The 72,089-nt window shown below is 40.0% G+C and overlaps 1 protein-coding gene across 3 annotated transcripts; it reads right to left on the reverse strand.

Moving 5' to 3' along the window:
• Nucleotides 1–36,619: 36,619 nt before the first annotated feature.
• LOC144520016 (uncharacterized) lies at nt 36,620–46,210 on the reverse strand. 3 transcript variants are annotated; one of them, XM_078253602.1, is made up of 11 exons: nt 46,029–46,210; nt 44,677–44,864; nt 43,222–43,359; nt 42,619–42,757; nt 42,298–42,475; nt 41,428–41,569; nt 38,864–39,004; nt 38,180–38,232; nt 37,575–38,063; nt 37,295–37,371; nt 36,620–37,008 (listed from the first exon to the last, which is right to left on the reverse strand). In XM_078253602.1, exons 1-11 carry the CDS (start codon nt 46,137–46,139, stop codon nt 36,934–36,936), a joined length of 1,731 nt encoding a protein of 576 aa, XP_078109728.1. In that variant the 5' UTR covers nt 46,140–46,210; the 3' UTR covers nt 36,620–36,933. The 3 variants fall into 3 exon arrangements, with proteins under 3 accessions (XP_078109728.1, XP_078109729.1, XP_078109730.1); XM_078253603.1 differs by lacking the exon at nt 43,222–43,359; XM_078253604.1 differs by lacking the exon at nt 44,677–44,864 and having other exon boundaries at nt 46,029–46,140.
• Between the last annotated feature and the right edge of the window lie 25,879 nt (nt 46,211–72,089).

The following is a 72,089-nucleotide window of genomic DNA, read 5'->3' on the forward strand; positions in this document are numbered from 1 at the left end:
TTTCTCAGCAAAACGTTTGCCCTTTAATACACACAACAGCTGACATATAGACAGGCAGGTGGTGCAGCTGAACTGGAGCCAGTGGTCTGACAGGGCCTAGTCTTGCATTGCCAGACCTTCCTCCACAACGCTGCGGAGGAGGGTTTGGCGAGTCCACACAGCATTCTGGGATGGGAGAAAAACGTACTCTCTGCAAAATTGCCTCTGGAAGGAACTTGTTTTGGTGGAACGTGTACGTTCAAAAGTAGTTGTAGTCGTGCAACAGAAAACTCAGATTGGACAGATAGTCTAGCTAGCTGTCTGGATTTACCCTGCAGAGATCTTAACAGCAGTTAACCATAGTCCTCAGAAATCCACCGGAGTTTAGAACGCCAACACAAAGAAAGCGAAAGGTACCGGACATCGGGCCGAAAAGAGTGAAATCCGGTGGAATTTCCGGTAGCAACGGAGCAATCCAGGAAGTGGAACGTCGTGGATGTAGACTAGACAGGGCCTATGTGAGAAGGCAATTCACGCCTTTATAACTTCAAGGCTTGATTACTGTAACGCACTTTATGTTAGCCTCAATCAAACTTCTATTTCCCGCCTTCAACTTGTGCAAAATGCTGCGGGTCGCTTTTTAACAAATACTTCCAGAAGTGCACACATAACCCCTGTTCTTTACACTCTCCATTGGCTCCCAGTGCATTTTAGAATTGTTTTTAAGATTTTAATGTCTGTTTTTAAGGTCATTAATGGCCTGGCTCCAGCGTATCTGTCTGAGATTTTAACCATTCGCGAAAACGAAACGTCATTGCGGTCATCCAATCAACTGGTTTTAGAAGTCCCAAGGTCGAGATGTAAACTGTGGGGTGTTCGCGCTTTTGCAGTTGCGGCACAGAGACTTTGGAACAAGTTACCTCCTGGCATCCGCACTATAACAGATGTAGCTCGTTTAAAATCTAGCCTTAAAACGTATTTATTTAGAATGGCTTTTAATACATAGTAGCGTTGTGACATTTTCCGTTTTTTCTGCTTTGATGTATTATTTTTCAGATTTACTCTGTTTCATTCCTTCTGATTTTACTGTGTTATGTTTTACTGTTACTTTATGTAAAGCACTTTGGATACCTGCTGGTTGCTGTAAAGTTCTATATAAATAAATGTTGATTGATTGATTGTTGACATGTAACTATTACTGTACCTATCTGCTGTTACTTGTTACACATTCAAGCAGCTACAAACTATATTTTTGTATTAATAATGTATCAGATGACAATGTGAAAACACTGTGGCAATGTAAAAGGGGTCAATGGTAGTGAGGAACCAGGAGAGAATTGACTTTTACAAGAAATAGAAAATACCACACAATTTAAATAATTATTTAATATTTCATATTTACCAGGTACACTGCAGAAAAAAAGATGTCTCTGCTTTCATTGGGTAAAATCAATTGCTTTTCAGCATGAGAAGCCTTGATTTCAGGCCACAGAGATCAAGAGTTCCCAGTGACAAAGATGTTCTGTGTTTAAATCTCTTGGTTTTGCATTTTCTCCCAGCTGTTTGCGTGGGTAGCCGCTCACGCAAAGAGTGACCGGAAACTGGGGAGAAATTACCAACATTGGCAGCCAAGATTACAGCTATCTGGCGTTAGCATGCAGCTACTTGTAGTTAGCAGTAGGCTAATGTTATATTGTAATGGAATATAGCAGCACTTTCTACCTTGAAAAATCACAAATAATGCTTCTGAACCAAATACTACACAACCGGTTTCAGCAATGTGACCAGAAATTGGGGAGAAATTAACAACATTGGCTGCCAAGATTACAGCTATCTGGCGTTAGCATGTAGCTACAGTTCTTAGGCAATAAACACAAAGAAGTAACGTTTGCCTAAAAACAACCCTGCTTCAGTAGCCTGCCTGGAGCAGATGACCAATCCTAGCAACCCAGCTTCGTGTTACACAACACGGATGATCAAAACAGTTGGAAATCTGAGGTTTTTGCTCACAGGGATTACTTTGAAATACATTTAGCTCATTATTTGAAGCTTTGGCCACGTTTAACATGAAAATCCAATATTGTAACATTATAGATATGACAGAAAATACAGAAAAGCATAATAGGTTCCCTTCAACACATCTAGAGATAGAGATAGCGATTAGAGATAGAGATTTCCAGTGAACAATAAGGGGATGAATCGTAAATAAGCTGTCAGACAAATGTAGTGACATGAATTATGTTGTTTTTACTTATCTAATAAGGTCTTTAATTTTCCAGGTTTTTTTTGCTGATGGTATGGGCTAGAATGGATACCCTTTTTGATTTTAGATTTTTTTTAGTTGATTCTTAGCAAAAACCCCTTTGTTCTTTCACAAATATGTACTCATTCATGTGTAATTATTTACACCAACTAATCAAAGTATTCTCGTAAGTGTAGAATCTGCCATTCAGAATGGCAGATTGACCGTGATTCACCGTGACGAATGCCAGGGGGAGATTAATCACCAGGGAAGCGAAAAAGAGAATTAAAACGACAACGTGACAGGCAAAGCAACAACACGAAAGTTAATATTGGAGTGGCTAGAACAGCTGCATGCAAACGATGTAAAGAGTTCATTTCGGGTCCAGCAACCGTAGGAAGAAGGGCTAGAAAGTAATATTCAGTTGGTTGTCATATACAATTTCACCGCTAGATGGGAGAAATTCTTACACAATGTAGCTTTAAGGAAAAGTGTGAAGCCAAAAATACAAAATAAATAACTGAGAATAAATGACTATATTTGTGTTCAAATACAGCCATGAAGGACGGGCAAGATTACACTTATAAAACTGGTTTTATTTAACCAATAAAACAGATGCTGGGTCTTTATGTGAGGAATCTTATCAGCATACTAATTAACTGTTGCTAACCTGGAAACTGGGAAGCAAATTGGTAGCTCAGTATTAGGAAAAAAAATATCTCAGCCGGAGCTGAAATCAAGACAGAGGGAGGCAGAGCTCAGTTCAGAGGTGCAGGAGGATTTTATTTAGAACTTACGAAACCTCCACTGAAAGAGCTGCAAAAATAATCTTTTAGGATATTTGACATTTGGATCAGATTCCATACAAATTAGTAGTGGCAACTAAGTATTTGCACTGATAAATATTGGCAGCTTTGGGACACACATTCAATACCGGTATAATCTTTGAAATGCCCTCATCAGTTTACATCCTGATTACAGTGCAGTAGTGCATGCCAGCCTCCACTATTTTCTTGCTGGTTTCTGTTTTCTGTGGCAGGCCTGACAAGATTCACAGAAGGTGACCTTTACTGCTGCCCCCCCTACAACAGCCCGACCCATCCCAACCCAACCAGAGCCGGACTGCTCTGCTCATTAGAGGGACTTTTTACCTCTCAAACACCTGCCACCATTCACAGGCGAACAACAAAAGACCTCGGCTTCAACCTCCACACCTCTGTCAACACACTTCCTACTCGCCTGGCATACAGCCCCGCTCTCTCTCTCTTACACACACACACACACACACACACACACACACACACACACACACACACACACACACACACACACACACAGACAATAATGCTAATGTATTGGCATGTGTTTGTGTGATGAGGGTGAGAATGACAGCTACATTTGGTTGCATATTAGGAATGCATTACTCACTGTATAGACAGATGGCCGGTTTGGGTAGAAAGATGGGAGTATGTGCTAAGGTTTGTAGGAGAGATGGGAGTGGGAAGAAGGATTTCTCTCGACAGTAATTAAAGAGGAAAGCTACGCCTTAGTCACTCAGCCCGATCTCACACTCTTGATTCAAAATGTGATTATGAGATTGCGTGTCCTCATCACATTTGGCTTGATATCCCCTCATATACTTAAAATCCTTATGTGAAGCCATACTCCAATAGAATGGTCTTGTTCTTCTGCTGAAATACAAAGCACAACTGAGTGTTACATAATTGTGGGAGCTATACACAAAACACAAAGCCTGACAGAAATGACAGTCGTAGATTAGGATAAATCATACAGTATGTCTGAGTTATTATTCGTCATGTTTGGAGAGTCAGTGGGTGCTTTCTTGCTCAGTCAGACACACACTGTAAAAAAAGACCGTGAAATTTACATAAAAACTATGTAAAATCCCTACAGAAAAGACAAAAACAAACATATATTGTTTGTTTAAATCACAGTGAACTTTTGTAAACTATTAAACAGAATTTTTTTGTTATATTTACAACAACTATATGTGATTATAATCAAATGTATCTGTTAAAACTACAAATATTGCTATCAAAAACAGAGAAATACTGTAATACTGGTGACAAAACAAATTTGTTAATTTGACATGCAAATATTGTAAAAAATATAGTTTTAGACAGTTGTTTTTAAAAATACAAAAAATATATGAAAGTCACTTTACAAGTTGATGCTGTACTTTTAACATGATTGATGAACAGATGCAAATTGGGGTAATAAAAATGTTTTCACAAAAAATGTCATTGTGAACCTGAGAGGTCATCTATTTATAAATAATATCATTGTTTTTATATTTAGACTATTTGCAGCATATTGTAGAGTGTGTGTATAAGAAATTAAAATTATTGATATATGCAAAGTAATACTTCTGTTCAGTCCTAATCCTTGTATGCCTTGTTTCTTTTAGTCTTTACATTTTAATGTAATACTTAGCCTACTGGTTTTCTACATATGCCTATTGATAAAATAATATTGATAATTTGAGCATTGTGTCATTATCACAGGCTAAACAACCAAACAGTGCCTTCACTAACATTACATGATTTATTTGTTGCCTACTGTATTTATAGAGTGTGTGTATAAGGAATTACAATTATTAACCATAATCCTTGTATGCTTTATGTTTCTTTTTGTCTTTACATTTTAATGTAATACTTAGCCTACTGGTTTTCTATTTATATTTCTAAAAATATATAATAATTTGAGCATTGTATCACAGGCTAAACAACATAACCACAGACTTGTGCTTGTACGCTCATTGTGCACCGAGTCCGCCTAATTTTGAATTTCATAGTGCGCAGCTGAAGCTCGTCTCTGATTGGATAATGACGTGAGGGCGGGAGAAGCACGAGCTCCTCGTTCACGGCTGCAGCTGACGTAATTAACGAGCGAGCCAGAGCGGCGCTTGCTGGAGAGAACAGTTTATGCCTAAATATTAATAAATGTGAGCTGTTGCCTTTAAAAGACTGTAATATACAAACTATTTGCAACATTCCGATCAAGAAAGAAGTTACGTACTTGGGTACTATTATCTCTAAAGATCAGAAAATGAGATGTCTGTTAAATTTCTCTCCAATCATTAAAAAAACTCAGAACAAACTGAACCAGTGGTTGCAAAGGGACTTATCTCTAAAAGGCAGTGTTGCTTACCAAGGCTGAAGGGATATCCAGGCTTACATACGCAGCTCTCTCTTTACACTTGGATAGTAAAATCTGTAAAGACATTGATAGAATGCTTTTTGATTTCATCTGGAAAAATCATATCCATTATATCAAGAAAAGTGTTGTTATGAATAAATATGAATCTGGTGGGCTAAATTTTTGGTGGACTTCAATACTCTAAATAATACCTTTAAGATGAATTGGGCTAAGCATTTTCTTAAAAACCCCGTCTCGATTTGGAATTTTATTCCCCATTATATATTCTCTCGTTTTGGTGGTCTGGGCTTTATTTTGAATTGTAACTACAATGTAGACAAACTCCCTGTAAAAGCTGTCCACTTTTCACAAGCAGGTCCTCTTAGCTTGGTCTCTTATTTACAAGCATAATTTCTCACCTCACAGGTATCTCATTTGGAATAACAGAGATATTTTATATAAGAACAAGTCATTTTATTTTGAGAATTGGGTACGCAATCAGATTCTGCTGGTGGACCAGCTATTTAATGTAGAGGGGCGACTTTTCTCCTATAGAGAGTTTTTATCAACATATAACATTCCAGTTACGCTGAAAGAATTCACAATTGTATTTGACGCCATTCCATCAGGCACAATCATGCTTTTTAAATATACTGGCAGACTTCCACATACTTCTGTCTCCCTCCCCGATGTGGCTGAATCACCAGTTGGAAGAATCTGTTTTTCCCAACTTCCTCATAATAATAACATTCGTGCATTATTTCAGAAAGAAATTGTTTCTATTCCAAATGTTACATTTTATTGGAACCGATTTGTAAATGACATTGATTGGAAAAAGGTTTGGATGATTCCTCACAGATACTTGATAGTAAACAAGGTGAAAGAAGTATCTTTCAGAATAATTCACAGATATTACTCTGCTAATCATTACATGATTACATTTAAAAACACAAACTGTTCTTTTTGTGAAGACCACCCAGAAACTGTTTTGCACCTCTTTTGGCATTGCCCACACACCAGAACGTTTTTGGCAAAACCTCAGCAGATTCATCATTGACCATATTTATAAAGACTTTGCCTTATTGTGGAAGGATGTTATTTTTTGCTTTTATAAAAGCCATAGTAAAGAAAAGATGTACTTCATTATAAATTTATTAATTCTTTTGGCATAATTTCACATTCATAAGTGTAAATTCAGCGCTAAAAAAACCTAGTTTTATACTTTTTCTCCATGAAGTTGAACATTATATTAATCTGATTTCTGGCTCAAACAACAAAAAGGCTGTTAAAACTGTCAACATATGGTCCTCTTTCCCTTTGTAATGGCCTATAAGCTTCCCCTGGCAATCTTGTTTTATATATATTTTTTTTATTGTTGTATGTTATGTATATTTTGGCTATTCACATGTGATTTGTACCCTTTATTTGCAAAAAAAAAAAAAAAAATTAAAAAAAAGCTTGCTGGAGAGAACACAGGAGCGGAGCGGAAATCTTCGGACCACTTGGAAGGTCTGCTGCTGTTCAATCGGAAAATTGAAAGTTTGCACGGTAAGCTTTACATTTAACCTACTTCTGAGACCAAACGAAAATGTGTGATGAAAGCACATGGTGTAAGCTAGCACCAGTTGATATTTAAGACCAGTAGCTAGCTAGCTAGGTCAATGCGTGATAACTTAGTTCAACTGAAAAGCACAGGCAGACACTTAAAATCCCATTCTTTGTAAAAAGAAATTGGATACATTAAGAGGCTATGTACTACATTGCACATTGCATAGGAATGAGCCCCGTTGTCTTTTTTAATGTGTTGGCACCAACTGTAGTCAAACATTTACCACTTACTCAGCTTTCAAGGGCCATTTTTATCGTGTGCACAATGCAACTGCACCGCAAGCTGCTCCTATAGCTGTTGTTGCGGATTTAAAATGCGCAGCTTCATTATGTGCCTGCCATTTTCACACGGTGAAAGAGCTAGTGGCTCACTTAAATGATCATATTGGAGAGGGCAGGTCTGTGTCATGTCCAGTAAGTGGTTTTAAGCACGTGTTTACAAAAAAGTCATCATTTACTTCTCACATGTGTAGGAAGCATAAAGCATGCTCCCCTGATGGTATTGATGACCTGTACAGGGAGACTCGCCCTCAGCCCCCAGATGTCATTGCCAGTACAGATGATTCAGAAACCACACATGAAGCCATGCCAACAACTAGTGCAGTCAGTGATATGCCAGAGAATGATAGTCAGTCTTATCTCAGAAACATGTGTCTCTTTTACCTTAAACTGCAAGGACAGCTGCTTATTCCTGCCTCTACTATACAGACTATTGTGCACGAGTTAGGTCAAGCCTACACAATAAATAAAGTTCTTTATTAAAAAAAGATATGAGCCTATCGGATGAAGCAGTCACTAAAATCTGTGACTGCATTAAAGAGTCAGATTTGTTCTCTGCCCGTCATCAGGGACAATTGAGAACAACATACTCCAGAAATCAGACATTCACGAAAATGTTTAAATACACAGAACCCCAAAAAGTGGCATTGGGCATGGATGAAAACATGACACAAAAATGTGCTTACTACATACCAGTGGCAGAAACTCTGAAGAGCTTTTTACAGTCACATTTAGGGAGGAATACACAGTCACAACAGTTTCGAGATCCTAATGTAGAGGTTTTTACGGATTTATATGATGGACAAAATTTCAAATGTCACCAGTTCTTTAATGAAAACCCTGAAAGCCTCAAACTGATTTTGTACCAAGATTCATTTGAAATTGTGAATCCCCTTGGTTCTGCTAAAAAGACGCACAAAGTTCTTGCAGTCTATCTTTCATTAGCAAATTTACCCATTCATTTGCATTCAAATACTGATATGTTTTTAGTCTTGTGTGTTGAGAACGACCTTAAGCGTTTTGGAATAGCCAAAGTTTTCTCAGAGTTGTTGGCAGATCTGAAATCCTTGGAGACAGATGGAATAAATGTAGATGGAGAAACAGTAAAAGGGGGTTTCTTTACTGCATTGCTGGGGATAACTTGGGTTCTCATCGCATAGGTGGGTTTACAGAGAACTTCAGCCGCTCTCATAGTTTTGCAGGTACTGTGAAATCGCAGGAAGTGAGTTTGAGGCTGATCCGAATGCCTGTGGTCCTCCACGCACCCCAGAGACGCATGATGCGGCTGTTGCTGATCTCCAGGCTGAAAACATCCAAGGCGTCAGAGGAATAAAGGTAAACTCTATCTTTAATACCCTTGAGTCTTTTCATGTATCCCAGCCTGGTCTCCCACCTTGTTTAGGTCATGACCTCTTTGAAGCAGTCTTGTCATATGATCTAGCACTATACCTCAAGAACATTGTAAAAAAAAAAAAAATGGTTAACATACTCACTCTTAAACAAGTGTTTAAGTATAAAGGATCTGAAGCACTCACAACGCCATGTGCTGTCAACCCTGACGGAGCCAAGTTATCAGGGCAAGCCATTCAAAACTGGAACCTTTTGAGATTGCTACCAGTTTTGATTGGTGACAAAGTGCAAAACCATGAGGATGAAGTATGGCAGTTAGCTCTCCAGCTAAAAGACATTGTGGATCTTATTTGTGCTCAGAATATTTCCTTGTCCCAGATAGCATATCTTGACATATTGATCCAAGAATATTTGGAGTTGAGAAAGATGTTGTTTCCTGAAATTCAACTAAAACCCAAGCACCACTATTTGCGCCATTATTCAGCACTGATCTTGAAATTTGGTCCATTGATTAGGTTATGGACGCTTAGGTTTCAAAGTAAACAGTTATTTTAAAAGATGTGCCAGACACTTGAAAAACTTCAAAAACATTTGTCAAACTTTGTCAGAGCGTCATCAGATGTATCAGGCATATCTTTTAGCTGGGCAAGAATGCATTAAACTACTGCAAGTGAAGGACAGCTGTGTGTTTCATCCCAACCTCTACAGTAACACTATTAAACATGCAGTCAGGGAGTTAGCCTTTTCAGAAAGCAATACCACAGTTACCACAGGCCTTCAGTACAAGGGCACTGCATATTAAAAAGGACAGTTTCTTGTGTACAGAAATGATGAGTATATGGAGTTTGGTGAACTTCTACTCATCTTGATTCAGAACGACACATCTGTGTATTTTTTGATGGATATCCACAAAGGCATCTTCCTCTCAGAATACCATCTGTATTCTGTGACAAAGGACAGTCTTGGGTTACAGTGTATCAACATTAATGACCTGCCCGATTTCTATCCTTTGGTATCATACATTCTTGATGGATACCAAGTCATTCCACTAAAACACAGTATTGTGGCAAAATAAAGTCCAATTAAAGCTCAGTTGCTTCTCACTGTAAATAGTTTGACATTAATATGTTACCTGATGCATGTCCCTGCTCTGTTAAATGTATGTACTGTATATTTTTTTCTGTTCTGTTTGAAGGTGGCATTTCTTCTTCAGTGCAAATATGAGTGACTCAGAGCGAACCTTCCTAGATGTCGCCATCATGGAAGTCCTACCAGAACTTCCAGCAGTACACAAACATCCTGGAAAAGCACTTGCAATCCATTGGAGTCGAGACGTATGATGATCTACACTTCGTAACAGAGGCTGATTTGATGACAGCATTAAAGCACCCATATTATGCTCATTTTCAGGTTCATAATTGTATTTTAAGGTTGTACCAGAATAGGTTTACATGGTTTAATTTTCAAAAAACACCATATTTTTGTTGTACTGCACAGCTCTCTCTCACTGCTGCAGATCCTCTTTTCAGCTGGTCTCTGTTTTAGCTACAGAGTGAGACCTCTTTTCTTCTTCTTCTTCTGTACTATCTTTGATTGCACTCGCACATGTGCAGTAGCTCAGATGTAGATCATGTCAGCTAGCTAGCTCCATATACAGTAAAAGAAAGGCTGTTTCTCCAACTTCGGTCAGTTACAAGGCAGGATTAGCTGGGAGACTTCTAAATGAGGGTGCACATGTAAGTAGTTCTTTTGTAGATTATGGTGAACTTGTGTGTGTTGTTGCAGTGATTTGCTATTGAGAACAAGGTAGCATGCTGGCGTTAGTATTAGCGTTGGTGTTAGCATGCTACCGCTACGAGCTAATGGTTGCGGTTAGCCAGCTCGTCTCCGTGCCGATTTTGAACAGCTCACCCAGAGACTGAAGGCAGGGCACATTCAGAAACTGTATCTCACTCAAAACAGCATGGATGGATTTTTTTTCAAAGTTTGTATGTGTTTGGTAGCACCAGAGACACAAAAGAACACCCCAAATCCCAGAAAAAGTGTTTTTTTCATAATATGGGCACTTTAAGACCTGTACAAGCCAGAAAGCTTCTTTCTGTTTGGAAACGGAAATGTAAGTAAAAACACCACACAACTATTCAAAATCAAAAGCAGACGTGGACATTGTATAATATTGTACAGTGTGTCATAATCTTATTTTTTTTGTCATTTAAAGACCAAACTCCCGAGAACAGCTCACTATCATCTGTGGAAGCCTCAGCTACCCAATCGCTGTCATCGCTCTCTGTTTCACCCCGAAGTTCATCATCAACCTCCTTCAGCAGCCCAGGACTTGACACACAGTGGGACGACAACTTTGAGATTCCATGGAGTAAATTTCCTGAGGAAGTGATGCATTCTTTCTTTGCAAATGGTCCGGATTGTTGTAAAAAGCATTCAACTGACGTTGCAAAAAAAATGGTGGCAAAATATCCCAATTCTCTGCACGATGTAATAGAGGGTGCTATTGTTGGAACAGGCTACTATTCCCTTATCAAACAGTTGCATAACAGAATTGAAAATGTGAGGCGCACTTCAACACCCAAAATAAGAAAAAGAAAACAGACTGATGTCTCAGACCACACAGACGAGATCCCATTAGAAGAGAGAGCAGCAATGCAGGACACTTACGGATGCATTAAATGGAATGTAAAATGTCTGCCCCTTGAAGAAACTCAAGAGAGCCAGCAGCAAAAGATGGAAAAACTCAAGGTGATGTTCCAACACTCTGATGCCAATCCAGAGGAGGTAAAATGTCTAATGAAGTCCACTTTTTACACACGTCGTCAACATGTCAACCAGGGAAAAAGTATCAAATGCCTTAGAGAGGAGTGGCCGTTTTGGTTTCATGAACTTGGCATGTCAGTACACGTCAAGGAACTCACTGGGATTGACCTCAAAGAGACATTCACACGAAATTTGGATTTGAAGGGAAAAAGGCTTCTCGACTACATGACCACAGTTTGTGTCAACAAGAGCAAGAAGTTCCTTCAGAATTATGCAAGGCTTCAGAGGATGCAGGGACTGCAGAGTGGCTGCTCAGATGATGTGGTAGAGATGCTCCTGCTTCTGCTCAGCTACTTTGATGAGAAGGAGTCCATGTTCTTCCATGTAGAAGATACATGTCTGGCAGAAGAGGTCCAACTGGAGCAAGTGCCTCTGACACTCGCTGTTATTGTCTGTGGTAAGTGTTTCATATCTTTTTCTTTTTTTTTTTTTTTAAATTGCACTGTTTATAGAATTTGTCATGTGAGTGCAGCGCTTATTAATATAACCTGTTAAATAATTTGTTCATAGGACAGTCCTGCTATTCCTCAAGGTACATGCTGAGTCTGGATCAGAACCTTGCCAACACAAACATCTCCTCCTTCATTTCTGCATTGTGCCTTATGTTCGGGAGATAGTACTGTTTCAACATCCATTATCCATCTGAGCTGGCTTCACCTTTCTTCAAAGGTGAGTAAACCTCAAAATTGCTTACTCATTTCTCAGACCTGGGGCTCTGGGACCTGGAGTCTTGCTCCGAGGTCCCGGTCTTAATCCAGACCTTAACTAAGGCCGGGACCCAGACCGGTACTCAAGACCGAGAGTCAGAGCTGGACTCAAACTCGGTCTGAATCTTGGCCTTGCCTCTGGGTGTGGCCTGAGTCTCGATCTTTATGTGTGTGTTTTTATTTTTATTTTTTACTGATCAATTAATATGCTTTTATTCTACAGGTGTTTTTTTCTCGATAAACCCAGAAAAAGGAACCAAAGTAGAGAATAAAAACTCCAAGCGTCGTCTCAACGTGAACCCGCGAGTCCTCACCCCGATACAGGAACTCGAGTGGCGTTAAGCCTAAATATGGACTCTTTCTGTGGACTCTGACTGTTTGTTTGAGAAGAGGTACTGTTAGTTTTCGCTTTGTTAAATCCACAATGTGTATTATGGTAATTAAGGCACAATATGTAATTTTTGTTTTAAAGTCTTAAAGGTGCACTATGTAACTTTTTCTGGTAGAGGGTCTGCCACCTGCTTGTTTCATGAAGATGTTTTTGCTTTGCAGGAATGTTCCATGGTATAAAATAATAATAATAATATCTATCTTGCATTTATTCAATTAGAACGGTTTTTATTGTAAAAAATACTTAACAAACGTGCATTCTTACTGTGAGGGGGCTCGCCTCTCCACAGATCTGACCTGTAACTTGGCCTGTTGGCATCACCTGATTGTCTCCATGGAGATAGATACGTTTTATGCCATACTGTGGAACAGTTCAGACAGGGAATGTGGGTTGTTGTTGTTAATTGGGTTGTTGTTGTGCGCCTGGCACTTAAAGTTTGTGACAGAAAAATGTCCAGATTTAAAGAGGGTAACCATTACATGTAGCTTCTTTGCATGTTGTATACGTTGAAAAAAGAAAGCATCCAGTTGTTTACAACTATTGACGATGGCTTTTAAATAAATTTCCCAAAAGTGATATTTTCCTCTTGTTTCTTAACATGTATTTTTGCATGTTTTGGTGTAGGCGTAGTAGAAATCATTTTGCAGCTTTATAAGTAAATTTTACATTATGACTTGATTATTAAAACATAAAAATCCAGCATATTATGAATAGATTTTATGTATAATATACAGAACAGCTTCATTTGAAATGCAAAGTTAGGGTTAGTAAGTTAGGTTGTAAACCTGCAATTTTAATTAAACATTTTAATTAAACATTTTTAATGAACTTAAATGAACATAAACATAAACATTTAAACATTCTAAATAACTTTTAAATGAATTAACCACTTAGCCTTTTACAGGGAATAAAGAAAAAAGATAACCTTATGTCTTTCCAAATTTGTTAGCAAAGTTTTAACATTTAACAGAATTTTAACGTTTTTAACTTTGTACTATCCTTTTGTATCTTATACTTTTACTTTCTCAAACTCAAACTGAAATATTATTTTAGCACAAACCCATTTACCACAAAATCAATCAAGTCAATGCTGCAATGTGTTTCTTAACCAATCTACACAGCAGTTAAACATAACACTCAGTTTTTACTCAGTAACGTATTTGGTTGAAAATGTAACCAAGTAAAATACTTCAAACAAAACGTACTTAAGTAAAAGTAAAATTACAGATTTTAAAAAATGACTCTTAAAAGTAAAAGTACACAAAAAAACTACTTAATTACAGTAACACGAGTAAATGTAATTTGTTACTTTCCACCTCTGGAAAACGCCACATACAATATTAAACTGTTACACACAATACAGTAACGTAAGCTATTTAAATTAGCTGATACATGGTTAAACCTTTTTGCTCTTACCAGTGTATCTCCATGTGTACTTCGTCCATAGCAAATCCTGCCAATCAGTCCCAAAACGTCCCAGAGCGTCAATGCCGTAAACATATTTTGTAAATCTTTACAATCATTCCCTGAAAGAACCAAGCAGGCCTGCCTTGTTGCACCATCGAAATTTTCATAAAAACTTTACATTTTCAGCGTGTAGCTTGCTAGCTTGAAGTTTGTTGGTGTTTCCCAAAGAGAACGGAGTTAGACAATGGCAACACACATCACCGGAACATCCAGCGGCGCTGGATCCTCCTGCAATATACTGTTGTCAATCCAGACTACTTACGAGCGAACCAGTAACATGCTAGGTAGCCAGAAACATGCTAACGTTAGCCAGCCACAATAGCCTACCAATCTAGCTGGCTTGCCAACGGCTAATTAGCGAGGTAGCTAGCTTGGTCGCTAAATGGGGAAAAATAACTTGAACACAGTTTATTCAAGAGACATTTGTACTATCAACTCCTTTCTCACAAATAACTGCGAACCATAACTCTTTTGTGGAGCAGTTTATACTCAAAGCCAAAGTAGGGTTAAATGAAAGTGGACGCCCGGGAAACACAGCTAATCTGAAAGCTATGTTGGAACCATCCAGGAGTGGGTTAAACATTATCTCTTTCAAGCAAAGGGTTTTCAGCCAACATGTGCTCAGAGACAAAGGAGCCGGGGCTTAGGTGGGAAAACCACAGCCTTGTCACCAAACTCCCACAGGTCACCCCAAGGAAAAAGATCACAAAATGGCCGAATGACCACGAAGGAGTGGCCAAAGTGGTCATTACTCTACAAACTACAAGCTTGTAGTTCACACCTCCTCAGAGATCTCTGAATCCCCATTCGCTTAACGGACCCTGAACACAGCATGGGGCATCAGGCCACAGCACAGCCTATAAAACCTTTGGACACACCTCTTTTTATTTGTCTTCCACCGCAACCCCGTTGCTGCAGGGAGCACGCCAAGCTTGTGCTAAAACTTCTACTTTCTGGCAAAAGTGGGTTTATCTCTTGGTGTTGTGACGAACACTACTGGATCCTGGAAACACGCACCTCGTGTTTAAAAACTGCAGAAGAGAAAACCGTTTCTCTACAAGGAAATCGGACCACAAAGAGTTCGCTTTTTCCTTCATCGAGTCAACCTAGCTTGTCTTTCACTGCCCGTGTAGAGAGACAAGTTTCTCCGTGCCGCTGACGAGCACACGGACTCGTTCTGTTTTTCTGTGGAAATCTATGGACAGAAACAACGAACTGCACACCCAAAGTAAGAGGCTTCATAGTGTTCTGGGCAGATTAGAACAGGGTGTGTTTTATTAATGAGTAATTTGCCATTGATCTGATTAATACAGTGATATTGCTACACGTTTTGATTTATTAATCTGATGTGTGTCCCATTATTTTTCTGCGAATGTATCATTTGATCACGATACTTGTTGATGATGTGTTGATTAATGTAGCTTGGGTAAACTGTAAATGCTACATTGCTAGCTCCTTCCACGGAGTTTAGGTACTGTACACCAGAGTGGTTATAATGAATGTCCCCTCAGTCAGCCGAAATTTTCAGAGTCTGCCCTAATGTCACGTTAGTCCAGGCATGAGTGACTGAGAGGGCTGGTCATTATCGATAACTAAGATCTAAATGTGTCTCTTTCCTTTCCTCTATCACTAACGCACACACACACACACACACACACACACACGTGTGTCTCTTTGTCAATCACACGTTAGTCTGAGAGCTAACGGAGCTAACTGACTAGCTTAGTCACGTGGTGCTGCGATGCAGCCCACTGCCGCCCTCTTGGGCTAAATAGCTTTTGTGCAGCTAACACCTAGCCTAGCTTCAATGAGCTAACGGCTAATCTGGGACATAGCCTAGCAACCCCCGGGTTTCGTCACCCCTCCCACCCATCACACACACACACACACACACACACACACAGTGTCTCACAGAGACATGCTGGTTTGCTTTGTTTTATTGTACTTTAAAAAAAAAGAAGGTATATTGGGTTTAATTGATCAAAGGATTGTTGATTGGCCATTGATCATTTTGAAGTTAATAAATTCTACTATACTTTAATTAGCAGTTGTCTGTGATTATTTGTGTACTTATTGTAATAATTGCTGGTTGAACACAGGTAGTGCTCAAACTTCACCCTTCCTTTTGTCCCTTTAAAGAATCCGATAGATTAACCAAGTTAAGATAAAGTATGTATTTTAAAGGGAACACCACTAATGAGACTATTTCACAGTTCAATATTGGCCCTACCTCCTTAGTTATTACAAATGACCAGAGGTCACCAGGTCATACTAATCCTGTGAGAATAGGGTTTAATACACACAAGTAAATGAGGGTGTTAACGAGGGGCAGCTGCCATGAGGGCTGACGAGGAACAGGTGCAACACGTCATCAGGGCGGGGCAGACAATCACAAAGGAGGGAAAACACACAAGGCAGGAAGTAAAACAAGACATGAAATATGAGAGCACCTGCAAAATAAATCAGGAAATAAACCAAAACCCAGGATCATGAATCAGAATCAGAAAAAAAGATGTATTGCCAGGTAAGTAGGCCTATGGTCAGGCCCTTCACTGATCCACTACAGTTCGCCTACCAACCCAGCCTGGCAGTTGAGGACAGCATCATCTATCTGCTGAACAGAGTCTACACTCATCTGGACAAGCCTGCGAGCACTGTGAGAGTCATGTTCTTTGACTTCTCCAGTGCTTTCAACACCATCCGTCCGGCTCTACTGGGTGAGAAGATGACTGCGATGCAGGTGGAGGCCCCCATTGTGTCCTGGATTGTTGATTACCTGATGGGCAGACCACAGTACATACGCCTAAAGAACTGTGTGTCTGACAGGGTGGTCAGCAACACTGGGGCTCCACAGGGGACTGTCCTCTCTCCCTTCCTCTTCACCTCGGACTTCAACTGTTGCACTGAGTCCTGCCACCTTCAGAAGTTTTCTGATGACTCAGCAATAGTTGGCTGCATAGCAAAGGGTGATGAGAATGAATACAGAACTGTTGTGGGCAACTTTGTCACTTGGAGTGAACTGAACCATCTGTAGCTCAACGTGACAAAAACGAAGGAGCTCATAGTGGATCTGAGGAGGGCGAAATCATCTGGGAGCCCTGTTTCCATCCAGGGGGTCCCTGTGGACACTGTTGAGGAGTATAAGTATCTGGGGGTGTACTTAAATAATAAGCTGGACTGGACTAGAAACGCCGAGGCTGTCTACAAAAAGGGCCAAAGTCGACTCTTTTTCCTCAGGAGGCTGAGGTCCTTTAACATCTGTTGGACGATGCTGAGGATGTTCTATCAGTCTGTTGGCCAGACTGGCCAGTGCTATCTTCTTCGCTGTCACATGCTGGGGCAGTGGGATGAAGGTCGCTGACACCAACAGACTGAGCAAACTGATCAGGAGGACTGGTGATATCGTGACCTGACGATCGTGGCTGAGAGGAGGATGCTGTCCAGGCTTCAGTCCATCTTGGATAATGTCTCACACCCTCTCTATGACACACTGGCCCAGCAGAGGAGCACCTTCAGCAGAAGACCCAGATGCAACACAGAGCGCCACAGGAAATCGTTCCTGCCTGTGGTCATTAAACTTTACTCCCTCGGAGAGTCGAACACCCCCTCTCTGTAATCTCTCAAACATAGACAATCATTTCTCTTTTTTATTGCACTTGCTTATATTACTTATTTGCATTGCATTGTATATTTATTTTTAATATATATGTTAAAGTCTGGATAATATATGTTGTTTGTATATGTTGTTTGTATATCTGGAGTTGTAACAAAAATAATTTCCCCCTGGGATTATTAAAGTATTTCTGATTCTGATTCTGAAGTAGCACTTGCTTTGGTTGATGGTGCATACATATAACATCTAAAAAATGTATATGAAATAAACAAACAAATAATGCACATATAACTATACAAAATTAATAAAGAGATATAAATAAGGAGAGAGAGAGGCTATATGGATTAGTGCAGGATGTGCAAAAGGTGGCAGATACATCTGTGACATTTCTTGTTTTCGGTACCACAATGTACAGCTCCTATACGTGTGTGTGTGTGTGTGTGTGTGTGTTTTAGACTGCGTATACTGCATAATATCTGAGATCAGTTTTCCATTCAGCAGTAAAACAGCAGCTCAAGGTGAGTGTGTTCTTGATTGTCGACATGTAAGAGGTATAATTAGGTATCCCACATGCTGCTTAACAGCACACCTCAGACTCATGAAGCTCTAGCATTACCATTAGAATATCAATGACCATCTGCATTAATACATGCTGCCAGTTTTCAGAGGACTATAGCTGTTGGCAGCAATTTTTCTAAATTGCTCCTGTGTCTTGTTAATAGTTACAAACCACCCCACACAGATGGATTTACGGTACCGGCCCTACTTATGATACATCTAAAAACCTGTCTCTGTTAATCTCTCAGTCTGAGTAAAGGCAATACAAATTTAAGACAGAAAAAATGGAGAGACTAAAATAGAGACACAAACATGAGACAGTGGTGCAAGCGATGCATCCAAGTCACATTAGATCTTGTTAAATTCATTTTTCGTCCGACCACACATTGTGTCTTCATGCCCCGAGGCGTAGAGAGTACCCATTTTGCATATCAATTCATTACCTATGAGCCACGACCTACATACTCCAAACAGGCCACTCATTACAGCCCTCCGTATTACAGGGCACAACCTTTGGCATACTGTGACAGCAATCTGCCCCACACGGCCATAAATCAACTCCAACTACGGCCCCATTATCAACTCATGTCAAAGAGAACAGACAAGGCTTGGACTTCAAAGACTATGGTATAAATTGATATCAGATTCATTGGAGACGGGAGTCCAAATAAGGGGGCGGCTGTTGACTGGATCACAGACACTGTTGCTCTCAGCTCAAAGATAATTCACTTAATATGCATCATTCTGTCTCGTTTCCTTCAGTTCCCTCGCCCTCGTCAAGCTCGGCCTAGTTTGACTGCAGCAGCAACATTGTTAACCTCTCCATCCCAGTCCATTCTTTCTACTGTGTTGAACTTCGGGGTTACAGAAATAGGTCAAGCAGAGTCTGAGTCCAATTGAAGTGAAATATGAGGCTATGTATGGCAGGGCTGAGTACGATCACCCCAGCCCCTTCAAAGAGATATTTATGACAGAGGCCTGTTTACAGAGAGAACTGTTTTTAGAGTAGTGTGCGTGTGTTAAGGCATGGCTATATTCTATTCTATTGCTTTTATTGCTTCAGGCTAGTCCAACTTTCTGAGTTTTTCTTCGAGTTAGAAATGGAAGTTACACGTCATCTCTTATCTTTATGGTTCAGTCACATCCAGACGATGCAAAACCAGGAAACATCTGCTCAAATTAGCTTTATGCAACCAACACTAAAAGTCCTCATCAGGGGCCACAACCCATCTAGTCAGTGTCGACCCGTCTCATTGGTCATAATAGTGCTGCATCATTGGGGCTCAGCCAAGCAGGAGCCAGGCTGGCCTATTGGGGGGGGGGGCTTTATTCACAGTCCAGCAAAGCCAATCCATCTGCTGCCAATTGACATGCCGTGAGTGTTGTGTTGGATCTCTGCATAAATCCCCATTAGGCTCGGATGCTACCTATCCAACTCTGTTATTGACTCCTTACTGGGCGCTGGCTCCAACACAATATCCATCTAATTTGGGGTTATGAGGACTGATTTCAGATGCAGGTACCTAAATATAAATCCAGTGCCATCTGCATCCAGGAGGCACTGTTTTCTTTTAATCCAAATTACTCCCCTGTGCTAGTAGTAGTTGGAGCGTATCTCTTTTGTGCAGCTACAGCTAGCTGCCAGATAGGGACATTTTAAGCTAAAATGGGAGGGTATAATACAAGCCAATTAAGAGAAGTGGAAGACATTGGTGATACATTGTTGTGGGAAGGCTCTCTAGTTTGTTAGTGGGACTGTAAAATGTCAGATACTGACATTCAAAGGTCATCTGAGCATGTCAGAACATTTGATTTGTGATTAACATACTGCACGGTCTCCAGTTGATGTGGAGCCGCAAGAGCCAGAGAACGTCAATTAAATATCTGACCTCTTGAACAACGTTGTATCCCCTGTCTCTCTAATTTAGTCGTTTGTAAATACCATTCATATGCAAAACCTGAAGAGGGGAGTGGAAGGAGGAAGAAGTAGAACGCGGTACTTTTATGTATACCCAGTATATTTGATTGAATGTAACAGAAAGTAAAGTGAGTGAAGCCGTGATAGTGTGGGAAATGTGCGGTTCCTGTGGTGCCGTGTTTGAGCAGCTTTTCCTGACAGATTTGCCTTGACTACTTAAAACACTTTTCTCAGAATCCCACCTCCCCTGGAAGTGTTGGCTTCCCCCTGTGGGGAGTTATTGGCTTTTAAATGAGATGCCAGAATCCTCACCTTAGCAGAGCTCAAACTGAAAATAGACCACTGATATGTTCTAGAGGAGAAAGGTTTAACAATGTTTTGTATGCAGCCTGTATGTTGTGCTCGCAACAAAAAAGTGAAAACAGCTGTTCAGTTGTTCCTTTTTACAGTTTGCTTTACTTGCAATCATTTCTCAAAAGCATTGTATGTCTTGCATTCCAGGATATAATGTTAGTGTCCCTTCTCCGTCCTTTCTCGCACAAATACTTTTTGGATCAGAATAAAATCTGGTTTTGCCTGATGTTACTACTGTGAGTCCGTTCAGCTTGACAGATATCACACATAGCTAATGCACAATTCCAGATGCATAACACATTTTGCAACGCGCAACTCAGATCACATTTTCACTCACTATGACCACTACTACTGTCATTACTAAACACTGTGCCAAAAAATAAAACATAACGTCGCTGTCAGTGGGCTTATTTGCTAACGTTAGCTACTGTGACCGCGGAAAAATCCAGCAAACAGACGGTACCCTAGGATACTGTTACCTGAAACAGGTGATTTAACGCCACCTCTCCTTTTACACACAATAAAAATGATGAGGGAAAATTACTACGTTTTTTCATTTTGGTTATGAGCGTCCTGTCACTGTTCCAATTGCTCAGCTTTAAAGGGGTGAGAGAGCTTTTTTTTTTTTTTGGGGGGGGGGGGGCATTTTAGTCTGGGAGCGTTTTTTGGGAGAGGACAGTCTCGAAAAGGTCAGTTGGTCACAAAAACAAATGACAGAATTCATCTTCTAAAGGCCGTAATTATTCTCACCAAATTTCATGAAAATCTCAACATTGGTTTTGGAGAAACATTGTTATGGACCAAAGTGTCCAACAGAAAGAAAAATGTTAAAATGTTACCTGAATTATTCAGAGTAACCGGGATGCTGTGTTTTGAAAGACATGCTTTTTTATGGCTTTTCAAATATCATTTCGGACTCAAAATACCGACACAAGCCCAAAGCTATCTGCACGGCTAGATTACAGTAATGGTAGATAAATCTCATTTGGGTGAACTGAACCTTTAAAACTGTGTGCTGTTGTGATATATTTCTTTCTTTTTTTGTGATTGACTTTACATACTGTACTGAAAGATTAAGTGCCTTTGAAATAGTCTTTTTCCTACCAATGGTAATTTTCAGTACCATTGTCTCAGATTTGTTTGGAAAGGGTGTTTGTCTTTATGATGTTGTTAAAATTGACCAATCATTGGCTGTTGGGCCTTCAAGACACAGAAATCAAGTGTACACACGGGGGATCATAATTCAACTTATAATGTGACTTCTGAAAACAACTGGCTTCATCACTGTCAGAAAACCTGCATCCACTGTGAGTTGGATTGGGAATTTGTCTAGTAAAACATGCAAAAGTCGTGGGAGGGCTGAATACTCATTTATAGGCTCTTGTAAAACACAAGAGAAAGGCTTATACACATGTGGAGTGATTATTGTTCCAACAGTTCAGTGGATCTTGTGATTACTGTGCCTACATGTAGACTTTGACAGGTGAGAGGTGGTCACATTTACATAATAATAAATGGAGAATTGTTCCCAGACTGAGCACTACCTGAAATAAGCTGAGGGTGTAGTATATGGAGGTGTGCTGCTAGGAGACGCCGTCTCCACAGCATCAGTAATGCACCAACAAACACGAGAGGTGCCTTTCTGAGGCTCTATATAATCCTCCATTTGTCACGATTGTGGGTTTCTGTTGTAGTTATTTCCTGTTGTAGTGTTTATTTGTTCTGTTTCCTTGCTGTTTCACATCTCATGTTTTCTGTCTTTTGTGTTTTTCCTTGTGTGTTTGTTTCATGCTTAGTTTCCTGTTTTATTTTGTAGTCTCCCTGTTTCTCCCATGTTATCTCTTGTTTTACTTCCTGTCTTTTTGTTTCCCCGCCTTTGAGATTGTCTGCCTCGCCCTGATGACTTTCAGCTGTTCCTCAGCCCTTGTGTCACCTGTCCCTTGTTTCACCCTCATTTACATGTGTATTTAGTCTGTGTGTGCTTTCTTTATTTGTTGTTGGTTTGTCGTCATTCGTTGTCAGTCTGTGAAGTGTTCCGTCCTGGGTTTAGATGTATTTTTTTGGTGTTCCTGGTTTTTCGTGTTCCTTCCGTGTTCCTGTTCTTTTCCCGTGTTTTGGAATATCACCTGCTTACATGTTTGTAAGTCGCTTATTGTTTTTTTCATTAAATCATTATTTTGAACTGCTGCTCCCTCCTTGCCTTCCTGCACAACAGGCATAGTTTTATTAGACTGAGTTTTATTAGAACAATGAATGAAGAGGGCACAATAAGAATACTCATTAGTCAATAGTCATTTGGTGATTCACTCATCTACAGTACATTTGAGTTAAACCGCAGGTAACAAGATATAAAGCCACTCTCGAGCTGGATTTATGCTTTACTGTCAAGGTGTTGCAGCAGTCCAGCCACTGATGCACAGGGTCAAAGTAAACGATATAGTGCAGAATAGAACCTGTTGCTTATCAGTGCAGCACTATGTGAATGTGTCATGCATTGTCAGGCCGTATTGTACTGTCTAGAGAGCAGCTGTTACAGTTGGTAGGTAAAATACATGTCTCCATACAAAGAAAGTGACAACGGTTTGACTGTCTCTGGGAGTCCGGTTGCAGCAGCTGTTTGTCCTCCTGGCTCCCGCCGAGCCAACATCTCTCCAGGGGTGGTCAGATGCTGGAGTCCCTCAGGCGTATTGCTGGCTGTCGGTTCACGTGCCTGGGGAAAATAGTGTTTCCAAACGAAAGAGAAAGTGCGTCCTCGTGAGCTGATGTTCCATGTGGGATCTCGTGCTGAGCAGGCGTAAAGTCGGCTATCAGACGGAAAAAGACACTTTCCTGCCGAAAATGGCGTCCCTCTGCCTCAAGATAAAGCCCGGGGTGGTCAGATGCTGGAGTCCTTTGGCTGGCTTATCGGTTTGCGCGCCAAGGAAAAAATAAGTCAGGTGAAGCTGGCCGTTGGCAAAACCGTACGTTACATTTCCCCGACATGAATGCAAAGTGAAACTAAGGGAAGTTGAGAAACCTGTTGCATAGCTCCATTCACTGTTCAAGGTAACAGGCATGACATTCCATTAGTTGTGTGAGCACGAAGCTATCTGTCCCACTGCTTACATTCGAGCTGTGAGTGACCGGTAATAACAACAACAACAACAACAACAAAAAAGCTTCAGGGAGAATTACTTTGACATAACGGCAGAAGTGGCTGTTAGTTGGTTTAGCACACAGCTGTTAGCCTTGGCTAACAGGGGCCTTGGCCCTGGCTAGTATAAAAGAAGTGTTTGCTAGCCCCCGTCCCCTTCTGGTATCCACATATATGGAAAGCCGGCAGGGACATACACTGTGGCTGTGGTATTTCTCTTCCTTTAGAAGATGGACAAAAATTGTGTTTGGGAAAAAATATTCAACACTCAATATTGCCCAGGGAAAACCTTCAAACGTGTATATTACAATATAATTTAAAAATGGCACGTACAAGAGAGGGCTGTATATTGTTTCTTTGAAAGGGAACAAACCGATCCTTCTCTTTCTGAGGGGCCCCTGTCGAAAATGTGTTGCAAGGCTTGAAACTGGGTCAGTGGGGGCAGTGTACAGGGTCCTGGCAGGTTCCTCCCCCTATATTTAGGCTCCAAAAAGCAGCCTCTCCAGCGTATTGCTTGCAGTCGTAAGCTGACGCGCCTGATGGGGCTCCTGCTGAGCGCAGACACCATGTCGGCTAACAGGCAGAGGAGACACCTCTGGCAGGCCAGATTAAGAGAGAATCCTGATTTCACAAACCTTGTGTGTCTCACCGCCGGCCACTCACAAGTGGTCAAGATCCTAGGGAGCAGGTTGCCTGTGGGCCGCTCCCTCCGATGTATACAGCGCTCCCACCTCCCTCAGCTCAGTGAGACCTATTGTGAAAAGGGGGTAAACAGGGACCTCCGGCAGAGCTCTTGTCCTGCCAGCGGCCTCTGCTTATGCCACGCCTGTCTCTTTGGCGGGCGCAGGTGACTGCTGCTGTGCACAGGAGATTTTTGGACAGTGGCCTTTCCAGGCGTGCCAAGGGCTGTAAAGGGGTGTGGATCTCTAAACCTCAGCCAACACTCAAGGTTGTGGCATAAAACTAGGAGGCCTCAGGCCCTGACTTAAAGCTGTGCGAGGGCGCAATAAGCCGCGCAGTTAGCTGCACAGTAGGCCACATAGTGACGCGCACATTAGGCGCGTAGTATGCCGCATAATATCAGCACATTAAGCCGCACAATAAAGATAATGCGTAATGAAGAGGATGTGCGGACAGGGATGTCCACCTCCTTGGCTAAGAGCAGCCATACAGAGGGTGGAGTCTGGAGATCTGCAGGCTAGGCTATTTCTTGGTCCCCGAGCGGGCCAGAGAATGTAGTCCTATTCTGGATCTCAAGGGGCTAAAGCAAGTACTTTGACCCCCTGGGACGCAAGATGTTGATGGCAATCCATCACGACAGCTGTTTGGTGTGCCGCCACTACCTCAGGAACCCGCACTCCCAGATACCTCTCTGGCACGGTCACTGGTTTCCTGAGGTTTTACTTCAAGGGCCAGATGTTGAGTGTCAGGTTCTGCCTTCGGCAGTTCACTTGCTCCTTGGACCTCACCGCTGTATGGAGGAAGTTATTGCACTCATAGGCAGCGAGGGCTCAGGATCCTTGGTCATCTCAATAGTATGGCTGATTGAGGGTCTTGGAGGGATGATGCCGCTTTGCCAGTTCTAGCTGCATTCTCAGCTTGACTGGTGGCTCTGCCTTCACCTCATAGGATTGCGGACATCTAGATAGTTCCCCTCACCTTCCTCTACTTAAGACCTGCGCGGCGTGCGCCATACTATGTAGAGGCACGGAGCCTCTGCTGGTGGCTGACTTTGAAGCATAGCAAACTTTGCGGTAAAAGTGGCTCTCCTATTGACTTTGTCCTTGCAGTGTGGCTCTCATGAAAAAAAAAACACTGAACATCAAAATAATTCCTATAGACCTCATTTTAGAGCAAGTCCGTAGTTGTTGTATTATGGCTCCAAACAGGCACAGAAACAGTGAAGTCTTATTACTATAGCCTGTAAAAGGGAGAAATTACTGCTCTTACAGCCTGTCACTATCCTCCAGTTAAAGACAACCTTTATCCCAACCACACACACACACACACACACACACACACACACACACACACACACACACACACACACACACACCTCTGTGAAGAGGATCCATATTAAGTCTTACATCACGATTATCATTAAACAAACATATTAATCATCCAACCTAAAATCAATACTATCAATTTGACCTGGTGTGAGTGATTTGACTGCAGTTTTTATCTTCTGTACAGAATAATGTGTTTTACCGTGATAACATGTAATCGCCTCACTTGCTTGATCGGGGGATGAGGGAAACATTTATATGAAATGAGTTTCTTTGAAAGCTGATAGAAGTAGTCCAAGCACATTTTGACTCAGTCCCTTTGTGTGAGATCAAGTCTATTAACATGTAATTGAGGCAGTGGCTGTAAAACATGCTCAGTGAGCAACAACAGATGCAGGATTATGTGTGCTGTTACGTCCTCTCGCTCCCCTCCTCTCTGCGTGTTTCTGTTATCTCTCTCGCCCTCACATGCTGTACATACAGCCTCTCTGATGACTCTGATGTACATTGTATGGTTGTGTAAGTCCCTGAAAGATGCATGTGTTTGCATATAAAGCCCACATATTCTGGTGTGTTTGTGTTCTGAGCATATTTACAGTATATCCAATGCCACAGATGTGGCACTATTTATCTGATCAATACACCATCACCAAAGCTCTGTGAAAGTGCTCAGATCAATCATTAGTAATTAGCTCAGCCGTGAAGAAGTGAAGATGTTATAAAATTAGAAACATTTACATGAGATGATTGACAGTGTCACGGATCATGTTTTGTCTGCGCTGCATATTCATGCAAATTACCATTATCTGACGACTGCCTAGAACCATTAACACCTGTGAAACTATACAGCAGCTCAGCATTGTGTCGTTACCAGAGACTGCCGTTCTATTGAGCATTTAGTGGATCTTTATACGAGTACATTTGTCTCTTACAGCTCCTGCAACAACTCCTGTTGTCTCAGAGTGACCTCAAGGTCCTCTCTTTAAATGCATTTGCAGTTACATTTGATTGGTAGTATTGATCTGGGTCTTATTGTTGTTGCACAATGTTGTATTGATGGTGTATGAAGCATAGCCAGAATGACTGAGTGGTAGCATTGTGACAGCCTTATCAACCAGAACAAAAAGTCAAGCTGGTGGAAAATCCATAAGTGGATCTTACTGTGAACAAGGGTTCAGCATTGCATATCTGGATTGATTAATCATTAGCGATCAATATCTTTTGATGCAGTGTTGAGTTTCAACGTCATTCTCAGTCATTTCATTTTTTTTCTACCTGGCTGTGGCAGTTCTTCAGGCTCACCTAGTGAAAAGCAAACCGCTGATGACGGTGATTCAGGCCTGTTTTATGTAGTTCAATGCAGATTTAATCTGACTGGATGGGTCCAAAGGCCAGTCTTTATTTTGCCTTATTAATTGAGCCATCTGATGAAGCACAGAGCTTTTCCCAACATTCCCACATACTATTTTATAAAAATGAACATGGAAACAGATCATTCATATACTGATATATTCATTGTGGACATGAACATTGTGATTTCAGACATCAATTCACGCAAGGATTGTGTGAAATTACAGGAGTTTTATTGTTTTAACTGACCTGCATCACACTTTGAGAGTCATAGATGTGTTCTCTCATTTCTTGATTATTGGAGTTTGGTTACTTTGCACGGCAAAGCTGGAGAAAAATCCCAGAAGATATAAGACACAACCCGACTTTGACTACCTTTAACCAGGTTAAAAACATATGTTTTGCACTGCCTTTGACAAAACCTTTACTGTAACATTCACCATAATCTACCTTGCACTTAAACCTTGTATTTATTTATTTGATTTTATGTTTCTATTTATTTTAGAGTGATTTCTATCCGTTCAATTTTGTTTGTCTTCATGTTGTATTTCCTGTTCAATGTTTCCCTTGCCTCTCTTGCCTAGTTCTTCTATATCGAGCAGTGGTGGCATAAAGTGGTGGCACAACTTTCCTCTTTGATAGGGCTTATAAATATATATATATATATATATATATATATATATAGTAAGGGCTGGCTCATGTTTACCTTGGACCCTTAGTTATGCTGTTATAGGTGTAGACTGCTGGGGGACTTCAGCTGCAGCCGTGGTCCTGCTACGCCCTGCACTGCTACTACTATTATTACTAGTCATAGCTATCATTACTAGTCATAGTTCTATTATCTTTACTGTTACTATAATTGTCACTGTTCATGTTATTGCATCATACCCACTGCGATAATTATGAGTCATATTTCTGTATGTCTGTATCTCTCTCTCTCTCTCTCTCTCTTTGTAAATTATAGAGTGTGGTCTAGACCTATTCTATCTGTAAAGTGTCCTGAGATAACTTCTGTTATCATTTTACACTATAAAATTGAATCGAATATTGCTTCAAAGAGTACTACATCAATTTAACATTGCACTCTTATAACACTGACTCAAGATAGACAGCATTTTTTGTTTTTATTAAATATTGATGCACCAGAACCAAAGATATTTTGTGTTTTTATTCCACAAGTTTTTTTTTTGTCCTTCAAAACCTGTCGCCTACATTATCCACATTGCAACTCAACCACCAATTGTTCAGTTGGACATCCAAGTGTAATGAAAGAAAATGTTACCTTATACATATATATATATATATATATATATATTCATATATCATACCATTTTCTGGATGATGGGTAATAATGCTCTGATTGGCTTGAATTCACAGGCAAACTGTCCCTGCGGGGTGTCCTGTTTCACGTCTGTCACCCCTGGCACCTCAATCATCCCTGCAGTGCCTCAACACAAGCAAGTCATCCATTGATTACTCCTAAAACACTGTATCCTCTATACCTTCTTGTCACACGTATGTAAATGGAAAAGTATAATTCCTCACAAAACAGATGTTACTGACCAGACAACAAGTCAACGCAGATATTTCTAGAAAATTTATTTGTACTATTGACTACTGTCTCACTGACTGCAAACCATTCTGTATCTCCGTTGTGGATCAGTTTGTACTCTACCAGAACAGGATTAAATACAATTGGAAGGAGCAGGGATGTCACTAGGATTGAACTAAAGTTAGCTTTTAGATACTTCAAAGCTGCATGGGGGGGGGGGGGGTTTACTTAGGCCAGACTGTGCTCCTGCTGAGTTCTTCTTTAGGCTAAGACTTAACCGCTATCTATCTGCCCGTGTAAATGTGTGGTAAAGTAATACCATACCTAATTCCTCTCCTATTAGATAAGTTGCAGGTCAAAATAAGACTATTTAATTACTAGGGGTGTAACGATACACGTATTCGTATTGAACCGTTTGGTACGAGGCTTTCGGTTAGGTACGCATTACAAACCGAGCGATTCGTTGGACTAATCCTATTTCATTTAAAAAAAAAAAAGAGCTTAAATTGTGTGAAATATAATGTTGTCAGTGCCGCTGCACTCAACAAGGCAGCCCAAATGACGAAACAAGGCAACATGCTGTCTGCCCTTCCCACTCCTAAGAAAAACACACTACTCCAGTCAGGCATGATACACTGAACTAGCTCGTTGCAATATGGTTGACAAGGATTTAAAGTATGTCTGAATTTAATAACCTGATGGCGAGATGAATAAAAGTTATTGTATGTATGTATGTATGTATGTATGTATACATATTTATGCTCATAAATGGCCTAGTCTACATTAAGGCAACATCTACATATTTGTTTAATTTATTACAGCAAAGGAATGCAGAAAGTTAAGTTGGTCAGAATCAAACATATATAATAAATATGAAATAATTTAGTTTAGGCTATGCCTTGGTGCCTCTCTCTCTTCCAGTATCCATTTGTTCAATGAATTGAAGGATATACTGGTACAATAGCATTATGATATTTAGGGACTGATATTGTTTTAATACTATAGCGATAGCAGACTATATTAATGGTAAAGAATAGAGAGCTTCGGATACCTTACTAGGCGAGCTATTTCTTGTATTTCACTCGTTTACACTAGCTAGACTATTGTTTTCTATAGCCAACTAAAATATTCCTTTATCTTTACCTCAAGTAAATGTAGCTGAAGTGAAGCAAGTAAAAGTCATTAACAACAACTTACAATTTCACTCTGTATCACTCACTGTGTGTGCGGTAGCAGTCCAGACCAAAGATTAGCGACGAGACAAGATAAATCCTGCAGCTACTTGCAACACACCGGTCTGCAGCTTTTTGAAAGTTGCCAGTTTAAACCAATGAGAAGAGACAAGACTGTGTCTCATCTTCATAGCTATTGACTCTTTGTACTTCTTTCTAACTTTAGACTTTCCGGCTTTTTTGTAGCTGGATATATTATTTGTTGTTTCTAATATAGAATTTGGATAACGTTAATGATAGTGAGATACTTGCTACAGTTGCATTTCAAGTGATAAATTGGCGAAAACAACATTTTATTTCTCTAATTTACTGCTTTGTTTTAATGCTGCCTGCTGCTCTCTCTCTTCAGTAACTCTCTACCTCGCTCGTCCACATACCGTTACCGTGCTAGCAGCCGCTCGTAAGCCTCTCTGTCTAAAACACTGCCATTTCGACCAGTTGACAGTTCGTGAAATAAAAAGAAAACGGACTGCAGTGCACGACGACAACAACAGATGAATGGTGAAGGAAGATTGATTCCACATAGTGAGTGATACAGAGTGCACTGTAAAAAAAATATCTAATTATTATTTTTCTTATTATTATTTGGGGGGGCTTAGAAACATTTTGGGGTAGCTTCAGCCCCCTAAAATAGGCCTAACGACATCCCTGGGAGGGGGTCAAGACTAAGCGAAGTTGGCAGTTTCCTTTATTTTGATCTCTTCGATTCTTGCTGTTTTCTCAAAGATCTGCACTGTTAAAACGGTTAACAGCGTACATTTGTGTGCAGTATGCATTCTGACTTCTGGGGGGAACTCACTTCAAGACTGCTAGAGTTTATTGAGTATATTGTCTTTTTTATATTTCACTGCTTGACTGTGCTCTGCCTGCCATCATCAATAGGGTATTGCTAAACAACAGTGGTGTGGTTAGATATATAAATATATACCAGTTACAGAAACCAATTGTTAATGTACCAGGGTAACTTCGAGATAATCTTTGTCTGAATCTTGTCGCCTCACTACTGGAGTCCCTCAGGGATTTGTGCTAGGTCCCCTCCTTTTCTCTATACACCAAGTCACTTGGCTCATTCACTCACCACCACTACCACAGCTATGAAGATGACCCATAACTCAACTAATTATATATTTTTATTTTATATTTTTTGTTTGGTTGACATCTCTCAGTGGATGTTTGCACACCAGCCTCGTCAAGAGCTGCTCTTCCTTCCATGGAAGGCATCTCCTGTCCGTGACCTCTCCATTACCAGAAATCTGAGGTTTCATAGCCTGACTGCAACCCGGTGTGAAACTGTAAGACCACCCTGCTCCTACAGATTAGTTCTTCACAACATCAGGAGGATACGTCATTTTCTCATCCAGGAGGCAGCCAGGGTTCTTGTCCTGGCTCTTGTCATCTTGCGCCTAGACTCTATAAATCTTCTGTCACAGACTAAAAACTAATCTGTTCAGACTGGACCTTCACCCACAGAAGCCAAGCTCTTATTGTTTTTAAATGTAGCACTTGAAGCAGTATAGTATATGTTATGACGTTGATATGTAATTCTTGGGTTGTATCATCATGTTTGAATGCACTTATTGTAAGTTTCCATGTAAAAGTTAACCAAAGTTAAACCCCACAAATTAACTTTGTCCATGAGCAAAATAAATAAATATATGCATAAAGAGAGACACAGAGTTCCATAGCAATCTGGCCAGTTGTTAAGATATTTTGTATTAGACCAAAGTGTTACAGACTGACGGAGCAACAATACAGTGGAAAGAACCACTGATTCTCTATTATCTTTTGCCTTTTCTAAAGTCCCATTTCAAAAATGTCTTCTATCCTCAATGTTTCTTAACATAGAAACTCGTAAATCTCTTGGATAATGGAACAATACTATCAGTTATGACTAAGAGTTTTAATTTTCTCAGCATTGTGAGTCAGTTTGATGTTGTGGATTGCTCTAGAACCGACAATACCCATGCGCCTCATTCGCTGTTGCTATGGAACATGCTATTAAAAAGATAAGTCAGAGGTGTAATCAGCAGTAGCAAATTCAAAACACGTCATTGTATTCTGGAACAAACACCTCTCCATAGTTACTGAACTCAAAAATACTTAAAATCTGAACTATCTAATTTGAACGGTATTATCATGAATAATTTTTAGTCTAATGTCCATTTATCTTGTCATCATAAGAAATACCACATGTACTGTGCAGGGTGTTGTTTAAATGGTGACTCCTACAATGCATATTGCATACAATAGGCAGAGTGAATATATTTCACACAATTTTAATCCTTACAAACTCTATGATTTTAAACCAAACCAAATTGCTGACTGTCCATCTGAGGGCCCCAGCTCTGTTGTTCAGTTCTCTGGCCACCAATTGCCTTGTTTTCCCTTTACTTTCAAAACCCTGGATGCCCACAATATCTGCAACTTTAATGCTCTGTCATCGGGCCCTGAATTGGGACAAAATTCTTACTGCTTCCAATTTTAGAGCAATTTTAAAACTCAATTTAAAGATTCTGCATACACAGGAAGTTGGCCATTAAAATTCCAAATATATCGTTATTAAAAACCTCACATCAGCTAACTCTTAACGCATCTCTAGCCAAAATATCTTCCAGTCAGATCAACACGACAGTTGTCTCCATCTGGTTGCAGGTTGATGGGTGACTTATCCTCTCGCCCACAAGAAGCAGCTCTGCAGGTGTGACTCATTTGTTACAGCTGTGTCCAGAAATGAAAGAGGAATTATGTTTGAGAACAAATTTGGACTACTATGCAGGTTCTCGTATCCACTTATCAATGTTTACTTGTCCCCACCACCCCTCAATTTCTCGACCGTACACTTCATGTGTATTTTAGTGGTCTTGACCTTTATGCACTTTTTTTAAAGCTTTAGTGCGTAACTTTTTTATATTAATGAATGTCCGTTACATTCAAACCATTGCCAAACTAGTTGATACAAAGTTTATTATGACTATGAGCTTCACTAAACACTATTTATTTCTCAATATGACTATGTTCAGAAGATCGTGTCGTCCGGCGAACTTTGCACGCAGAAACTCAAGTGAAGATAATTACCTCTTCTCAAGAGTCCATCATGTTTTTTAATCCTCCATGTCCTCCCTGGCTACAAGTAACTGCGTGGAGGAGGGGTGGGGGTGGTGTGTGATTACGGAAGGCTTGTGCCATGTGGATGCAACAACAGTGGGGTTGTCATTGCTTAGAATTCCTCATGGGGGCGACATAAACTATGCACTATAGCTTAAAAGGGCTACCTCACATTGCTGTTATCATGTGTGTATAAAGTGTTGACTTCAGTGGCTACAAGATAGACTTTCAGTTTTCCTCCCAACAAAAAGTGTAAATCTTGACTAATGCTCACAGGTGTTGAGGAGAAGCGATAGGATATTCTGCGAAGGGACTGGAAATATTATCCGCCAGTCTCAGGATGGAGAGCGAGGCAGCAATGGAGGAGGAAATTGTGTGGAGACAGATGAGGATAGGGCAGGAGGAGGGTGTGTAGAGATGAAGGTTTGGGGGGGAAGTGGGGATGAGGTGCTGACACCATTTATGACACATCATTAAGCTGCCAATGAGGCAGCAGATCTCAGGCTTTTGGGATTCTCTCCCCAGACTCGTCTCATTTTGTTCCACACATTCCTCTGTCTTCTTGCTCCAGTCTGTTTCTTTGGTGTCTCTCACAATGTCTCTCAACAGAGGAGGTTTTCAGCATGTAGCAAATGGCAACACATTCCTCTATGTCTGTCCATCGTTTTCCATTGTGATCTAATTAGTCAAACACAGGAGACAGACAGCACTGGGCATTCACAATATTGACTAAGACCTGCTGATCAACTGGGTGTAACAGGAGATCCGTCCTGTTACACCCAGTGAACATGTGAACATGTTACCCTGATGCACATTTGTATATTGTAATATATAAAAAATTGCTTTCTATGTAAGCAAAGTGTAAGGCTGGTGGATCAGAATAGACGGAATTCCAAATGCATGACACAGAGACAGTCAATGTAGTAAAAGTCAGTAACAAAGAAGTCGAAACCAGAGGGCTGTACTATGAATCAAGTTCAAAATACCCAGGATATCTTGTCGTTATCTGGTTTCATTAATCATTAATTAATAAAAAATAATAAACATTGGGATGGGGTTTTCAGCATATTATATTATGTATTATATACAGGGTGTGATTTCTGAGGATAGTGATGTCTTTTGATAATGCACAACAAAACAAAACATGCAGGAATTAAATAACACTTTCAATACCACACACAGAGAAACAAGGGTCTCATTTCTGTACCCAAAGGTACATTTGTATGAAAAGTGCCCTGTAAGATACGGAAATGGTCCTTAAGGTGAGAACTGTGGACCTTTGTTTAATTTTAAAGGTACAAAATCATTGCTGGCAGCAAATGTACATAATGATGCAGCAGTGATCTAAATAATAATAAAGTTAATTATATATTTGTATTGCACTTTTCAAAACAAAGTCACAAAGCTTAATATATACGCTAGCCTAAGTAAAGTGTTAGTGCTTAATAGATAAGTGCTAAATAGTGTAACATAGAGTAACGTTATCTATTTTCAGCTAGTGGTTACATTGCATTTCAATTAGTTACTTACTTCGAAAGACTAGCAGGGGTAAGTGTTTGAATTTCATACAGAGTACGGCTGTGGTTCATTCCTCATTGTGATTCCGAGCTTGACATGGTGGCTGCCTGCATGACGCTCTGACCAGTCGGTTAGTTTTCCTTCTCTGTCAAGCTTCTCAACAGAGGAACTAATCAAGAAACTAATTCAAGCTGGAATACAATTTAGGGGTAAGTAAATGGGTCTTAACATTTCTGTTCATGGTACTGTTAGCTAGCTAACGTTAGCGGCTAATGAACAGTTGATCGGGATTCCTTAGGTTAGGTAATGTTAACACAGAGGGAAGCTGAAAATCGGCAACGGTTTTTAATGTTAGCTAGCTACATTAAGCACATTTTGTCATAATTGGCACTCCCCCATGGCTTGTTTCTGGATTCTTTTATCTAACGTTATTGGCACCATGATTGATGTTCCCTTAAGGAGCCCCTACAGACTTGGGTAGTGCAACCTATTTCTGCTGTGATGCGTCTTCGTGGCAAACCTGCTTGTATTCTCATCCTTCTACTAACGTTACATACTTACTTTCATGTAACGCTAACAGTCTCTGCCGACGGCGGCTTGCCATCATTGATTGCTACTATTTCTGTAATGGAAGTTTTTAAAGGGGAACTATGCCGTTTTTTTAGCTTAATTTACCTTAACTGAACAGCTTCGGAGTCATTGGAATGGTTATATGACTTTTTTCGAGTTGAGTGGTGGTCATCTCGCTCCCCCCTAGTGCCTGTGAGCAGAAAAACCACCCTTGCAACTTTGGGCCGGCGAGTTGCTGGCTTCAGCATCAGGAAGTATCACGGTGGATTGTGGACTCACTGATGCCATGGTTGGATACCTGTTTGACCGTTCCTTTAAAAAGATCACATTTCTACAGTTTGTGCAGCAATACAAGGAGAGGGAGACCGTTGTTATATTAGAGCCAGTGCCAGTTAAACATTCTAACTTGGTAACACAAACAATAAGGTACACAAAAAATAGGTAGTTACTGAGGGTAAAGGGTAAGGGGTAAAAAGGGTAACAATCATTCGTTACCCTTCTGAAAAGGGGTAACTACCCTTCTGAAAAACAGTAACTACCCTTTCAAAAACAGTAACTACCTATTTTTTTGTGTACCTTATTGTAAAGTGTTACCCAGTTGTGAACCAGCTCGCAAGAGACTACCGGTTGTGATCGTCATCCCAACCGTTTCCAAAGATGTCCAGATGAAGCTTGATTCCAAAGCCTTTTAAGATTCAGTAGCTGCCACTTTGGGTGGTGTGTTGTGCGTTTAGGTTCAGCAGCTTGGTTGGAATTTGTGGGGAAGCCTGTTGTTTCATGATTGTGTGATTTGTGTTTAACAGCATTTTTCTTTTGCTTAGTGTACGTCGTATGAGTAAAAGTGACTGGTGTGAGTTTGTTTTTGTTTCTTTGGTAATTACATTGATAATTGACTATATGCAATGCAGCATCCTGTCATACTGCGTAAAAGTGATGGTTTTAGTCACCGTGTATTCATGTCTCTGCTACAATCAAAACTCTCTTGGTGTTGAGCCTTGTGTTAAATCGCTTTCCACACAATAATGCACTAGTGTCAGGTTGAGGTTATTCGAAGGTGGTTTAATTGCAGTACAACGGTACTGAAGGCCCAGGTGTAAAATACCAACCTGGAAAATTACTTTATCAAATTTAGAATGTAAAACTTGATATTAGTGTCCATCCATATTTTACATCTACTTTCTATCAATGCAGTGATTTCTCTGGACACTTTGGGCGAGGATGATACAGAGAGTATGATAATGTTTTGAGATAACTATGATTTGATACTATAAATAAAATTGAATTCAATTGAATTGAATAATGCCGAAGCCAACAGAGGACCAGGGTCCGGACGATGGACACTCCATGGTCATCGTCAGTTCTTAGGGGCCCTCAGATTTGGAGTACCCCACCACCCAGTTACATTAATGCTCGCCACCGCCCTACAATACCAACGAACAGCTGAGGAAGCGGAGGACAGGAGCCAGCAGTTAGCCCAAACCGCTGCCCAACAAACCACAGTGATGGAGGAAGCATTAGTATAGCATAGAATAGATCATTTAAAGTACTAGTAGCACACTGTCGGAATACCTAAATGTTACTTCAGTATAGATCATGTACATGTAGGTTTAAAGTGATAGTATATTGATATCTGATAATCCTAAATGACCTCCTGAAAACCCAATAAACAAACATTACAATAAAAAATAATGTTTTGCAATTTTCGTTTGCAAGTAAAACATTTTTGCAGTTGGCTTTATTATAAATGGACAAATAACACATATTGGACATGTAATCAAAGGCAGCAAAATTTATCTTGGTATTTTAATACACACTACAACAGGAACCTTATACATTATACAATCAAGTATTTACATCTTTAGTATATGTCCATGATATTTACACGTAAAAGCTGATCATTACTTGACTGTAAACATGTTTAACGGTTTGAATTTGACAGGCACCTGAAAACTTTTCTCTCCAGGGGTCAATACATGTTCACATTGAATCAACAGGGGTCGCTGTGGTTGTAAATTACTGTTGCACACTTCTCACAAGGCGTACAATCGTATCTGATGGCAGCCCTCGTCTCACCAGTTCATCTTTAATCTGGGGAAGAAAAATTAACAATGGCGCTGTGATATGATCATCACAACCATCAGATATGTTTTGTGTAAAGTGGGAGCATTGTTATATTGTATGTACTTCTGAATCATCAGAAGTAAAGCTGACTTTCAAATATCACACATTTGCATCTAGCCTTGGTTATTAATGTATTTATTACAAATTCCGTAGCACCACCAACATATAATTAAACATGGAACTAGCCCCAGCAGGGCCAGTTATCTAATGCTTTGAAATGCTTTGAATTCTAATAGAATAAGAAGAGTCTGACCTGTTGTAAAACAGTACTCCTGATGTACTCTTCAGATAGTGGAGATGGAGAGGAAAGCTTCATTCTCAAAATAACAACTAGAAACACAGTGAATCAACATTACAATTCAGGCAACAAGGGTAAAACGGAGTAATACAGAGTTTACTAAGACGAGGTCTTCCATTTTCAGGCAGATCAAATTCCATTGTTCATACTTAGCTCTGTTACTTAGCTATGTATAGAGTATGTCCATTAAGGGGATGATAATACAGTCTAAAACATCAACATTCGTAATACTCACTTTGGTTTGAGACGTTGGTTACAGATGGGGGAGCAGTTAATGGGGTTGTTGAGGGAGCTGTGGTTGCAGTTTGTGGGGTTGGTGTTGTGATGTTTGTTGTGGTTAGTGGGGTAGTTGCTGGGGGAATGTTTGTTGTTGTAGTTGGTGCTGCGATGGTTGTTGTGGTTATAGTGGCCGTTGTTGAGAGAGCTGTGGTTGTATTTTGTGTAAGTGTTGTAGTTGGCGTAATGATGGTTACAGTGGTCAATGGGGTAGTTGTTGGGGGAATGTTGCTTGTAGTTTGTGGGGTTGTTGTAGTTATGGTTGTTGTGTTTTGTGGGGTAGTTGTTGGGGGAATGTTTGTTGTTGTAGCTAGCGTAGTGATTGTTGTAGTGGTCAATGGCATAGTTGTTGTGGCCATGTTTGTTGTAGTTTGTGGGGTTGTATTAGGTGGCGTAGTGCTGGTTGTAGTGGTCAATGGGATAGTTATTGGGCTTAGGGTTGTTAGGTCTGTAAACAGAAGTGAATACACATATATAATATAGATTACAAGTGAATTTCATCAATCCAAGAAATTAGCAATGTAATTTGAAAACATTTTAAAAACAAGGAAGGGTTCCACTCACCGTTTCCAACAATCACAATGACACATCGGAGCTCAGAGTGGTATTTGACCGAACTAATGTGATAAATCAATACAGAATTCACAAAATTATGTTACACATCATTTAAGATATTTCAAGACAGAATGTCTTTCTTGCTCCAGCTCTCCTCCATTTTTAAGACATATTTAACCATTCTGTGAAATATTCTTACTTGCTTTTTGCCAGGAATTAGATGAACCAATGACCAATAGTACCACTATACAAAGCCATATGTCAGTTAAATATGAATCAACAGCCTGAAGTCTTGTCCTCACTGCTCTTAGCTAAGAAATCATATGCACATAACCCCTTGAAAATCACTACTTGACTTGTCATTTACACTTAAACATGCAAGATACAGTATAACGTGTTTTTAATGAGCTTTAGAGATGCTGGTAGTTGGATTTTGTCATCTTCAGCCATGCTAGTTTCTTCTGGAGTGGAATCTCTTTCGTCATCTCTTTTAACTCTGTACATAAAGGTAAATGAGCCTGTTTCCCGAAAATGTTAACCTATTCCTTAAACGTGCTATATCAGAGACCAAAGGAAGTAAAATGTTAAACTTAAAGCAAATGATGCAACAGATAACATTCCCCATTCTCTTTAAAGACATTAAGAACACAATGTCTTCCCACAACTCCTTTCTTACATTATATTTATACTAACTTGTAAACTGCCTGTACGACAAAACAGATGGGGTGGCTTTCTCCATCTTCGTTTTCAGACGGCGTCCATTTCAAAGTGTACTGTCCTGTTACTGATGTATTCTGGATTACGTTGTAGGGCCCACTGAACAGGAGCTCAAATCTTTAACAAACAGAAGAAGAAACGGTTTGGCAAGTTAAAGAATTTCCAAAACCACCCCACCCACAAATGCAAAGAGTTGGTTATGCTGTCTTGTTCATTAAGTGTTGGATTTACACAACAGATCAGATTCCTTGTCCACCTTAAAACCTTGGCGAATGAAAACCATTTGTGCGTGTGGCTAATGTCTTAATTATATAAGTATTGCCTTTGCAGGTGTGTGTCCAAAAAAGTGTATGCTAGCCTATAGTCCTATTATCACCAACACATTGACTAACTTTAAACAGGTGGAAGAGCAACTATGCTACATCAACAAGTGGCATTTGAACACCCCAATTTGGCACAATACACACTTAATGTCTGGTAACAAACCCTTTGCTTGTAAGCAGTGGAGTGACAGAGGCATTTATACTGTAAACCAGTTATTCAATGAGAAAGGTATGTTGAGGTTTGAAGACCTAAGAGCTAGTTTTGAGGTCCCCAGGACATCCTTCTTCTTGTATCTGCGCTTAAGATCAGCCCTAAAATGTTATGGAGTACCATGGGGAAACAGTCTTGAGGCGCACCCAGTCATTAAATGGTTTGTTGATTTTCCTGTGAGAGGATTAGCATCCAAGATCTATGCTAAACTGTTGCAAGTATCTATAGGAGAACTTCCAATAGCAAGGAAATGGGAGCGAGCGCTGAGCCCTGAGGGGAATGCAATTAATTGAGAGACAGTTTGGGACATCATTTTCCACTGCTCCAAGAACCCAAATCACCAGCAGATCCACTTCAACATACACTCACCTAAAGGATTATTAGGAACACCATACTAATACCGTGTTTGACCATACCCTATCAATATGGGACAACATTTCTAAAGAATGCTTCCAGCACCTTGTTGAATCAATGCCACAAAAAATTAAGGCAGTTCGGAAGGCGAAAGGGATCACCCACACCATTACACCACCACAACCACCACCACCAACCTGCCCAGTGGTAACAAGGCATAGCGGATCCATGTTCTCATTTTGTTTACGCCAAATTCTGACTCCACCATCTGAATGTCTCAACAGAAATCGAGACTCATCAGACCAGGCAACATTTTTACAGTCTTCAACTGTCCAATTTTGGTGCCCTCGTGCAAATTGTAGCTTCTTTTTCCTATTTTTAGTGGAGATGAGTGGCACCCGGTGGGGTCTTCTGCTGGTGTAGCCCATCAGCCTCAAGGCTGTTCGTGTTGTGGCTTCACAAATGCTTTACTGCATACCTCGGTTGTAACAAGTGGTTATTTAAGTCAAAGTTGATCTTCAATCAGCTTGAATCAGTCGGCCCATTCTCCTCTGACCTCTAGCATCAACAAGGCATTTTCGCCCAGAGGACTGCCGCATATTGGATGTTTTTCCTTTTTCAGACCATTCTTTGTAAACCCTAGAAATGATTGTGCATGAATATCCCAGTAAATGAGCAGATTGTGAAATACTCAGACTAGCCTGTCTGGCACAAACAACCATGCCATGCTCAAAGTTGCTTAGATCACCTTTCTTTCTCTTTCTGACATTCGGTTTGGAGTTCAGAAGATTGTCTAGACCTAAATGCATTGAAGCAGCTGCCATGTGATTGGTTGATTAGATAATTGCATTAATGCAAAATTTACCAGGTGTTCCTAATAATCCTTTAGGTGAGTGTATTTCATAGGACATATTGGACTCCTCAGAAGAGATACGTCTCTAAAGTCATTCCCACTCCCTATTGCACGTTCTGTCAACCTGAACAGACTGGAACTTTACTGCACATGGTCTGGGAGTGTGAACAGGTGCATGAGTTCTGGAATAAAACAACATCAATAATATCTGATGTGATAGGATGTCGAATTCCTACTGACCCGATTGTTTTGTTACTTAATGACGACTCTAAATTACACCTGCTTGGGAGACAGAGGAAAGTTTGGCTAGCCGGATCAACCACGACCAAGAAAATGATAGCTCAGCGCTGGCTCACCCCCCCCTTCTCCCCACTCGCTTTGTATACAACGGTGGTTGGCGTATTTTCTAGACATAGTTATGCTTGAGCTCTCTATAGCAAGGATTAACAAAGCCAAGTCATTGACTATAGATCTATGGAAAAACGCAGCAGCACAGGTATCAGTCCTAATGACCTCAGCATCACAAGAATTAGAGGAGAGTGACTAGGCAAGGTGTGATTTCTGTTTTTGTTTATTTGTTTGTTTTTGTTTTCCTTGAGACCGCAGATGGTGGGGGGTGGGAGAGGGTTGTTGTTCTTGTTCAATTGTATTTGTATGTTCTGTATGTTCTAAATATAAAAAAAAGAAGAATTAATCTAAAAAAAAAGTATTTTGTATCTAACCAGAGCTCTTTCTGTATCATTAACCTGTGGTATTTTGATAAGTTTGTTCTTTTAAATGTGTTTTATGTTGGACTTACGTGGAGATATTTGCTACTACACTGATGTTGATTTCCAGGACCTGATTGACACGGGTGTACAACTGAGCTCTGTTGGCTGGGGTTGGAGGCAGGAACTTCGGCAGATAGAGTCCCTCTGTGCAAGATGGCACTGCAGGGCCCACTGGAACAATAAAGAAAAGCAAAACTGTTCTAAGGATGGCAATGCCAGTCGGTTCGTCTATCCATCGGTCTACCACCACCAGACTAGAATATCTCTGCAACAGTATGATTGCCATAAAATTATGTCAGAACATTCGTGGTGCCCAGTAAATGAGTTCTAATGTATTTAGTGACCCTGCAACTTTTCTATAGTGCAACCAGCAGGTCAAAATTTTTACTTATTCTGTGAAAAATCAAAAGGAACAAACTTGCTAGCTGCTTACAAAGTTGGATCCATTCACAAACATGTTTGTGACTATTTTGCAATTTTGATGGTGCATCTCAAGAGGTTTATCCATCTAAAAAAATATGTAATATAATATATATATATAATAATAAATATATATATAATAAATTTGTTTTGAGTGAAATGAACTAAAAAAAACATGTTTTGTTTTGCAAAGTAGTGTATCAAAAATAGTATTACTTTTGTTGTGTTTTACTGTAATTTGGGGATCTTGTTGGCAGTATCAAAATAATTCAGTACAACAGCAAAAAGAGTTAGCAGAGAAAGCATCCATCTATCAGGGACATTATTGAAATACCTCATTAGATTATAATGATTGCCAAATAACTTTGACTATATACACTTCAAAAACTGATCCACTCACTGAAGATTAACTACTGAGATTATTTATAACTTCTGTGCAGTTACAAAAAAGTGCAGGGTGCCAAAACAAGAAATCTTACCCCTTAAAGCAAACTGAACAGGTATTTTGCTGATAGAATTGTTGGTAGTTATGATTGTCTGCGCCCCGTTCGTTTGCGTCAGGGTGATAGTCTGCCGGGGAAAGTCCTCCATCACCAGCTGTACGACATACGCACCTTCGTTACTGCTCAGGGTGGGGCTGAATGACAGCGTACAGGACTGCAAGAGGACAAAAAGGGACATTAGGTTTAAATAAAGTATTTTCTGTCAAGTAATAAAAAGGCATTTTGGAATAAAAAAAAAGTTGATTATGATAGGATTATAATGTTAACATCTTTAAGCGTCAGTGTGTGTAGACTTACTGATGAGAGATTGAGAACAGACGGCGGTGTGCAGGTGGCACACTCAAACTGTGTCGCGTATCCGTATCTGCATCTAACCTCATCTCCATCCGGGTCAAACGCCAACAGGTTGAAATCTCTCTGACAGTTTGAAGGAACTCTGACGGAGAGAAATGTTGTGCAACCTAGTATTAGATGCTATGTACATCACAAGCCAGGCTGCTGGATCAGTTTGTGTCTAGACAAAGGTATCCATTAAATGTCTAATGTCAATCTAGTGTCAATGTCAATACTGCATGTTACCTGACTCACTTGTTTCTCAAGGAAACTTCCTGCTAACACCTTTGTGAATTTAAGCTTGAACCTGAACCATTCAGGTTTCCCCTCTTAAAGGCATTTTCCTACAAATAAGTTATTTAAAAAAAAAAGAATTCTGTGCATAATAAGTTTGAATTGTGGAGAACAAACAAAATGAATACACACTGAGTCTGATGGTTTTCTTTTAAATGTGTTGATTCAAGAGGTTTATTGCCATATGCACAGTAAAGAAACCTTACACCATGCAACGAAAATACAAGGTGTATAATAACTAACAAAAAAAACAGAAACACTGAGCAGGCTTACATCAGAACTGGCAGGATGGTGGTCTGGGGGGATGTGTTGGCTCGGCCGATGTCTGACCGGTTTCTTAGTTCCACCAGGGTCACAGCACTCCACGACAAAATGCTCTGTACATTATCTATCCAGTTACCACCAGCGAACCTTCAAAGTTCATGAGAAAGACAGTTTTTACTGTGCTGAACAGAACCTGAGTGTGGGGGCGTGTGGGTAGCTCACCTGGTAGAGCCTTATTTTTGCACTATTAAAGTATTTTTCAGAGCATTAAGCTGTTGTCCAGACTTTACCTTCTTTGAATATTTGCTTAAACTGTCACTGTATCCCTAATGGCATAAGGAAAACAACCAATCAGAGCAGAGGAGCCTCTAACATAGTTTCAATGACTGCTCATGAACTCTGATCGCACTGTAAAATGAGGGGAATTCTTTTCAACAATTCTTACTTGCTTGGTAGCTATTAAGGGGCTTTTCTTCCCATGGACTCCAAAAATTCAGGTTGAAATTTTGGAGATGGAGGTTTTATATATTTTGTATGTATAATATATTAGGGCTGTCAAAATAACACAGATTAATCCATTCCATATTGACGTTTGACCCGGAGCCGTTCTAGCCACCATTGGACTGTAAAATGAAGGAGGGAGACGAGAATGTTCTGCCTGGATTATTAATTGGAACATTTACTTGTAAAAATCTTCTTCCTGCCAACCCTGGCTACCGAAATCTGGTGCCACTGATATGTCTGCGCTTCTCTCTGATGCTCTGAAACACAAACACCGCTGCACATGACGCTAGTTAACACTATACTCGACAGCAGCTAACGTTAGCTTACCGCTAGCTAGTAGCTGGATTAAAAACGGTTACAATGCTGACAGCTAACGCTAAACGGTGTAAAGTTTGACTGTGTTTTACTGTAGAGGATTCAACACCGGTATGTAACAATCTGCAGCTGCCGTCGGAGAAACAACACAGACGGTGCGTTCAATGAAACTGGTAAACTACAGCCTCGTGGTGCATTTGTAAAGTTATTGTAAATGTCCATTTCCCAACTGGTGGTTGTTTTTGTCGTTCAACAGCAATTTACTACTGAAATTAGTTATTTTTATTGTTATACATTATTATTAAATCATTTAATTTTGACCATATGGCCTTAGCAATAAACAAGCCGTTCTTTAATGTCACCAACTGTTGTTTAGTACCCTTTTTTTTCTTTTCTTTTTTACTTTCTTAAAAAGTATCGGTTCAGGCACCGTTAATTATGTATGCGATTAATTTTGATTAATTAATCACAGAGTATGTAATTAATTAGATTACATTTTTTAATCGATTGACAGCCCTAATATATATATAATATATAATGTGAGATATTTATATATATATTTATCTTATATAAAAAAAATGTTTGTCCCTCTGTGAGGTTGCATATAGTTATATCATTTTTTATGCATTGTCATGGTACACTCACAGGAGCTGGAACTGAGCGTTGCTGGGAACCTGGCGAGTCATGATTCCCTCTGTCTGACACCACTCTCCACTGCTCTCCTGGTCCACTGTGTTTAGCACTAAAGAAATCTGGCTCCCACAATCACCACTGCTGCAGGCCCACAAGGTACCGAGGCAAGTGTGGAAGTTGAGCTTATAGCGAAGGACCGCCTGTGGTATCACAGTCATTTGTGAAGGCATTATCGACAACATCCAGGACACAAAAAGAGAAGACTTAAAAAAAAACTTCATTGTACAGTATATTTAAAAAAGAAAAGAATATATATATATATTCTTTTCTTTTCTTATTAGGGCTGTCAGCATTAACGTGTTAATCGCGATGCGTTTAAGGGCCGAGCATAACGCGTTAATTTAACTTCACTTGGCTTTGTGTCGTGCCTAACAACGCCCCTTAGCTGTTCTAAAATCACTAGAATCTAGCTAGGCTACTATTTTGACCCTTTGCCGCACCTTTACTTATCATCAAGCTGCCATATTTCCTCGTAACACATCCTGCTGCTGCAGGCTGCAGGCATGATGGAGAAAGACAGCAGAAAACACAATTCTGTATGGCGCTTTTTATTTTACAAAACTCCGGGATGGCTCAGTAGACAAGTCGAAAGCCATATGCACATTGTGTAAAGCTGAATTAAAATATCACCAAAGCACGTCAAGCTTGAGCTACCACCTACGAGCTAAGCATAGTGGTACAGTTAATGTGACTCAGGTTGATGCTAGCGGGCAAAGCACTATTTTGGAGAGTGCTACTTGCCGACCTGCGGATGAAACCAAATCCAAAAAAATGACTACAGCTCTTGCGAAATGGGTGGCAAATAACTGCAGACCTGTCAGCATCGTAGAGGACTCAGGTCTTAAAGACGTACTACGGTTGGCATGTTCTGAGTTGTGCAATAATGACAGATTCACACATTTTTCTTTTGTTTGCAGTAGATAAATAATAAACAAATACAAATTTTAAAGTCAAGTTCATAAAGTCACTTTCTTTGCATTCATTTGATGCCCAATCAAGATACACTGGTAAGAATTGCTTTCCATTGTTAATATGTACTTAAAGACAGTTCTGAAATGCAAAATAATCGACTTTTAATCATGTGATAAAACATGCGATTAATCGCGATTAACTATAGAACTTCAGCGATTAATCGCGATTAAGAAGAAATTAATGGTTTGATAGCCCTAATATATATACAGAGAATCCCCTGTTTTGCCGTATTGTTCTCAGGACTTAAAATACTGCAGTTATTGAAAGTTATTTACTTAGTTATTGTCAAATTTCAACAGGTGAATATGGAATTATAAGTCAACTGTACGTACCATGACGGATCCATTTGCGTAAGTGTTTTTTGGGTAGTAAGTCATCACTGTTCCAAAAAAATGACTAGCCTGGGCGCTGCAGACGAGCAGCAGCAACAGAGAGAGCGACATAGTGAATGTGATAGACTCTCCACACAAAGACAGCAAATAAATACCAACTCTAACACATACAGACTACTTCCAGATACAGCCTCGCCTTCACTCCCCCCCCCCCCCGTCTTTCGCGATTGTTTTCTACAAGGATGATCATTTAGTTGGAAATCAAACTAAACCAGGAAACAGTCTGGTATGAGGAAATGTTTTGATAGAAAATGCCTTGTTAAAGGGCCCAGAAGTTTGTTCGTTGCCCCATAATGCAATATTATCTGATGAGTTGTCTTTGGGATTTGTGTTGCATGAAAACTGTCACTGTCTCAAAAAGTGTCAGGATGTGACTGTAGGCAGCTTTTCATTTTGTTCCCAAAGTTGCATGTTTTGGTTAATTGCCCAATTTGAGTTTCGTTTGGTTTTGGTAGTAGATGTGTTCATTGTTTTAACAGTTGTCATTTGCATGGTTTTGGGATTTGCTGTGTTTTTCTAATTGTTTGTTGGACTGGGAATTGGGATTATGAGAAGCAGCTGTGATTCCCTGGTGGTGCCTCTGCACCCCTTTCGTTTCAGACCCTCCCAACAGCCTTTGGGCCACGCCTCCTCATTTACATACGCTTTTGACATACGCTAAATCCAAATGGAAAAGGTGAATCTTAAAATGTCAAAGAGCAATTGCCAAATGTAAAATTCAAAAGATAAAATTTCAAATTGAAAATTATAAAGTGCAAAGCTAAAATAAAATAATTTCTTTTTTTCTATTTGAGATTTTAATTTCAGTATTTCCATTTAAGCTTTTCCATTTCATATTTTGAGTTTCATATTTGATGTTTCTCTTTTCTTATTTCCATTGCGATTTTTAATCAATACCAGATTTCAAAGATTTCAGTTTAAGCATTATATTATATTTAAGCTTAAATTTGACTTTTTACACTGCACTTTACATTTTCAAATTATCATTTCACATATCAACTTTGCTTTTTCAGTTTCCTTTTTCTTTTTTAAATTCAATTATGGCATGATTTTTCATGATAATAATATTTTTAATTTGATCTCGCTTCGGTTTCTCTTTGGACTTTCAATTTGAATTATGAATAAATATATCCTCCATATCACTATAGTCTTGCTTTGCCAGACCTTCCTCCACAGCGCTGCAAAGGAAGACCTGTGCAAGTCCACACAGCATTCCGGGATGGGAGAAAAACGTGCTCTGGTTTATTGGCGTTTCTTTAAACCAATCACAATCGTCTTGGGCGGCGCTAAGCACCAGACGGAGCCACGGTGCCTCTGCAAAATAGCCTCTGAAAGGAACTTGTTTTGGTGGAACATGTACGTTCAAAGGTTGTTTTAGTCGTTTAACAGAAAACTCAGATTGGACAGATAGTCTAGCTAGCTGTCTGGATTTACCCTGCAGAGATCTGAGGAGCAGTTAACCATAGTCCTCAGAAATCCACCAGAGTTTAGAATCCAGCCGAAAATGGAGGACATATGTCGGAATTTCCGGCAGCACCTGAACAATCCTGGAAGTGGAACGTCGTGGATATAGACTATATGCTAACGAATAGTTAACTTTAGACAGACCTAGGCTACTTATTTCCCCCCGTTTCTAGACTTTATGCTAAGCTAAGATAGATATATCTCAGATATATGACTGCTGGTGGTAGCTTCTTATTAAGTGTGCAGATATGAGCGTGGTATTGATTTTCTCATGTAACTCTTGGCAAAAACAAAGCATTAAGGGTATTTTCCAAAATGTTGAATTAATGCTTTAGGTTTCTGTCTGTTATTCCAGTCAGTAACATTCCAATGTCCACCACTGATACTCTTCTCTAATGCAGTTTGTCTGTATTTGGCACAAAGGCTAATGATCGCACAATCAAAACTTTTTTCTTTTCGGATAATATGAAATTATTTCAGTTTTTGAACCGCTTTATTCCTATTGAGGATCATATACATATAGTTATTTTATAGTAGTAGCTATTTATATAATATACTATATAAAATGTGGGATATATATATACATGTACATGTATGTATAATCCAAGGGGTAATACAGGTTTTTTTTCTTCATGCTTTGTCTTAAGAATGCAGTTAAATACAGCAGCTGGATCTAAGTACTAGAGTGTACAACCATCGTGTTTCTTAATCTCCACTTATCTTCACATCTGTATGGTTCCACCAATCAAGCCAAGCTGTACTGTACCATTCCGAGTCAGCCTTTCCAATGTTATTCTCCCCCACACTTTTCTTTTGTCCCTGTCTCCAGTCTCTGTCCTTTGCTGAGCTGGTCATTTTGTAAGCGTAAAATCCCTGATACAGACAGCAGTAAAAAGCCTCACTTGCTTCTGGTGAGAGCAGTAGAAAATATGCTTGCTCTGCTGGGTTCGGGCTAAATCTATTTAGCTCCTCTGAGCTTCCTCTATTGGCCATTATATTACAGTGCATTTGATGATCTAGCTCTATTTAAATAGGATATTTACTTAGCCAGATAACCACGTTTGACCATTTATCCTACTTTGATAATAAACTAGGAGACTAATGTAGCTGATTTTCCCTCTGAAGTTTGATTTTATGTGCAGTGTTTGGTCAGACGTAATTCTTTGGTGTTTTTACATCCTCAGTCTCTTCTTCCTCTCTCCTCCTTTCTCTTTATTAACTGACATCATTGTATCTACCAATGCTGTCTTATTCCAGACCAGACTACCAGTTAATCAGGCCTTCCTGCCTTTTGAACTCTTAACTCTCATACCATTGTCGATCTGTCACTATGCTTCGTGCCTGCCTTCCCCTCCTGATTCATGCGTGATAGACCACTTCCAATTGACCCACCCCTCTTTTAACATTGGCCTCAGTCACATTGAACCTATTCATATTATTTTGGCTCTCTTTCACCCAAATTTCCCCAATCCCAACTTTCCCATTAAATCACACCAATGTCCTGGTTTACTTTTCTCAAGTTGCACTTGAAAGCAGTGCTTGTTTTCCTGACTGAAAAGGTGATGCATGAATGCACAGGAATTTCTCTGAGTAACACATGGGGCATGTTTTTTTCTGTTGTTGCCTGTGAACCTGTTTGTATATCTACATACTGGTTTGGTTGGAAAAGCAAAAGACATTTCTTCCTGCTATTTCCTGCTCCTCCGTCTCCTGCCACAACAGCTCATTGAATGCTCCCAAACAGAATTGTGTTTCTGGAAAGCCAAAGCTTTTCCTTTAAAAAACAGTGAATACAGCAGACGTCTCTCCCACACTCACAGGCCTTTCATTGGTTTGACTAGAAATGACCTTTATTAACCTTGGTTCTATGAATAAGAGCTAATTCACTTGCCCTCTGGTTTTGCTCACCATTACTTTGGATTGATTTATTCAGAAAAGCAACAATATACTGTCTTTTATGTGGAGGAAATGAAAGTTTAGGGACCATTTATGGCCTGGTGACACATCTTAAGGATGATGACAGTCGGTTGGTCCAACACTTTGGTCCGCAGCAAGATAGCATCACCATAAGACCAACATTTAATTAAATTTATTTGTTTTTTTTCTTGAATTTAACAAGACCAACACTTCCTAATGTGGACAAGATACTTTAAAGGGAAATTCTGCATGCACATAACTTGTGTTATCGTTGTACTTTTAGCCATATTTTCTTATCAATTATAATAATATTGTACCTACCAAATGAATTGCTGAGATTGTGAAACAAAAGGTTTATGCCCTTGTAGAAGCCACAAGTCCGGATGAAGTCAACCGTTGGCTGTTTTCAAAATTTTATTTTGAGGCAAAATCAAATGTTTTATGGTCAAAATTCATCTTGTATCTTGTTGGCTTGGTTTCAAGTTTAAACGTCTTCATATAAGCATTCAATGAAAAGTCAATAAGATATTGAATCGCGTAAATCACTTCTGGAGCCAAGAAGGTTCAAAAAGTAGGCGGCCACTGTTGAGCTCTATTGGTCGGAGTGAGTGTGATGATGTGAGTGTTGGTGTTTCCCCATTGGCCATTGCCCTTTCAAAATGTATTGGCGCGTCACAGGCTTTTATCTCGCTATCGCCCATAAATCAGCTGATTAACTTCCTCAATACATGGTTGTTGATGTTGTTGCTGCAATCCGCTTTATTCATTTAGATGAATGGCATGTGTGTGTGTGTGTGTGTGTGTGTGTGTGTGTGTGTGTGTGTGAGAGCGAGAGAGAGTGTGTGTGTTTGTGCAGCCCAGTCTCATGGCAGTTCGTAAAATGGTTACGTTATTGAATCTATCGATTCGTGAACAGGACACGATTATGTTTTTTTTCGTGTGGTGATTACGAGTTTTAATTTAATGTATTTAAATGGGAAGCATATTTCGTGATCACAGCACGAAATGGTAGGGAGTAGTATGAAAGCAGAAAATCTGCATAGGGAGGTTGGTCAGGGTGGTGGATGGCTCAAACAATACAGGACTTTCACCCCGAAGAGTGGGGATCGCGTCCGGCGTGTTGCAGTTCCTTTCCGCGTTATTCTCTTCCTAACCACAACCGTCTCGTTGTTTTCGGCGTGTCCTGCGTGTGACAGTTCCTTTCCCAGTATCTTCTTTTCCTAACCTCAACTGTCCCGCAGACTCTGCCACAGAGACCGCAGATTGTGTCCCTGCGCCTGGGGATCGCGTACCCGTGTGGCGGTCCGTCCTGTTGTTGTTGCCGGCGTGTGGTGTTTGAATTTTCCCATTGTGGCCGCGTTAGGCAGTCCATCCTGTTGTTGTCGCCGGTGTGTGGCGTTTAATTTCCCCGTTGTTGCGTCCCCCAGAGCAGCCCAGTGTCATGGCAGTTCGTAAAATGGTAACGTTCGAAAATCGTGACCTGTACACAAAATAAACGAGAAAATTGTGACCTGTACACGAATCAATAAATCAAAATAACGTGACTATTTCACGAACTGGCGTGAGACCGGGTTGGTTTGTGTGTCTGTCTGTCAGTTGTGAGGTGGTAGTAAATAAACAGTGTAGGTTTCAGTTTGGCCATGAATAAATGCTGCAGCTTCTCAAGACCAACATTTGAGGCTGTGGTTCATAATTGGCATGGGGTGAAACCTAGGTCCAGTCTTATTGACAAAGTAGCATTGATGACACAATAACCCTTTAGATAAGTAATGATTGAAAAGCAAGCTTTATTTGTATCAATCATATCTTCACCATGTGATGCCATATGCTAGTTTAGTACACAACAAATTAATATTACTGGGACCACTACAGATGGACATTTAATGTATCTATATTGACATTATAGACACCAGGGCTGACTATCGCTGTAACAATTTGGCCACAATTAAGCACAAGCCTTATACCAGATTTCAACCTAGTCTTTTTATGCTCAGATTGCCAGCTCTATCTCCACAGCACTGTGGAGTAAGGTCTGGCTACACCACAATACATTCTAGGATAGATGAAAAAAACGCTCTGGGTTGTTTGCATTTCTTTAAACCAATCACAATCGTCTTCGGCGCTAAGCTAACAGTAGCGTGAGCTTTTCAAATCAGCTGGATCAGTGACTCACACTGCTATGCAGGTATAATGTTTACCATGTATTTTAGCATGTTAGTATGCTAACATTTGCAAAAAACAACATACAGCTAAGGGTGATATGAATGTGATCATTTTTTTAAAGCCAAAGTATTGGACAATATTGAACTTAACTGAATGGAACCATAGATTTCTGCATTTCATTTCATGTTGTTGGATAAAATCCAACAACCATCTAAAATCCATCTAGTAGTTGAAATATTTGGACCAAAGGGGTGGACCGACTGACAGAAGGGCTAACATTTTTTCAAATTGAAACACACAAACATCATACACTGAGGAAATCGTGCAAGACTTTCCGAGGATAGCAGTGTCTCCAATGCCCTTCATTGATAAACATCCATAAAACATTTTAGGAATCATAGAAAGACAATAGAAGGGACACTTCCGGGATCGCTCCAGTGCCGCAGGAAATTCCGCCGGATGCATGTATTTTCGCCGATGTCCGTCTCCTTCCGCTTCCTTCCGCTTCCTTTGTGTTTGCGTTCTAAACTCCAGTGGAGTTATGAGGGCTAATATCTCTGCAGGATAAATCCAGACAGCTATCTCTCCAATCTGAGTTTTCTCTCACATGACTATTTTACAGCGGTTCCGTGCGGAGCTTAGCACCGCCCGAGACGATTGTGATTGGTTCAAAGAAATGCCAATAAATCAGAGCACGTTGGACTGTGTGGACTAGCCAGACCTTCCTCTGCTCTGCAGCATGTGGATTGGTCTGGCAAAGCGAGACTATGTGCTGACAAACGTGGACATACAGGCCAATCATTTTGAATACCTTTTTACTTTTATTCATTAAAACTGTGGGGTTCTCCATGAGTTTTCCTATATTGTCATCTTGAGGTCAACATTTCAACTTTTCACATGTGATCTCACCATCTAATTAGAAGAATGCAATGACATTTGCAGAGCACATTCATGTTCCTAAGAAGAGGAAACATTTTGAATTCATACACAACATGGTCTTCCTTCTGGCTAAAGTTATAGCCCTACAACTGGCAAAACTAAGGTGTGATGTCCATCCCCTGTAACATATTTGTATGATGGAGACAATGAATATCTAAATTAGACACTTTTTAGAAGACCTTGGTATGTCAGAGGGTACTAGAGATAATGCAGAGAGAATGGTGAATATGCAGCATAATGCAGAAAAGATACAATGCAATACACCACTTTTGCGTTTTTATTGACTTATCAAATATGTATCCGGGGCTCTGTGAGAAAGCTATTAGACTGGTCAACAATGGCAGCCTGTACTGAAAGCTGAGGGCTGAATAAGAATGAGAGCGGGTGCTGTGTGAATGCCAGCTGAACGGCTGAGGCACTGCGACCTCATTTGGAGTGTGAACCCTTCAACGGCCCATTCCTGTCAGTATTCAGCACTTGTGTGAAGCAGCATCAATGAGCCCATCACCGCCAACAGCCCCCTCAACCCCATAGGCATAGACCCAGTTCCAACAGAAATGATGACTTTGGCCCTCAAGCAAACACACAGCCCTCTGGACACTCAAAGCAATACACTAACTGGAGAGAAGAGCTATGGAGAGCATGGACATCACTAGGATTGAAAGACAGGGGGGGGTTTAGCCCCCAGGGTATTTGTAACTTGCGTTTGCAAAATCTTTGCACTCACATCTTTTGTTACTGTATTAGAGCTACACTTACAGTATCTCACAAAAGTGAGTACACCCCTCACATTTTAGTAAATATTTCATTATATCGTTTAATGGGACAACACTGAAGAAATTACACTTTGCTACAATGTAAAGTGTACAGCTTGTATAACAGTGTAAATGTGCTGTGCCCTCAAAATAACTCAACACACAGCCATTAATGTCTAAACCGCTGGCAACAAAAGTGAGTACACCCCTATGTTAAATCCCCATGGAGGTAGGCCGATTTTTATTTTTAAAGGCCAGTTATTTCATGGATCCAGGATACTATGCATCCTGATAAAGTTCCCTTGGCCTTTGGAATTAAAATAGCCCCCCATCATCACATACCCTTCACCATACCTAGAGATTGGCATGGGGTACTTTCCATAAAATCATCTCTCAATGCAAATCAAACCAGCTATTAGGCTAACCGACATAAAACCATGCCAATCTCTAGGTATGGTGAAGGGCATGTGATGATATGGGGCTATTTTAATTCCAAAGGCCAGGGGAACTTTATCAGGATGCATAGTATCCTGGATCCATGAAATAAGTGGCCTTTAAAAATAAAAATCTGCTTACCTCTATGGGAATTTAACACCGATGGCACAGCCTAAAATAGGCCTAATGACGTCCCTGATGGAGAGGCTGAAAAGTGGTGGAGAGGGAGGAAAGGAAATGATAGAATGAGCAAGGAATGAATAAAACCAAGGGATTAAATGAACAGAAAAAACAGGCAGGATATACATTGGCTTGTTCAAGACATGTAAACTATTACAATAAAAAACTCTCAAACCCTTGCCCAAATGAGGCAAAAATGACATCCCCAAAGTGAATTTAGAATATTTCCACAATGTCTATTCAAGCCTCTAACATTATTATATTAGATAAGAGGAAAAAAAAACCTAGCCTGATAATTACACTGAACAGCCAATTCATTTTTACTGTACATGTATGTTTTAGTTCATGTTAGCTTTTCCTTTTTTTAGCTTGACCAGTCAATAGTGAGATATCTGTTGCAACATTTTTGCAGGAGGCGGTAAGCGATAGCAATTTCTCGGAGCAATTATCTGTAAAAGACTCCAACTGTTAAATTTTTTTAAAGTATTACTACTTCTTTTAGTCTCATCTCATACCATTTTTCTCTTGCTATTTTTGTGACTCTGGCACAGGGAGATGACATTTCCAATCTCCTTTAGCGCCATATTTAGACGTGCTTGGTCGGAACTCTTGGCGTCATTTTTTGACGCTCTGGGTCGTGTACGTTTGACAGTTAGGTTTAGGAAAAGATGGTGGGTGGCTTTACAAAATGTACGTTTCAATGACACGCGGGACAAGAACGGGACATGACCCCCGGTCTCCTGGGTGAAAGTCCTGTGTTGTTTGACCCATCCACCAACCGTCTTCACTCTTAATACAACATCATCTTACAGCGTCGCGGTCGAGCTGCTGGAATGCCCGGTGCGTTCCATACAGACACTAAAGTGTGATTTTTGCTTCAGTATCTGATGCTGAGAGACACACTGACCAAGCGTCAGTATTGTACGATTTGGGAGTGAGAACGGGTTGAAACAGATGCATTAAATAATGTAACACCGTAACCCTCCCCCTTCCTTCCTTCCACTGGTTTATCTTGTCTGTGCAACAGCCATGCTCTTGTATTGTAAATGCAAATGGTCTGTATTTACATATCGTTTTTTCTAGTCTTAACGACTATTCAAAGTGCTTTACACACTACAGGAACCATTCACACATTCATACACTTGTGGCCGAGGCTACCGTACCAGGTGCTCATCGGATAAACATTAACACACCGATGGCGCAGCATCAAACAGCAATTCGGGGTTCAGTGTCTTGCCCAAGGACCCTTCGACATGTAGAATGCAGGGATCAATCCACCCTCCTTTCGAGTGGTAGACGACCACTCTACTTGACTACTCGACCATTTTATTTTTAACATACTACAGCACTTTAACACACTGTAGCGACTGGTTTTATATATTTTAGATTATATGTACGTCTGCATAATTGTTTTCTTTTTCTGTTGCACTGGTGGCTGGTGGAGTACAGTTTTTCATTTTTCTTTATGTATATAAGTACATAAGGAACTATGACAATGAATGAATCTGAATCTGATATCTGTCTTTTTTTTGTAAGTTTGTCTGTCGTGGCAACTCCATAGTGAAATCTAAACCAAAAAAAGACTCCAAATAGGAGAAAACATACTTATAGAAGATAAGAAGCGTCCCTGCAGTGTGCCCTGCGTCGCTATGAGCGGGGAACAGAAGTTAGCTCAACAATTGAGTCAGTGCTGTTAAAGGACAAATAGAAGTCGGCGTTCAGGTTCCCTGCTGCAGTTCACCTCCCACTCGCTTTCCTGATGGGACTTAAGAAGTCATTTCAGCGCGCAATGCATGTTTGATGACTTTATTGATTTTCCTTTCCCCTCTCGTCTCTGCCTCTCTTTCCATCTCTCTCTTTTCATCTCCCTCGCCTCCTTTCCTCTTCTCCAGTCTGCCACTCCCTATTGACTCAAGAGCATCTACAGTGGCATACTCCCTCCTGGCTTCTGTCATCTCTCCAACCCTTCCCCTCCGCTTGTGGCCCCTGGATACCATTTAAATACCAGTTGAGAACTGGATGCCTTTTCTTTTTATTACTATTTATTACAACATAGTGCTTTGTTTAAAATATGCTTGAGTAGCTAAGCATGTGCCTCCACAATGTAGAGGGGAAGGTCATAAAGTTCTGCTGTACCTCCATTCAGGTGAAGTCATTATTATTTTATCAGTTATATATTATCAGTTAATCTTCTTTTCTACCTGCAGCTGATAGAAATGTTTCAGATGTTTGTGGTATTTAACATTATATGAATCACAATAAACCATCTGCTGTATGTTTGTCATACTCAATAAGTCTCCCCCCTCACTATAAGTCCCTCCAGGACCTTAGGTTTGTTGTTGTTGTTGTTGTTGTTGTTGGGGGGTGTGTGTGTGTGTGTGTGTGTGTGTGTGTGTGTGTGTGTGTGTTGAGGTGTTCTGGTTAGCTCACAACCAGAGGAGATGCATAGACTGTATAAGTGAGGCCAAAACATCTGGACCACCAACAACTAACCAATCGTGTTAGCGGTAGACCAGCAACTCCTGCCTTCTGCGAGGTAAAATTACTGTTTTTGTCAATGGAGTCTGGTGGCTTTGAAGAGAAAATATATAACCGCTTCAGTTCCCTGTTGGAAAGGGCTGTCTGACAGCAAGGTAAAACAGTGATATTCTATTCTAAATGTAACCCTCTAGATTATTTTGCCTTAAAATCCTGGGTTATTTTCCATGTTCATATGTGTAAAGTTAATTGTGTAATGTAATGTTCGAAATGTAGCTACTTTCATTAGCATAGTGGAATTTACTGAAGACCATGAATACAGATTTCAGACGCGGAGTAGTCTATATTGACGACGTTCCATTTCCGGGATTGTTCAGGTACCGCCAAAAATTCTGCCGCATGTCCCTTATTTTCGGCAAGATGTCTGTCAACTTCTGCTTTCTTTGTCTTGGCATTTTAAACTCTGGTGGATTTATGAGGCCTGTGGTTAACTGCTCCTCAGATCTCTGCAGGTTAAATCCAGACAGCTAGCTAGACTATCTGTCCAATCTGAGTTTTCTGTTGCACGACTAAAACAACTTTTGAACGTACACATTCCACCAAAACAAGTTCCTTCCCGAGGCTATTTTGCAGAACCATGACGATTGTAATTGGTTTAAAGAAATGCCAATAAACCAGAGCACGTTTTTCTGACATTTTTCTGACGTTTTTTTGACGCGGAGTGATACTTCTTGTGCAAAGGAATTAGACGTCATAGCCGTATTATGTGGTTAATATAGTGGGGAAAATAAGTTTTGAACGCCTCAACATTTTTTCGATGGGGTTATTGGAATGAAATTTTAATTTTTAATGGGAATAAATATTGAACACATGGAGTAAAAGGGGTGTGAAAAGGCATGGGAAGCCAATAAACCACCTGAAATCTGTCAGTATTTAGGAAGCAATCCTGCCACCTATTTGCATTTCATGATGGGTAAAAGCAAAGAGCTGTCCCAAGACCTTCGACAGCTTATTGTAGAAAAACATACGGATGGCATTGGTTACAGACGAATATCTAAACTTCTGAAAGTTTCAGTGAGTTTGTTGGGGCCATTATCCAGAAGTGGAAAGAACATCATTTCACTATTAACTGGCCACGACCAGGTGCTGCTCGCAAGATTTCTGACAGAGGAGTCCATAGAATACTTAGAAGAGTTGTCGAAGAACGAAGGACCACTTGCAGAGATCTTCAGAAAGACCTGGAAGAAGCAGGTACAGTTGTTTCAAAGAAAACAATTAGTAATGCACTCAACCGCCATGGCCTCTATGCACGCAAGACACCACTGCTCAAGAAATGGCATGTGGAAGCTCGCTTAAAGTTTGCTGCACAACATCTGGACAAGCCAGTGACATACTGGGAGAATATAATCTGGTCAGATGAGACCAAAATCAAACTCTTTTGCTGTCATAGCATACACCATGTTTGGAGAAGAAATGGCACTGCACATCACCCTAAAAACACCATACCAACAGTGAAGTTTGGAGGTGGGTGCATCATGGTGTGGGTTTTTCAGCATCTGGCACTGGCAGACTTCATATAATTGAAGTAAGATGAATGGAGAAATGTACCATGACATTCTTGATAATAATCTGCTGCCATCCACCAGGATGCTGAAGATGAAACGAGGGTGGACATTTCAGCAAGACAATGATCCTAAACACACAGCCAAGGAAACTCTCAATTGGTTTAAGAGAAAGAAAATCAAGTTGTTAGAATGGCCCAGTCAATCACCCGACTTCAATCCAATTGAAAACCTCTGGAAAGAAGAAGTTCATAGAAGATGCCCCCGGAACCTTCAAGATATAAAGACAGTTTGTGTAGAAGAATGGGCAAAAATCACAGCTGAGCAATATGTGCGACTAGTTTTTTCATACAGGAGGCATCTTGAAGCTGTCATTACCAACAAAGGCCTTTCTACTAAGTATTAAATACATTTCAGCAAGTGTGTTCAATACTTTTTCTCTGTGTCATTTCACTTTATTACACACAACTTAATTTATGGACTTATTTGTTTTGATATCTTTGTATGTGTGGCTTAGTTGGGTTGTTACTGACATCTGGTGAAAATGTCATGCCGATCATCAGAAATATGTTTACTGAGAAAAATGTCAATACTTATTTTCCCCGCTGTATATCACAGCTATGAATCATTCAGATTGCTTGATTGGAGCTACCCGTTTTCTAATTTCATATATATATATATATATATATATATATATAATATGAGAAGTCCAATATTTACTCAACTGGTTTTACACCTCCGTTCTGGTTTCTACCAACTTGTCTCTTCAGCTACTCAAGGCAAGGTAGTCTCTGACTGTGCCTGTCTGCTGTTTGGTGCTGGGCAGGTAGTGCACAGTGGGATTTTAGAGCTTTTTCAATGACAAGACAGCTGCCTGCTGCTGCTGGAAATGAGGTTAATGAAAGGGAACCAAACAGTACATGTGTGGGCCATAAAACCAAAACAATGAGCTGAAAGACGCTTGATAGAGCTGAGGGGAACTGCTCAATTGGTCATAATTATCTGCGGGCTTATCACTAAGCCATTTAACATTACACATCATCATTTGATTAATTGTTAAGTAGAAATATTAATTAGAGCATCTTTCAATGCAGAACATTTTGTTGATGAGCAATCCTGTAATATCTGATAGCTGGTAGTCTTTGCAGATATCCAGAAAGATATTCTTGAGGTCCATTTAACCTGAATTATATCAGGTTTGTTGAGGCTGGGGTTACATTTTATGTTACCTTATCTCGGAAAAGTGATGTAGAAATTTCATATTTTATGCAAAGAATTGTGGTTATTACATTATCCTTCTTAGTTCTTCTTAGTTCCCCTGTTATATTAAGGAAATACTGGACAAAATGTACTTCTTGCAATAGCAAGATCACAAATGCCTGGATGGACTGATATAGCCATTAACCCCTGAAAATGTATTTTTTTGTAGTTAATCGTTAGTTAGTAGTTAGTTAGTTAAAAGTTGGTTGACAGTAATATCACATGTCCTTGTTTATTGAACCACAGGTAATATGCCCTGTCTGTACCCTTTAATAATTTGAAATACATAACACTGTAAGTGACAAGCACAGATCTGTTATGCAAAACAAGGTCCCGAGGGAGGCTGTGCACTCTGTGTCCCATGGTGTACAAAGCCACACGGTTAATGAGCTTCTCTGAGTGTAATTGTAGTGTGATACTGTTGTTGAGGTATTCTTCAAACAAATAATCTATTTGCATTTGATTAGAGGATGCTGGGAATCCTTGCGTGCCAAAGGTATGAGTCTGTGTGGTTTTTTTTGAATGTTTTTTTGAGAGGGAGAGAAAAAGCTAGCGCTGATGACAGCGAATGTGTTTTAGTGTGAGTCATACCACCCACTGCTGGTTGAAGATGATGAGACAAAGGAGCAGACAAGTGCCCTGACCCTGGAAAGCCATCAAAACACTGAAATACACTGAGCTCGCTCTGCCTGAATTGAAGACGGGGACACTTTGAACCGCAGCCAGAGGCAACTGTTACACACTGGGCTAGTGATAAGATAAGGGCTGATGGACAAATAGCTCTATTTTGGTACATAGAGTTACATTAAGTAGGTGTAAACAGTAGACAAATTCTGCTAAGGACACATGTACAGTGCTGTAGCATGAAGAAAACGGTGTTTGAGGGCAACATTAACAATTTCATGGTTTCCATCAGAAAAAGAGAAGACATTGGAAGTTTCTGTACAATTTAACACAGGGATGATTTGAAAGTGTTGTGCTAGCGATTGGTAGATTAACTCGCGGGGGGCAATGTAAATCTGTGTAGAGTTCCACTTCGGTAAACTTTGACGTGTGAATTTGCACCGTTGACCAATAGCAAGGCATCCTGACAGAGATGACCTTTGAGGGGAGGAAGATTCCAAAATGTAGGAAGGTATTGTAATTAATTAGCTGTGTTCACCATCCAATTTTATTGACCCTCCTCTGTCGGTTGAAGTTGTTGTCCAGGTTAGTGACTAAACTAAGATGACCTCTGTGTACATATGCAATTTTGACTGGTAAATCATGTGGTGGTAGATCCGAGTCATACTCAGTCATGCATTTGCCAGAGAAGCATTGTGTCGCTAATTTCCATGTCATGATGACAAGGTAGAACAGTGTGAGTGTCCAGAGTTCTGGATTTAAATAGACATTCAATAAGTGCATGAGTCACAGCATAGACATTCTGTTGAAGAGACACTTTTTATAATGTGTTGATTTACAATTCAGAAGGAGTTCAATTGATTGTTTTATTGGAATAAGTTCAGTATTCTTCCTTAGCCAAATTCCAAACAATAATAGCAACTGTAGGTCCAATTAAGTCATTGTCATTATGAAAATGGAGCTTTATTTGGTTTTATCTCTGTAATGCTTAGAATACTGACCTGACCCAGAATTCATTACCTATAATTACCACTAGATTACTACTATGAGAGCAGCACAGGATGGCATTTTTCTGCACATAATGTTTGATGAACAGCAAACGTTTCACTCCCGTTGGCATCAATCTGCTAATCTGTGTCAAACAAGACAGGTATAAAAACACTTGGATTCGTGGAACAGGACCGGGCGGTTCTTTGGTGAGTTCGGGATGGCATTGTTTTTACCTATCAAACTTAACCAGCCTAAAGCTGTAAACACAAAGGTTCAATCAAACCAATAAGTTAAAGTAAGAATATCTGCAGTCCAGAACAGTCTCTGTCAGGAACAGTAAAACCAGCCATTCCCCATGTCTGTGCTTAATTACTGGCCAAGGATAATTCTGTTTTCAATGGATGAAAGACTTCTCGACAAGACTAAGAGTCTACAGCAGGGGTGTGAAACATACGCAGCGCTGCCTGGAAGGCACTAGGATTAGGCACTGGTTATGGTTAGGGTTAGGTGCCTTGAAGTCAACAGTTGCAGCGCTTCTTTGAAGTCAATTATGCAATGGTTATGGTTATGGTTAGGGTTAAGGTTAGGGTTAGGTGCCTTGGAGGCGGCGGTTGCAGCTGCCTGGAAGGAGCTGTTGGGGGCAAAAAACATCATCACATCAAAGGCTTGGACAATAGTGACAGAATATTGCTTTATAGTGTAGGGTTGGACAAGAACAGAGACTGTTGTCACAGTGTAGAACTGTATTTCCTCATTCCAAACGTGTTACTTTTACTCAGGGAGGCAGCTGGGTATAGATGGTTCGGCAGACAACTACACTGCATGCACACGCATATCCATGGCCTCCAAAAAATGCATTCGCACATGCATGAATTATATGGCATTTGTCTCAACCACTAGGCTATCAGAATGCACAATTGCTCTCTACCCTCAACCAAGTGCTTTGTGTCGCCTAAAGGTAACCATAAAAATGTAAAAACATCATGTTTAGTCAATCAGTTATTGATGATTAAATGAATTTTGTATTTGTACCTGTCGTTCTTGCCACTTGCCCCACCCCGAGGATCACAATGGAAATAAGCCTGTGGGCTTTATTGTGTAATTTAATCCTTGACAGTATGCCTTGCTTCTATATTTTATAAAATATCAGATACTGTAGCAAAATACAGTACAGCTGTTTCTTACCTCTGTGGTAGTGTAAACGTTTAACTTTTAGCATCTCTGCTATTCATCTTCTTTTCTCTCTGCCTCTGTGTTCTTGTTGAAACTTGATGATCTTTTCTCCTTTTGAGTTCCGTCCTCAGCTCAGAGAAACAAACTGTTGAGGGTTGAATCTTCAGCTCTAATACGTATGATCAAAGGAGTGTGTGATTCGGTGAGCTGAGGTCAGTCAGTCAGAGCTTTAAGGTGACAGGCAGGTGCGTCACACACAGAGACAGCAGAGCAGTGTCATAATAAAGGAGAGCAAACAACATATCCTGACACTGTCTGCTGCATGCAACACACACAGAATACACGGGATCAATTAGGCAGCAATTGGGTATAGCAAAATATCGTATGTATGTATGCATGTAGGTATGTAAATGTATTGTCACATTCACCAAACAAGAATGTTTTGTCATTGTTGCCACTATCTTAACATTATATTTAGATTTTTTGTTTTTTTATTGGTAAGACACATTGCTGTTGAGTGTTTAGCCATGCTAGCAGCATTGCTCTAAGGATAGCAATATCAGTTCGATGGTCAATCCACAACTTTGATCCAGACAGAAATATCTCAAAAACTATGTTCCAACGTATTATATTTCTGTTCCAGCTTTCCCAGCCCTCGTCACATGACCAATTAATGTTTCTGTAATGACTATGCAAAATTTTGATACCATGGAATAAAAGCTGACTTTGAGCTACCGTTCGCTTTGACAGACATTACAGTTAAGTTTGGGCGACAAATGTGAGCGCCGTGGCAACGACAGTTAAGTTTAGGTAGAAAAACAACTAGTTGAGTTTAGGAAAAAGATCGTGATTTGGATAAAAACACAGTATTTTGTTTTCCCCAGGAAGCACCCACCCATTAACCCCAACCTCCTCCAGAGGTCCACAGCGTTCTTATACTGCGCCAGAAACTGTGGTGCATACAGCAAAAAATATGTGAAATGCTTACGAATTGCAGTGCATAACTTTACGTAGCTTTTTGTACGAATGGTTCATGAGAACAGCCTGACAGTAGCACCATCATCAGGTCGAAATGTCAGTATTTTGGTTTATGTCCAAATACCTGCAAAACTAATGACATCCGCCTCAGCTGTGCTTTGTGCTTAAGGAGTTATTATATATTATTATATTATATTATACCAGGCTTCATAAACATTCGGTCAACATCAGCTTTATACTCTGGTTCACTTTGTTTGGCTTTTCAAAATAAGTGGTTTACTTACCTCTTTGAAAAACCATTTTGGCTATGGAATGGACAAAACAGAATCCAATAAGCTTCAGTTCCTTGTCTTTGCTTTCCTCATATACTCTTTTCAGGCAAAACAAACCCAGAGCAATGTCACTGCAACCAGACCAACAAATCATGCCACAGATTTGCATGCTCTAAATAAATCTTTACATTCTAACACTCAAGGTTCTAAGTCATTTTCCAATTCAAGCCTTAAGTCCTAAACTTTGGGTTTCCAACCTTGAAAAAGTCTAATTTTCATTAATTTAATGACATTTGAAATGTAATATCAAACACACTTGGATGTGTTATTATTGTGGTAATTCACAGCAACAGTAAAGTAAAGCTGGTTTTCAGGGACACCTAATAGTTTTTTTATTTATATATATATATATATAAATCATAAAGTTGGTTAATCAAATTTAGTTTATTGAGGATGAATGTTGTTTTGTTTATTTTAAATTTTTTCACAGTGTTTCTTACTGGTTCACATGACCTCCATTCAGTCTTCTTCAGCAGATGAATTTGAACTCCATTGCTGAGGAAGACAGTGAGTAGTGGTTAAAAGCTCCAGAACAAGCTAGTAAGCAGACCTTGAGTTGAGACTTTTTGTCAAACTACAACGTTATTGTTTGAATTGATTATTTCTACAAACCTGTACATTTCTCTATTACACTAGTTTGTGTTTTGGTCACCTTTGACTGTGATTTGTAACTTTGAACCATCTCTCTCTCTCTGCTTTTCATGTATTCTTTTTATAATAGTCTTTTTAATACTTCTTTTTAGACAAAGAAGAAATCCAATGGCAGCACAACAATAATGACTTGCTTTAATCAAAAACCTAAAATAAACCCATGGCGATTTAACCGAAGAGTCCCCGTGGAGCTCTCAGCAGAGCACAAAGCCCTGTGTGACGTCTGCAGGATGAACAGAGCCATCTCCCTCTCTGTAGTAGCAACTCACTGACAACTGGTGGCAGTCATGTGCTTCTGGAGCTGCATGGTTAGTCTGTCATATGAATATACGGCATTCCATTATCCTCCACCACCTCCAAACACATACATATATGCACATACATACAAAGGAACCCACGCTCCTACACATACACATACTTAAACACACAAATACATGCATGCATACACATGCATGCACAAATGATCACACCCACGTACACTAACACAACAAGTAGGATTGAGACTCTCAGATCATCCCTCGCAGATCATCATCATGTGTGGCTGAAAAGAGTTTCATTTTAACCCAACCTTCCCCGGTCTGATTCTTTGCCAAAGCCTCGGCCTCTCCAGCTGGCTGTATCCAAGCAGCCGTGACACTGCAGAGATTTAGAGGAGTGTGGGCAAAGAGATGGACACAAGGCTCATTGAAGGAGGAAGATTAGTTCCAATTGGGAGGAGGAGGTTGGGGGGGGCAGTTGGCCTCCGTAACACCCTGTATTCCAGCTTCACCCTGCAAACACTTGGAGGGACTGTGGACCGGAAGGATTGGATCCCCGGGCAACGATAAAGCCGCTCCTAACAACGTGTTTTTATATCCACTCTGCTGCTATGCAGAAAGGACACATTTATGACTCACAGCACAACCACAAATATTGAAATGTCAATATGTGGGTAAATCAATGTGTGAAGAGCAGAGGCACCTTATTATTTTGAAAAAAAGAAAGAAAGTTTACCACCTTTTTTATCATGAAATCTTTAGTATCCATTATATCAAGAGTTGCCCCTAAATTCAAATTATCTGTCAGAGAGGCCATTCTGAAAATACATTTTATTTTTAAATTAAGTAAATAGTGAGATGAATGTAGTTTTCACTTAAATAAGAAACTATAAATATGTGTTAAAACAAAGTAATTGTGTTGAAAAATAAATTGTGGGGTGCCCTGTTGGCGTAGGCTTTAAACTGCTCCCCATGAACCTCAACATCCTCAACTGGCGTGGCAAAGACCTTTGTTACAATGTTGATACCCACATCTCTCTCTCCCCTCATTTCCTGTCATCTCTTTATTTTCAACTATTAAATAAGAGCATAACAATGCCCCACAAATTTGAGAAATTGCTTAAATTCTATCACGTGACCCCTGAATTTCATGAACCTTGAAATGGATAATGTTGTGTGAACATGCAAGTTGCCATTCGGTGCTATTGTTATATCTGTTAGGAAGAAGAAAAACCTTCTTGTAGCTATATGATATAGTACAGTCATTGTCCTTGGTAACTGTGAATGGCTGAGTGGCTGAATGGATCCACCTTACCAATGGGATTGCAACGTACTTCAAAGAGACTGAGTGAAACATGGGATGTGGTGGGCAATTGGTCAGTGTCCACAAATGTTGCCAAGTCATGTGTGGGCTTTAAAAACAAAGTAGTCTGACTCAGCGGATGTAGACTGTGGATATAGGCCTGCCATTGGCCAGCTATTTTGGCCGCCATTCTCCTCCCATTCCACTTTGCAAGGGCACAGTCGGTGCATCCTGGGCTTAGCGACGGTCAAGACGTTTGGGATTGGTTTAAAGAAAAACAACCAAGCCAGAGTATTTTTTCCCCTTTAGCAGAATAACAATGGTTGCGTCCAGACCTTTGTCTATCGCTGACACAGCAATGTCAAGATAGATCTAGCTACACAAGTCTAGGAACAAAGACACACCAAGTCACTAAAATCAAAGTTTTGTCCCAGCATGATATCACCAAAAAAGCTTCTGGACCTGCTTATTTCAACGCTCCACTCAACAGTTGCTCAGAGGTTGAAGACGGGGGTTGTGCTGATCATGCAGTTCCCTCTAGGAATGTGTGAAACAAGGTGTTGCTGTATAAGGGCATTACACCTAAAGCAAAGACCCACACTACATTTAGTGTTAAGACATTTCACATTATTCAGCTGTGGTTGGTTGAAGTTACCAGTTACTCATTACCCAAGGTTTGCTTTCACTCCACAAGATTGGCGGTTTTGCAGTGTTTAGTGAGACATATTTCAATACATTACATTACATTACAATAAAGATATACCGTATTCTATTCTAAAGCTGTTGTGCTTTTTATTTAAACTAAAATAAAAAATTTCAACTTGTCTCAGGCAGATTAAAGCAGAATTCCCGTGGGGGAGGTGTGTTTGTATTATTGACAAAAGACAGTGAGGTGTGAAAGAGCTGAAGGACTCAGCTTGGAGGCTGCCAGTGTCCATATATCACATACATCACAAACTGAAGTCATATCTATAGCTCCTCAGTAAAATGGTACACTTTTTTTGGGGAAAAAAAACTTCCTTTTTAAACTATAATGGGTCAATTTCAATCAGGCTTCTGTTTTACACATAGTTCAGAAACAGTTCTCCTATCTTCTTTTAAACCTGAGGGATTGGGTTGGAATCTCAAGTCCTGCTTTTAACTGGTTCAAATCGTATTTGTGTGACAGAACTTTCTCAGTACTGCTTGGCAGCTCCTCATCCTCCTTGGCTCACATTACTTGTGGAGTGCCAGAAGGTTCTGTTCTGAGTCCAGTCACTTTACCTGCTTCCATTGGGTCACATAATGCAAAAACATGTGTCCTATAACTGTTATGAGGATGACACCCAGCTGTATATACCCATGATTCCTCATCACCCCAATAGCCTAATTTACCAGCATAATTACCTAAATAAAATAAAGACTGGATGCATCAAATTAACCTGCAACTCAATAATACTAAAACAGAGGTTTTAGCCCACACTGTGCACCTAAAGCACTCAAACCCCATTAGTTCCCTATGCCACACATTCTGCCAGAAATGTCATAATTGACTCACACCTTACTTTTGAAAAGCTTTTGAAAAACATTAATTTTTTTCTAGACTCAATTATTGCAACTCCTTTTATTCCTGCCTCACTCAGAAGCAACTATCACAGCTACAACTGGTTCAGAATTCAGCTGCCAGGCTTTTAATGGACATTTACAAACGGGAGCATGTTACACCTGTCCTAGCATCATTGCATTGGCTTCCTCTAGATTTTAGAATCAATTTTAAATATTTTTAATTTGTACTTACTTTTAAAGCACAACTTGGACTGGCCTCACAGTATATTATGGATCACTTAACACCCAATGAGCCTTAACGCAATCTGAGATAATCTATTCAGCTACTTCTTGTTGTTCCCAGGTCAAATATTGTGTCTACAGTTGATCAGGCTTATGCCTTCTGAGCTCCCAAACTCTGGAATGCACTTCATGTAGACATATGATCTATATCTTTATCAAACTTAAAAAATGCATTTCTTTATAATGGCATTTTTATAAGGTCCCATAGTTATGTCTCAGTATGTGTATATTATGTTTATGTGCATATGTGTGTGGCAAAGCATGTGTACAGAGCATGTATGAATGTGTATAAATTAGTGCTGTCAATTAAACGCGTTATTAACGGCGTTAACGCAAACCCATTTTAACGGCGTCAATGTTTTTATCGCAAGATTAACGTTCTTTTTGGCCTAGCAAACTTTGTAGTTTTTTTCACATGCTGTAACTAGTAACCTTAGAAAAACTACAACACCACACTGGATCTAGCTAAACCGAAACAAAACAACAGGCACGCCGCACACACTTGTTTGGGCTTGCGAGCTGGCCAAAGAGTAGTAGGCTAACGTTACGTTTTGAGTGGATGGCGAGCGTGAGATGCCGAAATGGATGCCAATAATATTCTGAATGGAAAGTTTACTTTTAAAAAGTTGCCAAATGGTTCCATTGACAAGACCAAAGTGATCTGTGTGTTTTGTTGTTGTGAACTGAGCTATCATCGCAGCACGTCCAGTCGGAAATACCACTTGATGGCCAAGCACACAGCTGATGTGAATTCTCCGCCCCCGCGTCAAAGCCAGGTGACAAAAGCACAAAGCAAGCCAATCCACTTTTCCACGTTGATAAGAGCATTAAAATGAGAAAAAAGAATGGGACAAAAAGAAATCTAGGGACATATAGAATAGATAAAAATGTGTGATTAATTGCGATTAATTACGAGTTAACTATGACATTAAGGCAATTAATCGCGATTAAATATTTTAGTCGTTTGACAGTACTAGTATAAATATGTATTATGCACCTATTTGTGCGTATGCATTTATTCACATTTATGTTTATACATACAGTGCTATAAGCAGATTATAACACATTATAAATGTGTTCATAATGCATTAGAAAAAAGCTTAATATAAAGTGTTACCCCATTGGTGTGCTATTATTGATATATGTTGCACTGTTTAAATAATTATTTGGACTTTTGCATAATTTCTCGGTTTTTGTCTTGTGAAACACTTTGTAACATCTGATTTGAAAAGTGCTATATAAAAAAATGTATTATTATTATTATTTATTAATTAGATGTATGGAAAGTGTTGTATTCTTCTGGCCCTGATATGTTGATTTTGCCTAATAGAGTAGGTGTAATAACTTGTTTATTACAGAAAGTCCAAATTCAAAGACAAAATACATTGTTTGTCCCCTCTAGTATGACACAGTGTTTTCTGATTTGATGTCACTATCAGCATCTGTCTGTGACATCGAAACTGTTACAAATCACTGTTGAAAAATGAATGACACACTAAAAAAAGGTGTCGGGCCAGACATGAACCAGGAACGCTGCATTACATGGTTAGGCCTTAAACCCATAACCACCAGGTTTCCCAGAATGGAAAGAACTCACATAATTATGTGGACTACTAGTGTGTTGTAGCTATTGATCATTTTGGCAATAAATAAAAAATATGAACTCAAGGTCCACTTATTGGCTTTTTCCAGAGCTCCCAACTGTGACATTGTTTTTATTTAGTCTTCTACTAGCTTTACATTAAGCAAGTTGCACTCAAACTAAACATGTTGATGCATGGTTTCCAGGAACTTTTAGTTTATCATTTAGGTGTTCTTACTCCGGCAGTACAATGTTGATTTTGTTTTGATAGTGGCAATATGGTGCACAAGGCTTGAGTTAAAAGAACACACACACACACTGTAGCTTTTACAATTTCATCCAATAGAAAAGCATTGCTTTAAGAGCAAGGCTAGTTGGGCACCCAGATAGCTCAGTTGGTAGAGCGGGCGCCCATATATATAGAGGTTTACTCCTCGACGCAGCGGGCCCTGGTTCGACCTGCGGCCCTTTGCTGCATGTCATTTCCCCTCTCTCTCCCCTTTCATGTCTTCAGCTGTCCTGTCAAACAAAAGCCTAAAATGCCCAACAAATAATCTTAAAAAAAACAAAAACAAAACAAAAGAGCAAGGCTAGTTGTGTCATCAGTTAATAGCTACATCCCCACTCCGCAAATGACATTGAGCATTTGTCCATTCAGATAGAATGACTAACAAGAAGTGGGTGTTGCCTAATACAGTGATTGAGTTACAAAACTCTTAGAGTGCGGATACATTTCATAACCTTAGTGAAAGCGCCGATAAAGGATTTGTAAATTATGAATTTAAATCACTGTAATGCGTATTACCACTCAAGCAATACTTTTTATTAATCCTTCTAAAGCACAGAAGTCCTATTTTCTAAGCTAAATGACACAAAATGTGGTTCAGATATTCACGATACCCTTAGGATGAATTGTAATAACTTCAATGATCCTCTCACTTTTCATCTAGTGACATTCACAGCCTCAGCACAGCTGACGTTTTGCCTGTGAAATATTATTACAGATCTGCTAGTGTGGTTATAGACTCTTAGTCCAGACCGTCCTCATCTAGAAAACAGCCGTATAGGTCAATTGTGCAAGCAGCTCATAACGATCCATATTTACATTTGTGGTTAAGCAGGGACCTCTAGTGGCCGTAGTTATTATCGGAGGAGAAAACGAGGGAGTATGGTGACGTAGAATTAGAGCATTTAAGAGGTATTGGACAGCCCCGTCTCATGGCAGTTCGTGAAATGGTGACGTTATTTAATCTATTGATTTGTGTACAGTTTTTTGGTTTTTATCGTGTTGGTGAGCAGGAATTTTAAAGTAATGTATTTGAATGGGAAGCATATTACATGATAACAGCACGATTATGGTAGCGAGTAGTATTGAAAAGCCGAAAATCTTCGTAAGGAGGTTGGTTGGGGTGGTGGATGGGTCAAACAACACAGGACTTTCACCGGGGACCGGGGATCATGTCCCGCGTGTGGTAGTACCTTTCCGCATTATTGTTCTCCTAACCACAACCTTTCCCCGTCTTTCTTTTCCTAACCACAACCGTCCCGTTGTTGTAGCATGTCCTGTTGTTGTCCCCATTGTTGTCGCCGGTGTGCGGCGTTTAATTTCCCCGTTGTTGTGTCCCCCAGAGACCGCGGATCGTGTCCCAGCGGCCGTTGTTGTCGCCGTCTACCGCGTGTGGCGTCACCGTTTTTGCATCCCCCAGAGCAGGCCAGTGTCATGGCAGTTGTCGCTGGCATGCAGCGTTTAATTTCCCTGTTGATGTGTCCCCCAGAGACCACGGAGCAGATCTTTTCCTAACCCCAACCAATCATTGTTTGTTTGAATCTGCAACCGTTATGTTAAATAGAACACCTGCCACCGTGGTATATACATTTATTGGAATTGTTGACATTAAGAAAAGTATACTGCCCTAAACACAGTAACTTCACACAGTGAAATCAATAATGACATGAGTTATGCACAGTTTTGGGCTTGACAGTATGAAGGTTAGGATTGATTTGCATAAAGATTATCATGGCAAGCCAGTAAACCATAATCTATCATAGATGTGCCAACTATTGATTTGTGGGACAGCAAAACAATTTTTAAAGCAATTTTTTATTGTTTAAATTATTTCGTAGTTACTGCCTTAGCCTTTGTAGTGCTGTATAGAATAGCACAGACTAATACTGAAATATAACCTTTTCTATTTCTGATACAATACAATTATATATGCATCACAATGAATTATCCCGTATCCATGTTACTTTGGTGTGTTGGACAGCCTTTGAGGTAGACTACAGTACATACTGTACATCACTGTCAAACAAACTCCTTACCTTTGTACAAATACCCTGTTCCCCCTCTGGCCCTAAATCCTATTATGTTTTAGGAGGGAAACGGGAAGAGGAGTTGAATATGTAAGAAGTTGAGAAGGGAGCGGCTGTGTGCTTACATCTTCCTGAAGCCTTGAAGACAGAAGGGAGGGAGACAGCTTGAGAGAGACAGACAGAGAGAGTCAGACAAAGGAGGGACATGTTGAAGGAGGGAGGGGATGGAGGGGAGAAGGTTATAGCAGTGGGTGTCGATTAGCATACTGCTACAGGGACCGAGTTGTTTTTCTTTCTCTGTGTTGTCGTTACACTTTACATATAGCATGCCTTTTTATTAACAAGTTTCTTTCAGGGAAACACTTGTTTAAAGGTGGAGTTTAAAAAAATATTTATTAGCAGTGACAGTGTATGGTCATGGAAATGTGCTCAAGGTTACTGTATGTATCATATGACAAATGTTTTTAAAAAACACTAACAGATCAGTGCCCACAGTTTGAAAAACTTTAATAAAGTCAACTCCAGGACAGGGTTTCACTGATGAAAATCAATATTTCTTTCCGCTTCTTTAAAGCTGTATGAATTAGAACTAATGTGGGTTAGAGCACAACACTATGAATTAACCATATTTACATGAAGACAAGATTGGCAGTGTTGGAAAAAAAACATGTATTTTTATCTCAAACCCTGCACACAGGGGCATCCAACTGCGGGGAGTGAATTCTATATATTCAAACCTTCATCCCATATATTCCGACTGTCATCCCATATATTCAAACCTTTATTCTATATATTCCGACATTCATTCCATATATTCC

Source organism: Sander vitreus, chromosome 6 (genome assembly GCF_031162955.1).
Source record: "Sander vitreus isolate 19-12246 chromosome 6, sanVit1, whole genome shotgun sequence".
NCBI classification, from domain to species: Eukaryota; Metazoa; Chordata; class Actinopteri; order Perciformes; family Percidae; genus Sander; species Sander vitreus.

What these genes read in the sequence shown, in the direction of transcription:
- LOC144520016 (XM_078253602.1), bottom strand. Translation starts at nt 46,139, where the DNA reads ATGTCGCTCTCTCTGTTGCTGCTGCTCGTCTGCAGCGCCCAGGCTAGT. An exon ending in AACGCTCAGTTCCAGCTCCT is followed by an intron (nt 43,360 to 44,676) that starts GTGAGTGTACCA and finishes TGAACTTTGAAG; the next exon opens with GTTCGCTGGTGGTAACTGGA. An exon ending in TGTTCAGTTTGCTTTAAGGG is followed by an intron (nt 41,570 to 42,297) that starts GTAAGATTTCTT and finishes TTATTGTTCCAG; the next exon opens with TGGGCCCTGCAGTGCCATCT.